We start from the raw sequence: 72,089 nt of genomic DNA, 5'->3' as shown, positions 1-72,089 counted from the left end.
AAAGGCTGGGATGTGGCTCAGTGGTTAAGTGCTTGTGGCTTCAAGTACCTAGTAGCCAAACCAAACCAAACCAAAAAACCATGCCTGTGTCCCCCTTTGCTGTGTCACCTCAGTGAAATGGGTTTGTCACACCCCAGGGGGTGCATCTGTTGGTCCTCGGCTGATAAAAGCCCACTCTTGTGGGCCACTGATCTCGGGGGTGCAGGCAGAAACCCTGTTCAGCTGCTCAGAGGTTCCCTGTGAAACCTCGGCAGGGAGTGAGCAGGGGACCCACGTGGGCAGAGACAGTGGGGGGTTACACTCTGGGGTGCAGCCTCAGTGGAGTTCCTGAGGCCCAGACTGAGTACCCCTGAACATCCCTGGAGCCAGTGGTCCACCCAGCCCTCCTGCTGGACTGAGGTGTCAGGCTCCTGACTTAGAACCGGCTGTGGTTTGGACGTGGTTGGAGTGTCCCCACACGTTCATGCTCTGGGAATTGGACCCCAGCGTGGCGATGGGAGAGGTGGGGAGCCTGCTGGGGCCTCCTGAAGGTGGGGGGGTTGTTATCGGAGAGCAAGGCTGGCCCTCCCCTTCTCCCGCCTCTTGCCTTGCCCTGTGATCGGCCCTACTGCCCCTCTTGCCATTTCTCTGCTGTGTCCAGGAGTGGCCGGGGAAGCCCTCACTAATGGCTGCCTGATCTTGGACTTTCCATTTCCGAAAATGTGAGCTCAACAAGCCACTTTCCTGTATGAGAACCCGGATCTAGATATTTTATTATAGCAACAGAAGGTGGATAGAGAGAAGGTGGATGCTCGAATTCGGGACCCCCAAAAGACCACCAGAGACCAAGATCAAGTAAGCAGCAAAGAGGTGTTTATTGGGAGCTAGCTCGGTCCTCTGTGCCCACACAGCAACTGGTGACGCTGAGAGGCCCCGAGCCCAAGGTTTGCAGTAGTTTTTGGAGAAGGCAGGGACCCCCACATACATCATAGCATCTCTTAGCAAATCATCACACACCGCGGGAAAATCAAACAACGACTCTAAAACATGATTAGCGTATCAAGTGGCGGGAAAGAATCTGGAAAGAATTATTGGTTAGTTTAAGGGGTTGACACACTTAAAATTGATTGGTTTAAACCGTGAGGATGTCGCAAGGGGGGGTACGTGCCAAGCTGCAGGGCTTCTGGTTTAGATATTGGTCACCACACCTAGGTAGGGGCCATCTTGGCCTATGTTAGGTGATCCCCATCTGCGGCTTTTCCGAGAACTGTTTCCACAGAGCTTTTCTGTGGTATTTTCCTGACTTTAGGACTGCAGTAGGTCAGAGCAAAATGAGGTCCCAAGTAGAATGAGGTTGCTTAGGTCTTTCAAGGCCTCTGCTGGAGCCCAACCCTCCTTCTCCCCAGCATCCCTGAACCAGCCACCTTCTTCAGCGTTGGAGGAACCCAGGCCTCTTCTGGTCCCCGCACCCCCATACCCCCAGACCATGGAGTCTCCATCATGACAGTCAGCCAGGTGGAGCAGGAGATGCCCGTGGCAGCCTCGGGTGCTCCATTCCAGGGCCTGGCCCTTCGCAGTCCTGAGAAGCTGACCGTGGCTCTGCTGGTGCCTTGGTTTGGGCTGCTTGGCAGAGCTGACTGCCCTCCTGGGCCACAAAGGGTGCCCCTCTGGGGTCTCAGAGATCCTCTGATTGCCAGGGCCCTCCCTCTTCCTGGGGACAGAGGGAGTGAGACTTCCTTCCTAGCTGGACTGTGGGGTGGGGGCACCACATGGTGCTGCAGGCTCAGGGCCCCCACCTCAGGGGCTTGGTGGCATGGGAGACCAAGAGCAACTCCTGGGACAACAGGTGGGATCAGGGGCAGGTTCTTGCTAAGGATGGAGGAGGGGCTCTGAAGGGATTAACATTTCAAGTCTCCAACTCCTGGACTCACTCAAAATTGGCCTCCTCGATCCGACCTGACTCGATTTACCTATCTACACTGACTGCCTAATTCTGGCTCCAGCTACACCCAAGGCTTCCCATCCTTTTGTGCTGTGACTCCCCCATGTCCCCAATCCACCAATACATTTTACATCACCTCCCTCGTTACCCCCGTGGAACCGGAGAAGTGACAGGTGAAGCTGACTGTGTCCCCACTGAATGCACTGTGTGGTCTCCTGGTCTATTCTGTACTATTTCATTGTTTGGAAATGACGATCACAACCCAAAAAATTAGTAATGTGACGTACTACGGGTTAAATATCCTGTATCCAAAAATGCTGGGGACCAGAACTGTTTTGGACTTCAGATTTTTTTTTCTCTTCAGATTTGGGGATATTTACATATGGATAATGAGGGGGGTGTGTGTGTGTGTGTGTGTGTGGTTGTTTCATAGACCCCTGACGCATAGAACCTGAACACAATTTTTTACTATACTTTTAGTGTGTCTGTGACCTGATTGTGACGTATCCATGACCTTGGGCATGGAATTTTTAAGCATCATGTTGGTGTTTGAAAAAGCTTCAGATGTTGAGGGTTCCAGACTTCGGGTTAGCAACGTCCAACCTGCACCAGCTCATGGCTCGGGGACCAGTCGGTGATGCTCCACAGCGAACGGTCCTGTTGCTGTGTCCTCACACCCAGGGGGCTCTGGGAGAAGCACGTCTGGGAATGTGGGAACACAGGAGAGCTTCCTGGACCCCCTGCTCCCCCGCAATGCTGGCCGGAGCAGGAGCAGGAGTTACAGAGGGGTGGGAGGCCCAGGACCCTGGAGCGGCTTCAGCAGAGCCCTGTCTTGGCTGGCTCTCTCCTACCCACCTGGCCTGGCCGGAGGCAGGGGGTCTGGAGGCCGCTGGTCTAGGCCCACATCAGCTCCTGTCTAGGCAGGCGGCCTTGCTCTTCCTTACCCGGGGCCTGCGGTGGCCAGTGAGGCCGCACAGTTCCTGCTTGCTCAGGAACTCCTGGGTCCCTGCAGCCTGCCCTCACCGATGTACCCAGAAGTAGCTCAAGATGCCACACTAGGGTGAAAGCAACACAATACGGTCACAGTTTATTTGAGCCCTGCATTTTTTAAATGCAGCTTTATTCACGAGTCTATTTCAGTTGCAGCAGAGGCCTTGGGTTCTCTCAGAGCCCCCTCCTCTGTCACCAGAAGCTGGGGGGCCCTGCCCTGTGCAGCGGTGGGCAGCAGGAAACATCAAGAAACCAGCTCCTCCCGGGCCCAAGGTCCTGGGCCCAGCCACAGGATGGTTCTCTTCCAGAAACAAAAGAAAACATGGAAAGTCTCCCCTCCCCCACCGCCTGGCCAGCTGGTGGCTCCCGTCCTGGGCTGAGCTGCTAAGGCTCCTGCTGTTGCCCACCAGGCAGCCTGGTGGTAACTGGACTGCCCGGCCCTGTGGGGTTTCAATGGGAATGAGATCTCTCCTGGAAATGGCCAGAGACAAAGGGGCACCGGAGAGGGCTCTGGATGCTGCACGTGCGCTGTCCCTGGGAGCTGAGGCCCCTTCCCGCTGCAGCTGGGGGACAGCCCCGAGGGCTGCTCTGCGGGGGACCGGGGGATCTCAGGAGGCTAAAGCGCAGGGATCACCAGGGCTGTCTTGGGGGCGGGGCAGGGGGACAAAGGGGAGATCAATTTGCCTCTTCTAGCTCCTAGAGGACCTCAAGGTCCCTTCCTCCAACTTCAAAGCCAGTGGCAATGACACCACTCTCACCTCTCAGCCACCCCCTTTCTCCCTAACTCCCTCTTTCATTTATGAGTTTAAACTAGTACCACCTCCCAGTCTCCAGGAGCCTTAACTGGGGATTGCCTGCACCCAGGGTGCGCTACCACAGAGCTACGTCCCCAGTCCTCTTTATTTTGACAGAGTCTTGCTATAAGCTGTGGAGGCTGGCCTCTTCCTTGAGATCCTCCTGCCTAAGCCTCCTGAGTTGTTGGTTCAGGGCCAGCTCCAGGATTCCCAAAATCAATGACCGCTGCAGTTTCTTCTGCCACATAAGGTGCGCTGGCCTGCGGGGCCTGCGGTGACAACACACTAAGACTGACGAGCTTAGATAGGAGAAATTCATTTTCTCACAGTTCTGGAGGCTGGCAGCCCAAGATCAAAGTGGACAGGGCTGGCTTCTCCTGAGGCCAAGAAGGCCACCCATCGCCTCTTGCTGTGTCCTCCCATGATTCTCTTGCTGCACGTCTCTCCCTGGCCTCGCTTCCTTTTCTTGTAAGGACACGAGTCAAATTGGATTAGGGACCCCCTAAGCCTCCATTTAACCCTCATTATGTCCTTAAAGGCCCTAACCCTAAACAGGGACATTCTGAATTACCAGGGGTCCAGCTCCCAAGCATCAACTTGGAGGAACACCCCTCAGCCCACCATGTAAACGCACTTGCAGGTCCTGGAGCAGGGACGAGACTGAGAACCCGAGAAGGCCCCCCGGCGTGTCTCCTGGGCCTCTCTGATTTGGCGGCTCCTTCCAGGTGGCAGAGGCCCTCCTTTCCTGGGGGAAGCTTAAGGAGGAAGAGGGGGGGATGCCCCACAGTGAGCGCCTGCTGTGTTGCTGGACAGGCCACGGCTCCTGCCCGGCTCCCTTCGGCACCATCCAGAGTGGACTCGGTTATGGTTTAGACATGAGGTGTCCCCCCCCAAACTCAGGTGTGAGACGATTAGAAAATGAGGGTCGTAACCTCATCAGTGGATGAATCCCTAGATAAGGATGAGCTGGGGGGAAACTGAAGGCAGGTGGGGTGTGGCTGGAGGAGGGGGTCACCGGGCTGTGACTCCAGGGTCCCTGGGGCGCGCCTTTGGGGCGTATATATTTTGCCCTGGGTGAACAGAGCTCTGCTCCCTGGTGCCAGGTCCTGAGCACTTCCCTCCTCCACACCCTTGCACCTTGATGTTTGGCCTCACCTCGAACCCAGAGCCAGAGTCAACCGACTATGAACCGAGACCCTCAAACTCTGAGTTCCAAATAAACCTTTCCTCCTCTAATTGTTCTTGTCAGTTCTTTTGGTCTCAACTGCAAAAAAAGCTAAAACGGGCTCCCCTCAGGCTCCGCAGCACCTCAGCGGCTCCCGGGGCGTCACTGGTGGGATGGCCCAGAGCCTCTTTCCGGAGGTGAGTCCCTGGCCTCCAAACCCTTCTCAGGCTGGGGCTGTGACATCTGTTCATCACCAGGGACAGAAAGCAAGGGTGTCCCCAGAGGCACCCCCAGGGGGCACCTGGGTCCATACCTACCCTCTCCTCCCCGTGGGTAAGAGCAGCCGGGCCTCCTTCCCAAGGTCAGGGCCAATCTCCTCCCTCAGGGTGACTCTTAGGGCTTCCTGGTCACCTTGAAGTGCCCGGATGGAAACTGCAACGTGTCCCTGGGTTGAAATCGCCCTGTGAGCGCCCAGGAGCCTCAGCCTCGGGGTGCGGGTGTGTTTGTGGGGAGCACAAACACTTAGGGGTCACTGGATTAGTCAGCCAGCACCCCTCGGCTCCCAGACTCACGGGTTCCTTCCACTGGGGACACAGCACCCTGGAAGGGTCTCCTGCATCCCAGAGGATGGCAACCCATTCCTGTAAATCAGTACCCCTGAGCCGGGCCTTCCCACAGGCCACACCAACTTCCCAGGATACCAGCAGCCTGAGTGGCTTGGTGTGTAACACGGGTCCCTGGTGAAAGACCACTCTTCCACCTCTGTAGACACCCGGTCATCTGCGATGACGGGCGACGTCCAATGCTGATGAGGCAAACGCTCCGTGAGCCTTCCCGCGGTGCTTCTGAAGGAGGCCCTGTGAGCAGGAAGGTTCGACGTGCACTCACTGAATAATCCTATCAGAACAAACCACTGGCCCTGCAGGGGGAAAGGAATCTAGCGTAGCCAACTTGCTTCCCAGCCCAGAACTTGGACATTTATTTGGTGGGAGCAGTAGACCAGACTGGCTGACCTCCTCTGGCTAAGTCATCTGATCCACTGGGTCATGAGGTGCTTCTTCATGGCGGGTGCTCTCCAGGACACAGCGACCTGTGCTGTGGCTATCCTCAGTCTCTGTCCATGGCTCTCCAACACCCACCCCCGCACCAAGCTGCCCAGCCCCGATTCCCCAGGTCTGTCCTCCGTGCTCATGCAGCCAGACAGACCTGGGCCCTGTGTGCATCCCAACTTGGCCCTCTCTTCTTCCCCGAGTGGATGACCAGGAGCTGTGCCCCAAATTCTGCTTCCTGGAGGGCTTCTTCCTCACTCATCTTTCCAGACCACCCCTGACCAATGCAGCTGCCATCCATTCCTCACGACCTAAGCCTGGGCTTCTTCCCCACTTCTTTGGTCTTACCAAATCCCCCTTGGCTGTGTGTGACCTGATACGATGCCCTGGCCCCAGAATGGCCGAGCGGGAAGCTGGGCTGTGTTGGTATCTGTGGAGCCCTCTGGTCTTGCTTGTGAGTTTCAGGATGAGCTACCCCATCTTTAGGTGGACCCCGCCTGGCCGGCCCCGTCTTAGGTTGGTGGGTCTGGCAGAACCTAGTCCATTCTGGGCAGTGTGACACACGGCCACTGGATGCCCGTGGTCAAGGGTTCTGCCTCTCCCGGTCCCAGCGGCCTGCAGCAGTGAGTCTCCCGTGATGCTCTGCTGTACACCCCGCGGGCCCTTCCCCCTGCCCTGCTGCTGGGATTGCTCCCACAAGGCGCCACGGACTGAGGGGCTTCCCTCTCCTCACGGCCCTGGGAGTGAGAAGTCTGAGAGCCAAGTGCCCTCAGTGTCGGTCCCTCCTGAGGCCACTCTCCTTGGCTCCAGATGGCGGTCCTCTGTGTCTTCACATGGTTCTCCCTGTTCCCTAATTTCTTCCAGTCACACAGGTGAGGCCCCCCCACGACCTCCTCTGTACTCTGCAACGTCAATCGCACTCACACTCTGAGAACTGGGGAGTGGGCTCCTGGGACAAGCAGGGGTGCAATTTGGGCCGTAAAGCCTACCACTGATCCCCCTAATGCCATACTCTTCCAAGTTTTATGGCTCAAGGGTCGGGGTTCCACGCCCCACAGATGGGCCTGGTACAGAGTGTTCGGCTCTGGGCCCTCCCCAGAACACCAGCTTTTTGTTTCCCCTGGTCCACAGCTCAGAGCCGTGTTTCCAGATATTTAAATCAGCTGCCTCCAAACCTAAAGAGGGTTATGAGACATTTTGCTTCTTTCTTCGTGGTAGGAGGTGCAAGATGCACTCATTTTTCCTCAAAGGGTTTCACACCTAAGGAAGGAGGTGAGAGTGGGCAAAGTGGGATGGCCAGCAGTCTGCAGGTCTCAACTGGACTCACAGATGGCTCAGGGGGAAACTGGGTCTTCAGAGTTGCCCCACACTGGTGGAATGGCCAGGCTTTTATGTCGCTGAGATCAGTTCTAAATGAGAGCTTTCCCAGAGCAAGGCTGCCCTGGGGTCACTCTGAAGAGGCTGATGGCCGAAAGCCATCTGCCAACAGAACTCTTAACCATGGGACAAGCAGTTCCTTAACAGTAGAGATCTGGTCCAAGGATCACCAAAGATAAATATGACATATTAATAAAAATAAATCTCTGCCACTGAGAACACTGTAATCTGGGGGATGCTTTTTATCACAGCATCACATAACTCATCCTGACTAATACACCTGACTTCATGCATGGAGAAGGAAAGGTGCTCAAGGCTCAGGAACCTGCAGAGGAACCTGTCCAGGACACAAGCCGTGTCAGTTGTGAACACTTTGAATCAACAGTCATGCTGAACACACACAGGCAGGTGAGTGAGGCAGACCACTGGTCTCATACCTCCATTCCAGACCTTCAGGTAGTCTTGACCAAGTTCACTGGCTCAGGCCCCAGCCTGCTGATGTGGTCTCTAGACTGGAGGGAGGCCCAGCAGAGGGCACTGGGGTATGCCTGGGCTTGGGCGGCTCGATGGGCGGAAAGTGAATTGCAAAATGATTTGCTTTTCCAGCCACACTAACCACCTGAAGTGCTCATCAGCCACCCGTCGCTAGTGGTGACCGTATCAGACAGCACAAAGACAGGACATCTCCCTCCTCACAGGAAGCTTTAGAGGACAGCACTGAAGGATTCGAATCAGTCACTGTGAGAAATCCGGAACAACTGCCTGAGATCTTACAGCTCATGTATAAGAGAATTTAACACGGCTTTCCGCAAATTTGACAGTAATTCTAATAGTTTGAATTATATTAGCAACGATGACTTGTGAAAACTGATACTTCTACCAGAAAAAGAACTTAAACATCCTTCTTTAGAAAGTCGTATGAAATTGTCACAGAAAGAGGCGATGGGAGGATGCAGGTTAAAAAAAAAGTAAGGAAAAGGATCATAAAGGTGTCGGGAAGTTAATAAAAAACAGTCTTCAGTATTTTGTGATGAGTGTGCTGAGCTTTTAAACATTCCAAGTAGGTGTGCACGTTTACAGCTGATTCTCTATGTGTAATCTTGTAATCCTTAAGAAACGCAGTGTCCCTGCCCCCGCCACCCACCACCGCCCCACAAAAACAAAACTACACAAGCCTCAGCTTCTACTGAATCTCATCTGCTTTGGACAGGTGTGATCTCCGGAAGCAATTAGGGTTTTTAAGGCAAAGTCACCCATAGCTTCGTCCCCTATTTCCTTTCTTTCTTTTTTTAAGGGTCAAATCACCTTATTGAGAGAACTGGAGAGAAGGAGTCAGTACTGGAGGGGCCCTGAACGGGGCCAGATGGGATGTCCCCGGCAGGGCGGGATCACCGAGAGCTTCTTCCCTGATTCTCTGCTACTGGATCAAGTTGGAATCACCCCATATCTGTGCTGGACAGTGTTCCCACTGTTCATGTCCAAACAGAACCAGAGAACATGACCTCACCTGGGGGCTGTGCCTTTGCAGATGAATCAAGTTAAGACGAAGTGATTCTGGACTTGGGGGGACAAGTCTAATATTTGGTGCCTCTATAAGGAGAGGGACTTCTGGACACAGACACGCAGAGAGGACGGCCACATGGCCATGACCACTGAGACTGCAGTCCCATATCCACAGGTCACAGAGCACCAGCAACACCAGAAGCTAGAAGCAGCAACGGGAATTCTTTCCAGAACCACCAGAGAAAGAGAGGCTCACCAACATCTTGACCCAAGACATCTGACTTCCAGGACTGGGAGGGTGAATTCCTGGTTTTTTTTTTTTTTGGGGGGGGGTACTGGGGATTGACCCAGGGGCACTCAACCACTGAGCCACAACCCCAGCCCTATTTTGTATTTTATTTAGAGACAGGGTCTCACTGAGTTGCTTAGTGCCTTGCTGTTGCTGAGGCTGGCTTTGAACTCACGATCCTCCTGACTCAGCCTCCTGAGCCTCAGGGATTACAGGCATAGGCTACTGTGCCTGGCAAATGTCTATTGTTTTAAGCCAACGTATCGCTGGTAATTTCTTACAGCAGCCCCAGGAAATGAATTCAACGTCCCATACCCTGATTCGATACAATTGCTAGTCATTCTACCCTATTATTTGAGGGTGATTATTTATTAAGGAACATTTACAACACTGTAAGTTTTATTTACTCCCAATATCACATGTTGGATATACAATTCCGTTGAAGTAAAAGGAACAGTACGAGAATACAATGAAGTAAATCACGCAACATTTAAATTTGGCCTCACTTAAGCAACAACAAATGCCAGATACTGTTATAACATCGTTTAACCCTGACTTAAACTTAGGATAACAAAAGGCCAGGTGGATCATCTGTATCAGATGAACGTGGTAACACACTGCCTATCTCTAAACAGATAAAATCATGATTTTTAAGTTCATCTACATGGACTTATTTGTTCAAATCTGCTCTAAAAGAAAAAACAATACACAACAAATTCTTAATTGGTAAAATAATTTCAAACTACAAAATTAACTTGCTAAGGACACCATCCTCCACTGGCATGGAAGGAGCTTCCCAACCTCTTCACTGTCTGTTTATTTATTTATTTTTCCAGTGGAAAATGGTGGTGGTGGAGGTAAAGCAGTATGAGAGATAAAGTGGTCACTGATCAAACTGTCCACAGTACAAAATTTAACAGAACCCTTAAAGTTAAAACAACATGGTCAACGATGACAACCTGGATGCACTTTTCAAAAAATCATCCCTGGAAACCAAGAGGTGACCTGGGTTGTCGATGCCTCCTTCCTTCAGGGTCAAATTTCCCAACGCAGCCTAAGACAGCAAATGCCCTTAGTGTTCCCTGCTGTTATTCAGGCCCAGTCTCTCTTCCTGGGGGGCTGTCACAATGTGGGGACTCTCCCATGGCTCTCCTGGACCCTGCCTGCTCTGATGACTGACAGCGTTTGTGCTGATGAGCTTCTGGGATAAAACGTGGTCTGCCTGCAGACCTAGGCCGGGCCCAGTTAAAATGAATTAAATTTGGCCTAAACCAGCCTCTATATTTGGGTGATAAAACATGATGAACTGCAACCCAGGCAAGAGCAAGATGCAACCCACCCTAAGAGTGCACCTTGGTAACCAAGCAACAGTCGGAGCCCATCAAGGTGGAAGAGGCTCAGGCCATCCCAGGCTGAAGGCTGCCAAATGAGTCAGGGGCTGGATGTGGGCAGTTATGATACGGTGCTGCTATGAGATTATACTGCCTGGTGACACTGTCACTGTCTCGGTTTGTGTAAGTACGCCATATGTGTTCACCCTGAGACAGAATCACCTAAGGACCTATCCCAGAATGTAGCCCCAGAAGCGTCAGGTGACTGTATTGCCAAGTAAGGCAAACCCTGAACTGCACCAGTCTGGTGATCTCTGCAGCCATTTCCTGCTTTTCTGGTTGAAGTACATGCGTTGGGGTGCGGGGAGGGAGGGAGACCTCTGGCTCACCTTGGGTCTGGAAGGCGGCTTGGCTCTGGAACCTACTTCGTGGTCGAATAAGTGGTTACACTGAATTCCTATCAGTTTTTTCTTTACACAGTGGTGCTGTTGTGGAGAAAAAATAACTAAAGTGGGAGACAGGCCAGGGCCCACGGAACCCCGCCACCCCACACCGCAGCTCCTGGGCACTTTCCTCCTTGGATCTTGAGCTCCAATCACTTCACGACCTGAGCTCTCCAAATTTACCTGTGCAACCTCTTCCCCCCTTTTCTTTCTCATTATTACCGAACTGGACTCAGAGAAGAGGCCTCAGGTGTCTGAGTAGGTCAGACAGAAGGTACAGGACTGGATAGGTTGGGGGCCACAAGATGGGGTTCTTGATCTTCAATTTTGATTGTTTTGATTTGGATGACGAACTCATCACAATCTCAAGAGTCCAGGACTCCACCTCCTGGACTCTGGCTAGGTTCGTGAGTCAGAATTATGGGCGTGCACATGCACATTTGGGGGAAAAGAGCTTAGCCTCACTAGGAAACAGTGGCCACATTCTGGAAGTTTCCGTTTGGACAAAATTGTTTACTTGTAACACATATTAGAAAAACAAGAAAATCACCCCCAAACGGTGGAATGTGTTCTTTAATTGGCACAGAGGCATCGAAAAGACTGAATGAATTAAAACAACAACAACAACAACAAAACCTCCTGAAAAGATTCTTTGGAGAAAGCAAATGAAAAGCTTCAGCAGCAGACCAAGGGCAGGGTGAAAGGGGACTGCCTTGAACTAAGCCCATCCGCCACGGGTCTTTGCCTAGATACTGAGTCCACTACTCCACCAGCCCTTTTTAAAAGCCCACTTGTCCCTTCCCCTTGAGGACAATAAAAAAGCGAAAGTCAAACAGATGCCTTATAAAGGGAGAGCTGGGGGCCAAACCTGCCCGTCTGAACTGCTTTTACTCCACGGTCTAAGTATACAGCCGGCCGTTGTAAGCGACTTCTCAAGTCCAAAAGAAGATCCTCAAAAACTTATCAAGGAATTTAGGACCCTTGTTATGAGCTTAGGGCTCAAGACTTCCTGACCTTGACGAATCTATTCACACACTGGAACCCGGAGAAGCTTAAAAATGGATGATAGAAGCAAAAACCAAAGCAGGCTGAGAAGAAGACCCTTCAAGGTCAGACCAAGGGGAGCTACGACAATGACTGAAAGAGTTTTAAATTCGATTCCTGAAGTTTCCCCACAGAAAACAAATTGCTCCATTATATAATCCTGTAGGAAAAAGAAGGATGAATCAGTTTCAGATTACAGAGCTCACCCAGGAACACCGTGAAGCATCCTGGGCTCAAAATTCAAGGGATATTTCTTGCAGGCACCAAAAGGCATGGACTGCTTTATTTATAAATGGACCTGGTCATGAACTTGGCAGTCTGGTTAAGAAACAAGGTGGAGCGCGGTGGTATCGCATGCTTCTAGTGCCAGCTACTCAGCAGGCTGAGGCAAGGTGATCCTGGAGCCCACTCATTTGAGGCCAACATAGTGAGACCCTGTCTTACAAAAAAAAGAGAAAGGGCTGAGGGTAAACTGCCCTGAGCAGCTGAGGACCTGAACCCCCCACAGGCTAACAAACCTACACAAACTCCAACTCCAACAACGGCAGGGACCCAGACCAAAGTGGCTTCCCCATCCTTCTTTGAAATCTAGAACGAGGGTTCTGTACCTCTAAGGTGTCTGCCTCCATTGCAAACAACCAGGACACTGGGGGAGAACTTGTTCACTTTTATGTCAACCTAACAATAAACCTTTCTTTCTCTGGGGCCCATTAGAGGAATCCCACGAGAAAATAATCAACACTGATGGTTCTCTAAAGGGTTTTCCAGTAAATTGCTCCCTGCAATCATTCTGACCAAACAAGGAGAAAAAAATAGGGAACCCAGAGCCATTTAATCTAACATAAACTCCACTTTAAAAAATCAACAAACCCATGGGGCTGGGGATGTGGCTCAATCAGTAGCGCTCTCGCCTGGCATGTGCGGCGCGCTGGGTTCGATCCTCAGCACCACATAAAGATAAAATAAAGATGTTGTGTCCAACGAAAACTAAAAAAATAAATATTAAAAAATTCTCTCTCTCTCTCTCTCTCTCTCTTAAAAAAAAGAAAATCAAATCGACAAACCCCTTGGAGTAAAAAAGGTCATCTCTGTGGTGAGGTTTCAACTCAGTACAAGAGGGTCCCACAGCTGACACTCTAATTGACAATGGGGCCTCTTTAGATTAAAAAAAAAAAAAAAAAGTAACATTATATCTGTTGGCTGGCTCAAGTGAACTTGCTGGGGCCAGACTCACTCTCCAAACTAAAGGGACACATAAAATTCTCTTGGGAGGGAGGAAGAATCTTAGGAGTTTGTTTCCCAGTGCCCAGGAACTAGAACCCCCATGCTCCCTACAGGCAGAACTTGATTTGGCTGGAGCTCAGGCCTATAGTACCCTTGACCTTTCTAAAAGCCCTGGATGTTTAAGGGCTTCTTCTGCTACTGGAAGGATTGAAAGTGTGGAGCTCTAAAAGTCCAAATAGGTCATTCTAAACCTTCACCTAAATTTCCCTAACATGTAATGGAGCTCATCAGTTGTAGAAGGCTTCATTAAACAGGGACACATGATTCTGGTAAGACCCCCACTCCTCTCAGGGAAGAAATCAAATGGATGAGGTTGGAGATTTGTTCCAGATCTGTGAGCAATTAATACAATCATGATGTCTGTGTTTCCTGCAGTTCCAAATGCTCCCATCTTTCTGTTTGAAGTGCCCACTGATTCAAAGTCATGGCAATCAGGTCCACTGACACGGAAAACAAAGGCCCACCCTTACAAAATAGCTCCTGGGTGGCCTCAGGCCCTTAACAATAGAGCCGCAAAGGGTCACCAGGTAAAAGCAGCTTCTTGTGACCATCAGCCGATGACAAGCAAACCTCTCACAAGTTACAAACTGGAAACCAGGGCTTTTGGAAATGACACAAACACTTCCCTTCAACTTCACAGGAGGGATCCTACCAAATCCTCCCCAGCTACATTAAAGTTCTGGGGCCTCAAATCCTCCGCCCATACTTGAAAACTTAAAAGGGCCCCTTCGTACTCCTGGAACTGCACATGTGGTGGAGATGTGAAAGGTAAAGCTAATCAAGGAATTTCTTCCTGAAAATAGCATCTTAAGCTTTCCAAGATCCTGGATCAAAACTTCTCTGTTACAACAAAGGCCTTACCTCTTTTCTTTTTTTCTGTTTCTGGCTAATTACTCCCCACCCCACCCCAAATAGGGAAAGAAGTGCAGAACGATCATCTGTCAATGGCTTCAGCAAAGGCTTACGCTTTAGCAAGAAGCCAGAATGAGGGCGGTGGTGGTGGGGGTTGTGGCTCAGTGGTAGAGCACTGGCTTGGCCTGCACAGCCTGGGTTCCATCCCAGCACTGCAAAAAATAAATAAGTAAAAAATAAAAAGAAAGAAAGGGTGACTGTTGAGACTGTGGGCTAATGCCAAAAAGATGAGTAAACCCTTTCATTAATGCTAGTACCTTTCTCACGCTCCCATTGAGAAATACCCTGAAACACAAAGGAAGAGTGGAAGCCTACCCCGGATATTTTAAATATCACTACTTGCTTCCTAGGCTCACTGATCTCTCCAATCCATAGCCTGGCAGTCGCTACATATGGAAAACCTGTCCAGGGGAGGCCGACACAAGGTGTTCTGTGCTCCAGGTAACATGTTCTGGTAGCTGTCTGTGTGGGTAGGAGTGACCGCTCATATGAGGTTACTGATAAACAACCAAGAAGGACCCCTGACAATAAGTATGGTTATGCATCCTTACAACAGGTAAACACGGTGCACTAAGAGCAAATTTTCCAGTATACCTGGAATAGGAGCCATGCAGACTTACAGGTGAGAGAACTGACGTATGTTCAAACACCACCAGATGGCCCTCATTTCCAGCTCCTGGGGGTCCTTCATGGAGTGTGGAGAGCTCATTTGTTCTGTCATGCCTGCTCACTGGTTTGGGTCTTGCTGTTTGCCCTGGCTCACTCCTGCCTTCTGACCAGTTTCTTGGCCCTGTGTATTGTGTAATACTTACTCAGAAGCCTTAAATACCTGGATGCAACTGTCCTTGCTAAATCAAATGGTCTCACTGCAGTCAGAATGTCAAAAATGTAAAACACAAAAGTCATCCAACTCATGTGACATTATGAAATATAAATTCTGAACCAAGAACAAGCAGATTCATTATGATGGTTGCTAAAGATGGTGTCATGGCCCACGCCTATAGTTATGGTCAGTCTGAGAGGATGACCCCAAGGAAGAATTATTAAAATTGAACTAAATTGGACTAAACTGGCCTTCTTACCTGGGTGATAAAATCAGACATAGGGCAGCCTCTATAAAATGAACTACAACCTAGCTTGATGTGCAAACAAGTTGTAATCTAAGTGTATACCCCTGGTAACCAAGCAACTGAGCATCGGCCAATTATAGCAGCTGTTCCCTCAGCCAATCCCACACTAAAGTCTCCCAGATTATGCCCAAATAAAGCAAATGCCGAACTGTACCAATCAACTAATCTCCGTATGACATTTCCTGTTTTTCCCACTATAAACACAGCTCATGACCTTGGGGGTGGACGGCATTCTAAACCATTTTGGATCTGGAGTGCTCCATGGTTCTAGAACCTATTTCTTGCTCAAACTTAGGTTAAGTTTAACTCCTGTCAGTTTCCTTAATACCCTTCTGCAGAGAAGTGTATTAAGTCATTTTGAGTGTAAAAGCTCAATCCAGAAATGCTAGTGTGAGCTTGTACTAATCACCCCTTTCCTAATTTTTATGTTTGACATCCTTGGGGCTTAACTAACTTCTAAGAAATTGCCCCTCCCAAGGCTGGCTAATTCCTAGACACAGGAAGAGTGGCCTGGGAGCATGCTTTCCACAGGCAGACTAACCAATCCACCTCCTCTATCTGGCCCTTATACCAAAGGAGAGAATGTCCCCTGCCCTAATCACTAGGGGTCAGCTATCAGACAACTAGAGATCGCCCTTGTAGCCAGAGCCCAGGGCACAACTGAGTTGAAGCAATGCAAGCCGCTTCCCTTGCCCAGCCTTGTCTTTCCTGCAGAAAACATTCAAGGGCCCACGAGGGACAGGGGCTGTACTTTCCCACCACTCCCGTTCTGCCTGAGTGCTTCCCTGCTTGGCCCTGGGGGTGCGTTCTGCCTCTCTTTCCGGCGGAAACCGAACACGAAGCTTCTCTTCCACTGGAGCTCCCCTCTTTGCGCTGTCATTCGGGTCACCTTTATAAATTTGGACTTGGGGCTGGGGACACAGCTCTGTGGTGGACTGCTGGCTTGCCAGGCTCGGCTGAGGCCCTGGAAAACACTCTGGGACTGACTCGGGGCCAACATCCCCAACTCAGTGGAGTGCACAGACTTTCTTCATCTTCTTGCACGACTGCCACAGACTCATTGATCCAGGAACCTAAGAGGCTATCTTACAGGATTTAGAAGTGAAAGTCAAGGTGAAGTTAGGTGAGGAGTTGTACAGGCAAAAAGGCCTCCTCCCGGGAGTCAAGGTCTGAGCTCAGCATGCAGTGTCCCTCCCCAGCAGACAGGAGGCGACGCCTCAGGATGCAGGTGTCTTCCTATAAGGTGGCGCCCACCACTCACCCTGCACATTCGGGTTGGCTCTCGTGGGAACTGGGTTCTGATGAGCCATGGTATCAGGACAGGGCCTTCAATCAGGGATAGTGGAGAGACAAAGAGCTCCCTCTGCTGCCTGCCTCTGCTGCCCAAGCTAACAAATGGGAGATGGGGACCTCCCTGCCCCACCCTGTAGCCACATTTGGGAAAAACAAACTCATGGCTTCAACAAAAAGGAGTCTCTCACACTTATCATCTTTTCTAACTTGTCATGATCTCTCTTTCTCCTATCTTTCACATTTCTTGTTTCCTTATTTGATAGAATCTCTTGTGGTTCTGGATCTTTGGTGAACCCCACAGGCTGTGTGCTGAACTAGGTCACCAGCCCCGCGGCTCTACTGGGAGGCAGTGAAACCTGTGGAAGGCGGAGCCTAATGGGAGGAAGTTAGGTCACTGGGGTGAGGCCTTGGAGGAGATACTGGAGGGTGCTCCTTTCTCTCTCTGCCTTCTGGCCACCATGAGGTGAATAAGTTTCCTCTGCCACACACTCTGCAGTGATGTTCTACTTGGCACGAGGCCCAAAGCAATGGGGCCGGGAGATCACAGGCTGAAACATCTGAAACCATGAGCCCAAATAATTTTTTCCTCCTGTAAGTTGAATTTTGTCAGCTGTTTTGTCACAGTGATGGAAAGTGAACTAACATAGCATCTAAATTTTAAAGAGTGATGTTTTCCCAAGTAATTTAAGTGATGGGGGAAGAAAGAATAAGAAACAGGTACCATGAAAAAGCAACATTTAAAAATATAAAAAATCCTATGTAATATAGCTAGGTCAAGTACTAGACCATTCTGATTGAAAATATAATTGCTGAGTTACAATTTATCATGTTGGTGGTTTTGGGGGTAAGGCCATTTGTGAGAAAAAAGGGACACATTTATGATTATACAAATGGGATAACACTGTAGAATTTCACATGTGAACTGGTTAAAAAAATCACTGTGGCGGGCTGGGGATGTGGCTCAAGCGGTAGCACGCTCGCCTGGCATGCGCGTGGCGCTGAGTTCGATCCTCAGCAGCATGTATAAATAAAGATGTTGTGTCTGCCAAAAACTAAAAAATAAATGTTAAAAAATTCTCTCTCTCTCTCTCTTAAAAAAAAAAATCACTGTGGCTCATGAAAAGAATCTTAATTTGTAAAAATCTTCATTTGGAACTTTAGGGACTATCCTTTCCCTGTCGAAGATGGAGAGGCCCAGGGGATGGGATATGCTACAAACATCTCGGGGCCTGCCTCTTTGCATCCTAGCTGCAGCTCAAGGACAGGCAGGTATGGCACTATGAGTCAGGGTTCTCAGGGGAACAAATGGGAAAATACCTAATACAGTGCGCAGCATCTCCGGAAGAAGGTGACTCCCCACACTGGTACTTCTCCTGTTTGCTTTTATCCTGGTGTGAGGAGAGCACCAGGGCTGGAATGCTTTCCACAAAATTAAACTGAAAAGCCCTCACTTGTGCTGAGAGTTGACATTATCTTCTGAGAAATCCTTAAAAGTGACATTTTCCACTGCCGGGCGGGCGCTCACATGAGAACACTGTTCAGACGGAGGCAGACAGGGTCGGGAAGAAATGAAGGAGCGGTTCTGACTCCTTGCACTGGCTCAGTATGACATTCAGCAAGTGAGGAGGAGAAAGCAGGAGCTTCCAAAGGCTATAGCAGTACAGAGACTTTGGGTTAGAAAGGCTGCGGGGGAAACAGTGGTCATTCTGTGGTTACTTAGAAACTTCCAAGTGGAAATAGCAGTGATGACTCTTCTGACACAGGATTGAGGTGAGACAGAAAGGAGGACCAAAGTTCCCCAAAGAGAATTTCTTTTCTGCTGTTTCTTTCCGTTTTTGATACTGATGCTGCCCGGGGCTGGTGGGAACTGACAGACACCAGTGGCTGGCTGCTGGGCTGACTGACAGCCGTCATGCCCCTCCCTGCTGCAGCACAACAAGACAACCACCCCAGACCGGGCAGAGACTGGGGTCAGATCGGGACTATTGCTATTGTCCTTGGGGCATCTGAGTTTGGATGTGCTGTGACTGACACTGCTACTGCTCCTAAAGTGCCATCGAAAGTGTCAGCAATCTTAGCCCTACTGCATCCTCAGAATGACAAAGGCTGTCAGTCAGAGGGCTCCGACTTTGGCAGCCTGGCTGCCTGTCATCATGACAGCAACTGAAGCCCAACCCACCTGCTGCTGCTGCTACTTCTGCACTCCTGCAGCTGTCATGCAGCTGTTATGGTTACCATGGAAACTGCAGGAACTGTCAATCAGGTGGCTGCTTCTCTGACAGTCCAACAGAGCTATCTCGATAGCGACGGCTGCTCCAGAGGCCTCCATGGCTCCAGGAGACTGCTCTGGTTGGGGCAGCCTTGGACATCCTTGAACCACCCCAGACATCTCTGCCTACTCTTCAGATGTCCTCACTCTGGTCCTTGAGGAGCACCACTCCCCCATGACAGCTGGGCCAGTACAACTATGCAGACTGGCAGGACTGAAGAAAGTCTGGTTAGGTTAGTAGGCAGGAGACTGTGGACATGTGGGCATCATTGTTTTTTTTTTTTTTTTTTTTTGCTACATAAGCAGCACTTTTCTCAGTCTTATCAGGCCAGTCTGGGACTTCCATTCACCACTCTGCCTGCTGTGCTGCAGCATAAGCCCCAATAAAGACTTATTTAGATGATTTCTATCTTGGGTATAGTGGGCTGAGCTGGTCGCAGTAAGAGCTGGTAACCAGGGCTGCTAGCCTTGAGAACGCCTCACAGGCAGATCACTGCTGACGAGCTCCAGACAAAGGCTGGGAGCAGAGAGCCATGGGAGACTGTAGGGAGCCGCTAGCCCCACACTGGGAGAGCTGCTGGGAGCTGCTAGCTCTGGCTGCTGAGGAGCTTCCAGCAGCAGCTAGAAGAGCTGTTAATGCCAGCTGTTGGGAAGCAGGGGCACTCAGGGAACAGGTTTACTCTGAGATACGAGAGCCACAGGCACTCGAAGCTCAGAGTTATCACACTAAATGCTGAGAGCTACTGGCACCCGAAGCTCAGAGCTATAACACTAAAAGCTAAGAGTCACTGGCACTCAAAGCCTGGAGCGTCAACATCAAGAGCAGAGAGTCACTGGCACCTGGATGTTGGAGCGCTAGAACTAAGGGAGTGGCCCTTTGCCTTTTTCCAATTTCCATCTGAATTGAGCAAAAGAATCCTTAACAAAGGTATGAATTTTTTTTTTTCAAAAACAGACAGACAATGGTTGATACCTATTAATTTTCATGAATCACTTCCACTAAAGGCTTCCTGGCATGTCAATCAGTTTTTTTTTTTTATTTAAGTGGTCAGATTAGGGAATACTTTCTCCTTATAATTAAGTTGAATGAGTCTAGTATTTTCTAACTCCCATAATGAAGCAATTGTAGTTACTGAAAAGTCCTACAATAAAAAAATCAATGAGTATAATGTCCTGCTAGTGAAATAACTGATGATGTGATAAGTCATTGAAATTTTTGTATTACGAAAAATTTCTTAAAACTAAAACAATTGAATACTCTGAATGAATGAGGCAGAACTGGTAGCTGTCATTTGCTCATTAGTTTTCATCATCCTTCGGTTAAGAGCGTGTGCCTCACAATCTAGGAAGCCAGTTAACTGCACCAGCTGGGTAGAACAGCGGGAACATCTGGGTACCCCAAATAGTTATCCCTGTCAATATTACCACGTGCATTAACCAAGGTATACCTATTGTTCTTTGATAAATAATGTTTGGTCTGATAAACATAAAACCGATATAATAAAAATTTAGGTTGACGTTGGAGAAAAATTTGCTGAACACTGACATCCCATGCCAGTCTCTTTTTCCTTGTACATTCTGGTTGATTTCCCTCGCAGTCTCTTTTTCCTTGTACATTCTGGTTGATTTCCCTCGAACAGGCAGATTACCACGGCATGGCAATTTTTTAACATCGTCATATATTAGTGGATGGAGAGTAAACTGAAATTTACTGATGGGCCTAACCTGTAATGCAAAGCCTAGTAGAGAAGTGGACTGTCTCCTAAATGCTTAGCATCCATTAAATCAATGAGACAGGGCTCTGCTTGCAGGGGCTCTCTGACCTACTTTGGTGGTATGTCTGACATCCCAACACACATACAGTTTAAACTTACTCTTGCTTACTGTTCATTGAGTGTGTATAAATATATAGCCTCAAATTAACTAGATTATTATCAGACTTTTCTATATCAGAGATACATCTTGTATTTTGACATTAATTGGATTGCAACATGCAGTTTACGACACCTGGGACTACAGCAAGACGTGAAACACAGTTCTATCCAAAACTGCTACTTCTTGGGGAAGGACTAATTTTGGCTACTGCACTGGACAATGGTTTGATTCCTTAATTTCACAGATAAGTTCACAGGGACACACAAAGCCTAAGCGCATTTTTTGGTTAGCCTGTGCTCTAGTAATCTGTTTCCAGATTAAAACACAATCCCCCACCCCCCACGGCTGTCTGTGGTCACTGACGTGTTTCGATCCATCTGGCAGAGCCAGATACTCCTCAGGAATGGAGTCCTCCATCCTTGTGAAACCTTTGCTTCCTGTGAGTTGTACGCGGTGCCCTGTGTTATCAGTGAACTGCATTCCTGAAACATTGGCTTCAAAGAGACTTTCTGAGGTGGTTTTCCAACCACGGGCGCCATGTAAATTTCAGGCTCACTGTGTACTGGGTCAGATTCCACCAGGCACAGACTTGCAACTAGTGAGCAGGAGTCAGCGTTTGGCAAGAGTTCCATTTGGCAACCTTATCGACAAGCATTTTACAAAGCGCAGTGGCGGGGATGGGTGCTCGTCCATTCCCAGCACTCACAGAAGTACAGGGAATTCCAGAAACCTCAACGCAGAGAGAAAATCAATTATTTCTTTCCCTGTTATTAACCACCTCTTGGCGACTATTCATCTTACGTGTGATGATGACTAATATTCGCCGAATGGCAAGCAGGCGCTCCTTCAGGGAGGTCATGCCGAGGATGGCTAGCTGAGCCTTGCGCTCCAGCGGCAGCACTGCCAGGATCCACCAGGACCAGGCAGGACCACTAGGATTGCTCTGCAAAAGGAAGGAGAAGAAACACAAGATTGAGGCCTAAAATATACCGACCCCTGTTCCCTGATATAGTTTTGGTTTAACCAACAAACGTGAGCAAAAATTAGATGCCACCTTCTATTATTGTAGGACCACCTCACAATTCATTCATCCCTCAAGCTGCAAAGTCCAATGTCACCTGCTCAAAGTTGGGGAGACTCATGAAGCAAAGAGCCTGCCAAGAGATGGCCCTTCCACAGGGGAATGCCATGGATTAGCTGTACTCCTGAGTACACACCAGCCAGAGGGGAAGGCCACGAGTGTGACCTCCGTGGTCCAGTATCCAGTGCTACTGTTTTGTAAGTTTTAAGCAGGCTCCATAAAGCATGATATTATAAAGACTACAAAAGCATATGTATAAGATTGAGTGCCAAAGGAAATAAATCTTATAATAAAGTCAATGTGGCAAATGTGTAATATGTATAAAACATTTATATATAGACATGTTACATGTGGGAACTATCGTGAATTTACACATATACACATGTTGCGAATTTATATAAATTTATAGAAATAAATATATGTGTATATACACACACACACACACAAATACATACACCTGTACCTGCGTATACGTATATGATTGCCTTTCTTTAACAAAATCAAACACATACTTCTGGATTGAGCTCTAGGCAAAAACTGCTCATAAGTTCATTTCCAATATTCCTGATACTGGACCCAAGACATCCCTGTCTCTCTGCTTCCAAGGTCTTGGATTCTCTTCCGTTCCTACTCCAAAGACAGGCAAAATACCAACTGGGAATCAAGGAGGGTGAACTCTGGAGTGGTTTTAGTTCAGGGTGGAGCAGATTCCATGAGTGGATTAGGAAGAACATTGTGGCCAAAGCCCAAAGGGGAAGCCCAAGTCACTGTCAGGAGGACCGTGACTCACCCTTCCGTGGTGACTTCCAACACAGGGGCTGTAGGAAAATGACCTAAATGAATTCACATTTTTCTCTTCCTTCCTCATCTTAGAGTGGGAAAAAACTGAATAACATGCCTAATGGGAAGGATAGCACATTAAAAAAAAAAAAAAGAATGCCTCCTGCGTGCTACCCAAAGTCCTCTGTACTGGCAGAATAACACGCTCCAAAGATGCCCACACCCTGATCCTAACACCTGTGAACATGGCACTTCACATGGCAAAGGGGACTCCGCACATGTGGAGCAGTTAGGATCTCAAGGTGGGAGACTCTCCTAGTGGGCCCAGTGCAATCACAAGGGGCCTCTCCAGGCTGGGGTCAGGGAGATGTGACTATGGAGAAGCGGACAGGATGTGACGTCCCTGGCTTTGATGAGCTAAGAGTGCCAACAGACTCCAGAAGCTGGAAAAATGCAGTGAAACAGATTCTCCCCGACAATCTCCTGAAAACGATGCACACGGCCATCATTTTGATCAGGGCCCAGTGAGACCCACGTCAGGTTTCTGACACAGAAAACTAACATGTAAGATGATCCATTTGCATTGCTTTAAGCCACCACATTTGTGATCTTCTGCTACAGCAGTAACAGAAAGCGAATACATCTTCCAATCAAAGATTGATCTGGGTTAATAAGAAAAAGCCTTTGGGAAAAGAATGACTCACAGCTCCTGGCAAGTTAATCTCATCACTTTGCTTTCTGAATCTGAGTCAGAGCCCGGAGGAGCCAGAGGGCTTATGTGAGAAGGGACGGTCGGGTAGGACTTGGAAGCAATTCTGGCTATTAAAGCTCTCTCCTGAGTTTGGAGAACACTGAGCTCAACCAGAGGGTAAAATCTAGAAACCCCATCAAGAGATAAGAAAAAGATATAAATAAATGGGGGAAAGACAAGAGGCAGCTGACCTTACAAAAAAGGTATAAATAAATGGGGGAAAGACAAGAGATAACTGATCTTACACTAAACCTGTTGAGAGCTGGTCCTACCCCACCCCGCAACCCAAACACATGATAAGACAGACAGATGCCCACGTGCAGATGGGAAGAACTATATTGTGCCAGTCACAATCCTACGTCATCCTTGCTGGACACCCTCACCCAAATGAGGAGGTCATGTGCACGCAGAAATACTCCAAAACCCTAAGGCCCATTTACTGCTTGAAAAACCAGCTTTACCCAAAAATCATTTTCAGGAAGTACCAGAGAAAGCTCATGATGCCTGCGCGCCACAAAGGACTTGGAAATAAGGCTTCCAAGTTTCACCAGGATCACGGGGGTCTCCCTGCTTACTCAACACCTCTTAGACTAGGAACGAGGAAACATCATGTGGAAAACACCGTGTTCCTGCCAAAATGACGAGACCGCTATCCAGGTCTTACGGTGTTCATGAGAAAAGCCAAAGCACAGGAGCCGGTGGCCACGCAGAACAGGGGGGTTTTTGTTAGAAAAAAAATTATCTTGATAGAGAGCACTTTTTTTCCTTCAATGCACAAGCTGCCCATACTAAGGGCTTTCTTGGGCTGTTAATAAAGGAACTGATTCATAAGCAGTGATAATGGAATATACAGCATTGTGCTGCCAAATTTTTCCATCAGAGTGATGTGTCTCAGCACAGTATAGCAGGACGCAGCGCATGAAGAAGGGAAAAGGAGACCGTACCTGAGGCTCAGGTTCCCTGTCAGGCATTAACCCAAAATGACTTAGGATCTGTTCTTTCATGTGGTCCTGAAGAGATGCGAACCAGGACACCGACTGTTGGTAAACAGAATCATGAAGAGCAGCCAGTTCCTCGTACTCCGGACCTTCCACCTGGCCAAGGAAAAAAAGAGAACCATTTTAATAACTCAGGAGGTATGTGGCCCTCCACTCGTCTGCTCCAGCTAGTGACCTCTGCCCTATCCGCTAAGTGCATTTGTGGCGTTTATTGTTTCAATAATTCACGATTATTTCATTAAAAAGGTATATTCTCAATAAAGAAATTCTGCACGATTTCTTTTTGCCTAATTGAGAGCTACTGATTGCATGATTATTCCTCTTAAGACTCTTAACATAAGCACAATTCCACATGATGAATGATTTTCAATGGATGCATGTAATTATACACTTGAGATATACTGTAATTTAACCATTTACATAAGATAGATTTAGATACTTTCAACTTTTTTACATAAGATAGATTTAGACACTTTCAACTTTTTTATTTTTAATATAAATATTCAAAAACAATTTTTTTTTTGGGGGGGGGGTGAGGGAAGTATTATTTCCTCAGGAGAATTTCCTGGAAATAGAATTACCAAGTGAAAGAACTTAACATTTTAAAAACTGTAGTCCATATCAGCAAACTGTATTCCGAAAGACACATTAGAGCAACCCCTCATCCATGCATTAGCTAGGGCTCAGCTGGAACACTTGGCTTCTGGTATCTATCTCACTGTCAAGTCCAATGTCTTACATTTCCATCTCAGCCCTTCGTCAGAAGAACTGGTAGAATAAGAAGAGTGGACTGGGGCCTGGGTTAAATTGGTTTCATCACTGACTTAACATGGGTGAATTCTAAGCAGGCTCACAGCCTCATTAAGGTAGAGTTTTCTCATCTGCAAAATAGAAGTAAACCGTTCAGGTCCTTTCTGGCTATAGAATTCCAGTTATCTATGGGAACTATGGTAGACTGAGGAATTACACTGTTATGCAAATGGCCCTCTTGAACTTGATTCGTAAAATCAAATATTCTTCGGTGGTGGGGGACTTTCCTTAAAAAAAACACACAAAAACTCTAAATTTATTTCATGTTGTTACTATTTGAGCCATTTAAAAATTATTAAATACAGGGCTGGGGCTGTAGCTCAGTGGTAGAGCGCCCGTATCACACGTGTGAGGCACTGGGTTCGATCCTCAGCGCCACATAAAAATAAATAAATAAAGATATTGTGTCCATCTACAACTTAAAATATATTAAAAAAAGAACTATTAAAAAATATACAAATACATAAAAGCTGTCATCCATAACAGTCAATAAAGCAGAGACCCTGAGGATTATCACTTTCAGCCATGGTCTTCAAATCTAGCTCCGTGGTCCAGTGACAATGGAATTTGGCTCCATGCTCTGCTCCTTTGCCAGACAGTAGAGACCCAGCTGGAGGAGAGGGGCCTGGTGCACTGGGTGTGGATCCACTTACACGAATATGCATCATCATCCCCAACATGACTTCTACGGAAGACCACAGACTCTTACTTCCACATTTCCAAATGTCAAAGAATTTTTAAAAAGAATACAATGATTCCAACAATTTCCTCCTTCTAAATATTAAAAACATTTTTTGTTACAGTATAATTTACATACCAAAAATAAATGTGCAACTCTTAATTGCCTCAGATAATTTTGTCAACTGTGCACACCAGTCTAACCATCAACCTAAACAAGACAGAGAACATTTCCATCACGGAGAAAGATTACAAAGTCCACCCTACATTGTTAGGGTCTGTAAACAAGTCAGGATGGCACCTGGCATTTTGCCAGAGGGAGTGGTTTGTGAAGTAACGCCAGCGAGCCATTAAGTGTGGAGATTCCTTATTGGTTGACTGCTGTATCTAGTTTATGTTAATTAAGATAAGCTGTGTGTAATGTATATATACCCTTCCTGTCCTACAATAAACGGCTCCCACTCCTGCTGTATCAATGTTCACAAGTTGTTTGTCACCCCCCCCCACCCCCCGGTTATTTTGCTGCAGCCGAAATGCGGCACTACATTTTCTGAGTTTCATTACCAGATGCTAGTTTTGCCTGTACTTGGAAGTATACCGATGGTGATGGTTGTGCCTGTTGCCTATGTAGATTAAATACTGGTATTTTTCCTGAGGCCGGCTTCTCTTACTTGGCATAATGTCTGTGAGATTCATTCATGTTGTTTATTCCTTTTTACTGTTGAGTAGTATTCCACTGTATAAATGTACCAAACTTGTTTATCTATAAACCCGTTGAGATCTGGGCTGCTTCTAGCTTTTAGCTATTAATAAGATTCTTATGGATATTCTCATAAGTCTTTTTTTTTAAAATCTCTTCAAAACATTTTGCTAATTTGTCAAATTATGTGTCCTGATATTTCTATTAGAAACAAATAATTCTTTTTTTTACCTAAGCATTGTTTTAACAATTTAATTAAATTATTAGCACATGCTAATTATACAAGATAACAGGTTTCTTTGTGGAATTTCATACCTGCATATAACATGTTTTGATTGTATCCACCCTCCCTTTTGCCCTCTCTTATCCCCACTCCTCCTGGTCCCCTTCCCATTCCCCGATAGTCCCCTTCTTACTGGTTTCATGTCATATTCCACCCCTGCCCCAGATTGCACATATGAGAAAACAAGTAATACTTTTTTGTGGTTGCTGTTAGTATTTTTTTAGTTGTTGATGGATCTTTATTTTATTAGTTTATCTGGGTGCTGAGAATTGAACCTAGTGCCTCACACATGCCAGGCAAGTGCTCTACCAAAACCCCCGCCCCCATACTTGTCTTTCTGAGTCTGGCTTATTTCACTTAACAGGATGACCTCCAGTTCCATCCATTTTCCTACAGATGATAGACATGATTTCACTCTTCTTTATGGCCTAATAACACTCCATTGTGTATTGCCCCGTATTTTCTTTATTCATTATTTGCCTCAGACAATTTTGTCAACTGTGCACACCAGTCTAACCATCAACCTAAACAAGACAGAGAACATTTCCATCACGTAGAAATGTACCTTGATGAGCACTCAGACTGATTCTATAACTGGGATCGTGTGAATAATGCTATGATAAACAGGGGTGTGCTGGTATCTCTATGGTATGCTGACTTTGATTCCTGCCGGTATGTACCCAGAGGTGGTATAGCTGGATCATAAGGCAGTTCTGGTTTTAGTTATTTGAGGACCCTCTATACTGTTTTTCCATAGTAGCTGTACTAATTTGCATTCCCATCAATAGTGTATAATGGTTCCTTTTCCCTGCATTCTAATATTTCTTTATTTTTCCTGACAATAGCCATCCTCACTGGGGTGACATGGAATCTCAATGTACTTGTGATTTGCATTTCCTGAGGGCTAAAAATGTTGAGCATTTTTAATATAATTTTTGGCTATTTGTACTTCTTTTGACAAATTAGACAAATAATTGCTAACGGTAAGAGACTCAAGTCTTTTATACTTAGCTGCGAATTAAGTCATTCTCAAATACTACTGTTTTGCATTACAGCTTATTCTGAATTGAACCAGTAACTAGGAACAGGGATTGACAAACTACTGCTTATGAGTCAAATGCCTTTCACCATCATGTTTTCATAAATAACATTTTACTGGAGGCTGGCTGTTGTGCCCACTTATTTACATATGGCCTATTGCTGCTTTTGCACTCCCAGGCAGCTGAGTAGCTGCAACAGAGAGCACGTGGCTTGCAAAGTCTAAAGTACAGTCATCCCTTAGGGACTGGTTCCAGGACCCCCTGTGGATATCAAAATCCATATAAAATAACGCAAAATTTGCATATAATCACACAGATCCTCCCACACACTGTAAATCAGCTCTAGATGGCTTAGAACACCTACTACAATGCCAACACCATGTAGTCAGCTGTTACACTGCATAGTTTTTGTTTTCAGGAGGCAGGGTTTCACCGTGTTGCCCAGCCTGACCTCAAACTTGTAGGCTCAAGAGATCCTCCCTCCAGCCTCAGCACCTTAAGAAGCTGGACTAGAGCTGTGCACCACCATGTCCAGCTATACTGTGCTGTTTGGGGACTGATTCCAAGGAAACATGTTTATACATGCTCAGTACAGACTCAATTTTGCTTTTACAATGTTTCTGACACATGGTCAACTGAATCCAGGGAGCAGAACTCAGATACCGAGGGTCAACTGAAAACCTGGCCTTTCTAGGAAAAGTCTGCCAGCCCCTGGGCGAGAATATGAGGAATCACAAACCCACTTTGTGATGTGCAGGTGGCGTACAAGTCTCTCCACGAAGGAATCTCAGTAAGAGATTTCTCTACCAGCCCCAACCCAGGTAAAACTGCACCCAGAGAATGAACAACTTCAGGGCTGGATGAAGAAGGAAATAAGCAATGCTGTGAATGAAAACCCGGCCAGGCCTTTCCGGGACGCAGAGTGAAAAAAGGTAACTGACCTCCAGGAAATACACTAGGAAAATGAGCCTCACCTTTTCATCTTCCAGGTATTCGATGTCCGCCGTGTTGTAGCCATCTCTGTGACGGTGGCTTAATACTCGGAACCGACTGATTCCAATGGCATCCACAACGGAGCTTCCATCAGGAAAGGTTCTGACCTCCTTGATCTCCAGCATGCAGCCGTACTCGGAAATCCTTAAGGCACGTGGGGAGAAACAACCATTATTTTTAAAATGTTTAAATGTTTAAAATGTTCCCTCGAAAAACGTTTGGGTTTAAAAGGGAGTGCGAAGCCCACGTCCTCCCCATAAAAGCCCTGCAGGTGACCGCTCTGCTGGAATTGCTAAATACTATGGAGTTGGTGGCTACAGGTGCCAGAGCACTTGGGCCTCAGCAGTTCAAACAAGCTAGTGCTCGGGAGGGACCTGAGACGTGGGAAGACAGAACCTTTCACATGGCTCCTCAGCCCCCTTGGCCAGGCCCCATGGGGGGTTCCACTCCCACACACACCCTCTGCATGGCTAGGATCCGTGGCATGTTCCCGTTTGGCCCCTCCACAGCACGACTCTGCAGATCTCTCTTCTTCCCTGTCCTCTTGGACCACTCAAGTCCTGACGGCACCCTTCCTATGTCACCCCCCCCCCACACACACACACGGGGCTGCCCATGATGGGTCCATCCACCCGCACTCCACAGCTCCCATGGAGATCCCGTTCACAAACACGACTATACCTAGCACCTGCACCCTAGTGACAGTCATCACTGCACACAGCAGTATATACCACGCACTCACCCAAGACTCCCCAAAACAGGGAGGCTCAGGTCACAGCAAGATCCAAAGTCAAGGTCTGAACCCTAAGATATCTGCTTCCAAAGTCTTCAACTGAACAGCTTCACTACACATCTCCAAATGAAAGACAGGAGAGGATTACAAGCCTATGAGTCCTGCTGCACAGCCGCTCCAGGATCTGGTGAAACTCTCCCTCTCGGTTATCCAACAGGAGGATCTCACCACATCCCCTGAACGTCAGATCCCCCACATCTGCCTCAGCAGCAGAGCCTGTCGCACTGCGCAGCATCAGGTCTTGTCTGAGGACAGAAGGCTGTGTCTGCAGCTCCCAGGGCATCCCTGTTCTCATGCCTGCCCACATAAGTCATCTGTAACCCAGCAATTCAGGAGGCTGAGGCAGGCAGATTATAAGTTCAAGGCCAGCCTCAGCAATTTAGCGAGACCCTATCTCGAAATTAAAAAAAAAAAAAAATTAAAAAGGGCTGGGGATGGTGGTAAAGCATCCCTGGGTTCAATCCCTGGATAAAAAAAGAAAAAAGAAAAAAATTAGCTGAACACTTATCACACACTGTGTCACCTCCTGGTTTTCCCCTCTTCCCCTGGAGGGACCTGTCTCCCTTCTTGGTCACCCTGAGCAATCTCTGCTGACGGATTTAAGGAACATAAGTTGAGTAGTTTATCTGGGTTCCTCTTGTTGTTTGGGTGGAATAACATTCTTTTCATATTCCATATTCTTGATGGAATTCCTGCAGCTTTTTTACTTTGCTTTCCTTGACTTTCGATGGAGCAAATTTTAATATATACTAATTAACCACTTCTATGCTATGTACCCTCAAGCCTTTATATAAACATCTTCCCCTTGTCCTAACTGTAAAGTTAGTTCCGAATATTTTCTCTTAAAGCTTTTTATATCTTGCTTTTCACATTAAGAACATGAATGTGTTTGATGTTTATAGTTATAGGGTGAACGGTAGAGAAGAGATTTTTGTTGCCCTGTTTGGACTACCCATTACCTACTAATTTTATGGGCACCTTTTAATGAATAGTTCGTCCTCTCCCTCCTTTTTTGTTTTTACAAAACTATATGTCACTCTGGAGTCCACATATGAGCTGATCTGTCTCTGTCATTGTTTCCTTGGTCTACTGTGGCTTATCAAGTTGATATTACAGGAATGTATTCTCATCTGCTCATTGGTTTCTTCAAAACTATCTGATCTTGCTTGGTCTTCTGTTTCCCCACAGTGATTCTAAAACAGTTTGAGCAAGTTCATGATAAAAAAAAACAAAAAAACAAAACAAGCAAAAACCTTTCTAGGATGCTGGCTGGAATTACTTTGGATTTATAGACCAATCTGAGTCTTTGCATCCATGAACATGGTATTTCTCTCCATTTATTTAGAGCTTCTTAAACATACTTCAATAAACTTTTAGAATTTCTCCACAAAAGTCCTACGTGTATTTTTTAAAAAAGATTCATCTGGGGCTGGGGTTGTGGCTCAGTGGTAGAGCGCTTGACTGGCATGTGTGTGGCCCTGGGTTCGATCCTTAGCACCACATAAAAATAAACAAATAAAGTAAAAACTCCATTTAAAAAGAAAAGATTCATCTGTAAGTATTGATGGTGGAAACTTGTGTGTGGTCTTAAAAAATCCTTTGTCCCCTTCTTCCTGGGCCCAGGGGTAGACTATGTTTCCCAACTTCTTTCACAACAGGTATGAGCATAAATGAGATGGCCCTTTTCCCTCAGAATCCTTTAAGAGTGCATGTGGTATGGGGTACGGTGGCACACGCCTGTAATCCCAGTGACTTGGGAGGCCGAGGCAGGAGGGTTGCAAGCACAAGGCCAGCCTAAACAACTTAGCAAGGCTGTAAGCAACTCAGTGAGACACTGTCTCAGAATAATAAAAAACAAAGGGCTAGGGATGAGGCTCAGTGGTAAAGTGGCCCTGGGTTCCATCCCCCAAAAGCAGATGTGCCTCTTCTACCAGAGAGCACCTGGATGTGGTGGCCTCACCACGCTCATGCAGAGCCGGCAAGTCCCTAAGGGATAAGAAGAGACCTTGGTCTCCAAATCAGTCCACAGAGGGAGCAGCCTGCTGTCTTGTCACATCCTCCAGCTTGTCATTTCCTCCCTAGACAGCTGACGTGAAAGACAGAGAAGTAAAACCAAGTGCCGTGGGGTCTTTAACTGCACGTTTTTACAGCTGTGGAAACAGAGACGATATTCATGGAGGATGCATCCACTTTTCTAGACCTGGTGGTATGGAAGCATGAGCTGTCAGAGAAGGGCCAGCAACGTGGACATGGAGCAGCAAGTGCAATGGCTGAGAGTAGCAGGGTGAGGTGGAAAGGGTGAGCTCACACTGTGGATGGCCGTGAACTCACACTCTCTGGTATAATGGGAGTCACTGGAGATTTTTAGACTGTTGTCTAATAACACGAAGACACAGCATGCCCTTAATCAGGACCACTGGGATGCTGACCATTCTTACCCAGCATGCTCAGCAGACAGACACATGCCGAATCGTTTGGTGCCAGTTTCCATACATCTTCTTATCATAAGCCGATAGCGGGGCTCAAAGACATGGAGCGGGCAGGGGACCGTGGGGAAGGCCATGGCACACACGAAGATGGGCACGTCCCTGGTCAGACTGCAGAGCAAGGGGAAATGTTAACTGAGATGTGCGAGAAAGACAAGGGTGGACTGGTTACCAAACAGCACTTGATCCTTGATCCTCTCATCTTGAAAACAAACCCTTCAGTGTTAAGTGGGAAACAGAAGCCACAGTGCACAGTGTGAGAAAGTTCTCTGCTCATTCAGTGTCCTGCCAAGTCTGGCTTATTTAATTGATGAGAGATAACATGATGCATTATTATTAATTTATTTGGAAGAGTTAAAGCTTTTGACTACTCCAAAAAAGTACTAATCAGCAGGCACAGTGGTGCACACCTGTAATCCCAGAGGCTGAGGCAAGAGGATTACAACAAGTTCAAGGACAGTCTCATAAACTCAGTGAGGCCCTAAGCAACTTAGTGAGACTCTGTCTCAAAATAAAAATAAAAAGTGCTGGGGATGTGGCTCAGTGGTTAAGCGCCCCTGGGTTCAAGTCCTAGTTTAAAAAATTAAAATAAAAATCAGGCAGGCACAGTAGCACACGCCTGTAATCCCAGTGGCTCAAGAGGCTGAGGCAGGAGGACCATGAGCTCAAAGCCAGCCTCAGCAACTTAGCAAGGCTCTAAACAACTCATTGAGACCCTGTCTTTAAGTAAGTATAGAAAGGGCTGGGGATGTGGCTCAGTGGTTAAGTGGCCATGGGTTCAATTCCCAGTACAAAAAAAAAAAAAAATTCTAATCAAAGCAAAAACTAGATAGTAGTCAAAAGCAATGAGTTTTAAATAGAAGGGTGTAAGAATGGTAAGATCTTTACTATCTTCTTGTTCTATGAACTTTGTCTTTTCACTTTGGAAAAATTCAGTGTCATATTTCTTTAGATACAAAAGCAACTACATAATTTTGTATTACAGAATTACTACAATATTTTGTATCACTACATAATTTTTCTTATAATTCCTTGCAATATAGTTCCACAAATATTTTGCAATTAGCATGTGTCCCATTTATAGACCAAGAAACTTCTCCGCCACAAACCAACCAACCAACCAACCAGAATCCAAGGCAAGGCTGAGAGTAGCAAGCATTTTTTTCTTTAATCTGAATTTAAAAGCAAGGAGATATAGCATGAGTACTTACTGTGATAGTTCCAACATTTCTTCATCATAAATCCTCTTCCTATCCGTCAATTCATCTGATAAATATTGGAATATTAATTCTTCAGCCAGAATAGTTATATTAAAATTTCTGCTTGCCAACAACTGTAGGGGAAAAAAGTTAAATGATACCAAATGTTAATTAATTCTAGAGGACCAAACCATCCATGTCTGAAGGTCAGTAGGGAAGGGGAAGGATAGAGTCTCTGGGAAGACAGAAAGGACATTGGGTCAGCCTGTGATAGGGCAGAGGTAGCCTCTCCATGTAGGAATAGGACAGGGATAGGTAGACTACAGGAAGAACAAGGCACCTCCAATTCAATGGCATCTACACTGTCAATCAAAAACCATGTTAATGAGAAAAAAGGAAGGAGAGGGTGATATGTTGGGGAAAGAAAAATATGAAATAAGCATCATCTTGGAAAACGGAAAACTGAAGTTACTTGAGAAAAATATTAGGAACGTCTCCTAATGTTCTGAATCCAAATGAAGACTGAGAATTCAACCTCTGTTTTAGTCAGCTTTTCACTGCTGTGACTAAAAGATCTGACCAGGACAACTGTAAGCAGGATACGTTTATTTGAGGGCTCCTGGTTTCAGAGGTCTTAGTCCACAGAAGGCGGCTCCATTCCTCGGGGCTCCAGGTGACGCAGAGCATCATGGTGGGAGAGTGTGGCAGAGGGAAGCAGCTCACATCAGGGAGCCGAGAAGCTCCACTCTCCAGATGCAAATATATGCCCACAGCCACACCCCAATCCCACCCCCCCCCCAGCCACACCCCACCACCTCAGTTAGTCCCACCAGGGATTCACTACTGATTAGTCTTAGGCTATAACCCAATCATTTCTCCTCCAAACCTTCTTGCCTGATCTTATATGTGAGCTTTCCGGGGGACTCCTCACATCCAGACCATCACCACCCCCATTCCCAATCTTCCCAAGGTTCTCCAGCCCCGGCGTGTTCCTCATTAGGACTCACGCAAAAGGCGAAGAGTCGGCTTAATCTGAATGGGGAAAGGAGTGAGGGACGGAGGAGCTGGAGCTGGCCGCAAAGGGAAGGCAGGTGGCGATGAGTAAGAGAGTGCCAGGGTCAGTGGGCTGGAGGGTCACTGTGTGACTCAGCAGCTGTCACCCTGGGCACATAGTCTGCACTGCTTCACTTCAGGCAAATGCACAGAAAGCCCACGGCTCTTTCCGCCAGCACTCCCGTACACACCAGGTACGACTCCAGGAGCCTCAGAGAAACCAGGTGCGTTCTCCCAGGTGTTCTCCCTGCTGCACTGAAGCAGCCGGTCTCAGCAAGGTGAAGGGGCTAGTGCAGGGCCTCGCGGCACAGCAAAGGCCCAGGCCTGGCAGGCCGTGCTCTGCTCGCTCTTTAGTAACTAACTGCATATCTGGACGTGGGCTGGCTCCACAGACTGCTAACACCCTAAGTCCAGGACAGTCCCAGACACACCACTCGGTCCCTGTTGCCTTGGGTGAAATGAGCTGAGTTTCCATAACTGACCGTGAACTAGGAGCTCAACCTCCAGAGATGACCGACTGAGCACTACCACGACCTGGGAACTGGGAGAAACCAGTTCCACTTAACTCACAGACCCGTCATTATGAAGGACATAAGTGTTTCATAATTCACATTTTATAAGCTAGTAGTCTGTGATATCCTTTTATTGAAGAATAATGCGATAAAATTTGCTTTACTTGGTACTATGTTAACCAAAACTTCTGCAGAGCCGTATATATAACAGGTGATTCATTTTTATAATAATTCATGCAAGGAAGTCAGAGCTCAGGAAGTGACCTCTGCTTTGAAAAAAGATCAGATTATGATTTTAAATTCTAGTTTGGGTATTATATTCTAATTTCTGGAACACTGGATATCTGGATAGCTGTATATAACCACTCATTCACACATTCAACAAAGATTTCTGAGGCTCTAATGTATGTCTGGGTCTCTGGAAATATGGTGCAAAAAAAGAAAGACAAAGTCTCTTCCCGGCAAGGTGGTGCACACCAGTAATCCCAGCAGTTTGGGAGACTAAGGGAGGAGGATCTCAAGTTCAAAGCCAGCCTTGGCAACTTATCAAGGCACTAAGCAACTCAGTGAGACCCTGTCTCTAAATAAAGTATAAAAAAAGGCTGGGTATGTGGCTCAGTGATTGAGTGCACCTGAGTTCAAAAGAAAAGACAAGACAAGACAAAGTCTCTGTCCTTAAGGAGCTTACATTTTAGTTCCAATCTCCAGGCACTACGTCACACAGGCCCCTACAAGGCAGTGTTAAATGTGGAGATAATAAAGGTCTATGCTACAAGTGGTGGCCACAGAGGTATACATTTCACTCTCATGATACCAGGACACCAGGCTCCCAGCTCAGGGAAGAAGGGGTCCAATAAGTCATCAGGGCAAATGCTTCTGTTCACTGGAAGAGACAGCAATCCCAGGGGGAGGACTTCAAGGGACCCACCTAAGGAACCTTTCATGTAGACTCAACGTACCTAGCGCCATGACACACTGTGCATGGTACAATGATTGCTATTCATAACGAGAACCCTGAGGGATTTGGATTTAGTATGCATGCAATTTAACAAAGTATGTATATATGATTTAGAAAGGTTTCAATTATAACATTTTAACAAGTTTTGGCAGTAAATTAAAAGGTTGCAATTATCTAAAAATTGGCTTCAGTATAATATCTACTCTTATCATGTCAGGTTTTAAAAAATGAATTTTGGGGGCTGGGTGTCGAGCTCAGTTGTAAAACGTATACGCTTAACATGTGTGAGATCCTGGGTTCCATCCCAAATAAGAGTGGGTGGGGAGAAGAAGAGAGGGAGAGAGGAAAAAAATAGAGAATCTGGACGTCTATGAAAGACAAAAGCAAAACTTTATCCTACCTAAAAATGCATGTAAAAATCTCTGGGAAGCAATAACGGCAAATATTCTATTCTTAGTCCCTTTGCCACCCCAAGCGGGTAAATAACGTGCTCCATGTAGAGCAGTGGCTCCCTGAGGACCACCATCGGACACAATGATTAGAGTCACTCTTTAAGGATGCGATCAGGAGACCGTCAGCTTTGAGATACTCTCCGTTTGCTCCCATTCCTAATGTAAATGGATTTAATAGCTTCTGTTGGGTTAAATATCATTAAACAGCTTCCCTGTAGACTCTTTAAGTGTTGCTGGTTTTGATTTCCAACCAAAGACTATGACAATTGACAGATGGTGAGGGCAGTAAGGGACTGAGGAACAGTCAGAAACCATCAGTTCTTCCCCCCACACTGAACTCTCGTGAGGAGGCCGGGCAGAGCACGCCCGCACGCGCCCAGGGCTCACGATCTTATCCTGACCATTTAGTGAGCATGCCGTGGGGGCTCAGAGATGTTAGCTATCCTGTTCAGTCTCTGCCAACTGTAATTTCTGCCTGAAAATTGCCTTGAAATCGAGCTGTTTCTACATCTAACCCTTCCTTGCATTTTTTTTGATTAATCAAAGAGGTGAAAAAATGTCATGTCACTGATTAGAAACATCTGACGTTCTTTAGGTAGGAGCAAAGCGGGACGGGAAATGGATCTACCAAAGGACGGGAGGAGAAGCAGCCTTGCGTTTCACAAACTGTACCTACTTCCGAAAGCTTGTCCTTGCACAGCGGACAGTGTGGGGCATGGTCAAGGCAGCGCTCGAGGCATTTGAGGCAGAATGTATGTCCACAGGGCGTGGTGACAGGCTCAAAGAGCAACCTGGAAAGAAACACGGGGGTTTTCAGCAGAACCGTCCAAAAGAGACATTCCAACCGTCTGTTTTAGAAGGGAGCCCCATGCAGTTCCTTTACTGTTCTGGAGGTCATATACGCCCATTTCCATCTTGTGCATTGAGTTTTTAGAAAAACAAATCAATCGTGAGTTAAGTAAAAATCAATTCCTTAGTAAAACAGCCTATTGCATTTTGGTGTAAGACTCTGGGAGACTGAATTTATTAGAGAACGACATAGATTCTACACCATCCTACCTCATGCAAAGGGCACACTCAAAGTCAGTCACATCAATCGGGAGCTCTGGACCTTCTCCTGTCTTAGAGTTCACATTCTTTTCAGGTGAGGCATCTGCATCTGAAAAATTTAAAAACGGTTTCATTAAAACCCTAAACATCTGAACAACAGCATCCTCTGGGAGTATCTCCCCTGGACACGATGTATGACATCAATGTAACCAATCATGCCGGGCAGAAATGTTTCTGTCTAGTTAGTAGACAGCAATCATTTATCTGCACTGTAAGCATGAACGAATGTTAAAATTATACCTAAGTTTTCTGGCTATTTTGGACTACAAAGGCCTTGCCATCTAAAAATGTACTACACCTCAGAGCAGATAATCATTTCATTGTTAATTTTACCAGTGTAGAATTAATCAAAAACTAATGTCCTACCGTTTTGGATTATATAACATGATGAGAACACAGCCTACCGACCTTTCTTAGGAATTTTTCCAGGGGCACTAAGTTCACGGGCATCCTCCGTATCATCCGGATGCTGTCTCTTTAAGCCCGTGCTGGGTTTCTCTGGCAGTAAGCTTTCTAATGTTTTCTTGTCCTCTTCAAAGTGTAGACCCAGTATAAAATACAAGACCGAAGAATTGGCATTTCGAAATACATCAGTTTTCTCAGATGCATTCTGGTTAAATAGGAAAAAAAAAGAATCCTAAATATTCACGATATCATAGCATAGAAGGAATAAATCATGCAGGAATCTGTCTTAGAACCCTTTGGAAAACGAGAGTTGAGACTATCCCTTCAAAATCAGTTTCATTTATCAACTAATAAGAGGATCTTTGCACTTTTATGGTAAAATACAGGATAGTTTCTTTGAGGCCCAATGAATGAACACCACTCTTTGTTTACATGTATATAACATATACACATAAGATAAATAAATCATATATCACATATTCAAATCATCCCTCTGCTTTCTTTGCTCCAAACCAAAATAACCCCAGGCTCAGGTCTCCTGGTGTTTTGGTTGTTTGAAAGCTTTTGCAGAGTTTCTTCCGTTCAATCTTCAATCGCTTTCATTATTTTTGTTGACATTTAAAAGTGTCAACTCTTGGGTTGAAGAGGTAGCTGCTTTCGTGAAACTTTTTTTTTGATACCAGGGGTGCTGAACCACTCAGCCACATCCCCAGCCCTTTTAACATTTAGAGACAGGGTCTCACTGAGTTGCTCAGGGCCTCACTAAATTGCTGAGGCTGGCTTTGAATTTGCCATCCTCCTGCCTCAGCCTCCCATGAAACACTTCTAACCAGTGTAACGCCGCGACGTCCAAACACCCTGTGCGGTGTCTAATCAGGGGAATCTGATGGACATGAGCTTCCTACCTCAGGACTCCCTGAGTTACCACCTTCCACGGACTGTGGTGGCAGCGGCTTGTTTTTCCGGCCACGACACTGAGCCTTTGCTCTGCTTTGGATGCAAGCCTTGGTGTGCTGACGTACGTTTTCTGAAGGTGGAAAAAACACCTCACACACTGCCTATAAAATTGCCAAGGAGAGAGAGAGAAGTACTGTAAAATACTTCTAGAAATATACGTAACACGTTTTAAAGACTCAAAGGAACAGTGCAGCCAAACAGGCCTAGAATGTTGAAAATAAATCATTACCTTATTCCTGGTCAACCTTTTAAAATTCAAACGTTTTTGAAATCATCATGTTTCAAGCATTTCAGCTTCTAACCCTTTTCCATTCTAGCCTTACAAATGATAAAATATGAGATCATAACTTCCTTTTGTCTGGTCCTTACATACCCCTACTACATAAAAACTCCCCTAAAACTCTCACAGATAAGAGAAAAATGCAGTAGAGAGGCTTCCGAGGGGTCGCATGTTAATCTAAGCTGTGACCAGCTATGGGACTGAGACATAAATAGACGACAGCTCTATTTATGACAGAACCACTAGAGCAGCTGGGAAAGCAGGGGAGGTAGAGGGCCATCACTCCGGCTCATGAGCCAGGGGCTAGCACTGGGGAAGGAGAGGGCAGGGGCTGCCGGTTAGGCATTCTGAGTGACACCTCGTGGTTCTGCCAAACCCTGTGATCTCAGCTGAATCCAATGGCTTCAGGGAAGAAAGACAAGCGAATGCAACCTAAACAAAGCCCCCTCCCAAAGTTCTTCATGTTATAAGGCGAGTGCACCAGAACCGACGACTTCTGTTATGGTCCAGATCTGAAATGTCCCTCAAAAACTCCTGTGTTGAAAGCACAGTCCCCAATGCAGCAGGGTGCAGGCGGGGCTTTTAGGCACATAATTAGCAGAGTAATTGCCAATGGATGAATCCACTGGTAGCTGAATGGACTCCTGGGTGTTAACTGTAGGCAGATGAGGTGTGGCTATAGGAAGTAGGTCACTGGGGGGCATGGCCTTGGGGATTATAGCTGACCCTGGCGCTTTTCTCTCTCTCTCTGTTTCCTGGATGCCAGAGCTGAGCAACTTTCTTCCATGATGTGCTGCCCATACCTAGGCCCAGAGCAATGGAGTCCGTGGAACATGGATGGAGACCTCTGAAACCGTAAACCAAAAGAGGCTTCTGCTCCTCTAAGTTGTTTTTGTCAGATATTCAGGTCCCAGTGACAAAAAGCTAACATAATCTCTTAGCAGAGAGCAGCTGCATCCTCAGCAAGGCCTCGGGTCCTACCTGGCCCTGAGTGGCTTCGGCAGACCTGCCAGGGGTGTGAATATATTTCACGGGCATCGATGGGCTAATGCTCTTTTGACATCCCCCACCATGGTGTGCCCACAGGGAAAACCCCCATGTCTGAAAAAGCAATGGGAAGATCAGGGTCCAAAGACCGAGTTCTGGCTCCGGGAGCTCTGTGAACATGCTTCATCTCACTGCGCTCAGGCTGCCATCTCTGCCTTGCTTGTGTAAAGATCAGCAGGGAGAAGACAAGCTTCAAGCTTCTGATGACATCTGTAGGTGGGAGACAGCTGGCAGGGGTAGCTAAAACAGCCAACTCAAGATTGAACATCATTCTGACAAGTTAGAACAATGGTCAGAACCCAGCAAGTGAAAACTGAACAGGATGAACAAACACCACTCGACTGCCCTTGGAAAAACAGATAGAAATGTTTCTAGAAAGTTCTTATAAAAAGAAAATCACAGACCTAGATCCTTGTGGCTACCTACATTTCTCATAGGAGCCAATGGGGATGCTGTCAGGCTAAAAACAAATATGCCTCACCCCTTGTCCCTGTCCTGTGTGCATGCTCAAATCTGGAGAACGTCAGAACACATCCAGGAGGAAACCCTTGTGACCTTGTTCTAAGAATAAAGGAGGCTTGGTTCAAAGAATGATTTAGGGCAAAGAAAATAGCTCTTCTCAAATATCTAGAGTGGTCTGAGCTATTGAAAGAAGAACTGATTTATTTTATGTTGCTCCAGAAAACAAAACCAGAACTGCTGGGTAGAAACTACAGGGTAAATACATGGTCGATGTTCCCAGGAGTGTTAAAAATAGAGACAGGCTGACATCGAACAAAAACTCTCAGGCCCTGGAGGTGCTAAGTAAAGGCCAGGGCACCAGTGTGCAGGCTGTTAACAGCGTGGATTCCTACCTAAAGTGTGCTCGGAGACGAGCAGAAGAGCACGTACTCCTGCATTATGCTGGTGAGGCAGAGCTAGAAATTACAGGCCAACCTCTGGAGCTGAACTGGTCTATTTTACATATCTCAGGATGTCTTCATAGGACTTCTGTGCAAGTTGTGGTACTTGAAATTGGAAATTCTAGGAAACAGCACTTTGCCTCCCCGGCTCCAAATGGTCACCTAGCCTCATCTCCCGTGGGCCGTCATTGCAACACTACGCAAGCACACCGTACATCGTCCCAATAAATGGAACATCTAATTAGAAGCTGCCAGATGCACGAGCCTCATCATCATTATTACTATGTTTCTAATCACATTGTCCAGAACATTTGGAATTACACCTTCCGGTTTATTTCAAATGCAAGGGTCACCCAGCATGGACCCAAGGCTATAGACAGGACTTCCAAGAGAAACTCACTTATCAGAACTCATACCTTCTGTGCCTCTTTCTTCATTGTGCTACAATCAGGATTTAAAGCAAGGCAGTAGAGATATTCCTTCAACACTTCCTCACTTCTTCCCAGTGCACAAAGAGCCTGAGCTTTTATGTGGTGCCCCTGCATGGACCAAGAGACAGAGCAGACATATACAACACAACCAGCATGAGTATACACATTTGAATACAGACAGCTCTGCAAAAAAATTGTTAGAATGACTTGTTTCCATTTCACAAACCCACCTTGGAAATCTGGCAAACTGCGATGTCTCATAAATACAATTTACAATCAGAACACAAGAATCACCATATTTGGAATTTGCTGCTTACAGCAGTTCTAACGGACATGCTACGAGAGAACTGGTCTCTGTTAGTTTTTTTTTATTAATTTTATTTTTCATTAATGTAATATTGCTACTGAGCTGGTGAGAGCTTCTTGCTCCTCAACTTCGTTGCTGGAAGGTGCCTGGTCTACACGGCTGACATCTACTGAGGAGGATTCTGGGGCTAGAAGCCCCAAGAGCAGGATGTCAGGGCCCTTATTCAGGGACTTCGGGCAGCCAGGCTTTCTTCCCCCGTGGTCTGTCTAGATTCTCTGGGTGAGAAGGCCCTGTAATGTGTGTGCCGCTACTGCCCTGTGTGACAGGGTGATCAGACACCGAGGCGAACCTCCATACTCACTCCCATCCTCAACGCCTAGCTCATTTCCAAAGCTCCTCCCATGCCGTGAGCTCAGCTTCCGTCTGAACTGGAATGTCCTCGGCTCTTTCATACACTCATCCATGTTTGAAAAAGAAATCTGTTGAATTCCCTTATTCCATAAATATTCCCCATTCTCTCTGTTTATGAGCTTACTCTTGTTTATACTTCCTGTCACACTTTCCCTGAGGGATGATTTTATAGTCAGTAAACCCCGCCAATCTTAAATGCTCAATGTGACAAGTTTTGATAAATGTGTGTGGTTGTAGAACCATTAACACTCGTGAGACAGCACATTTCCATCACCCCCAGCATTCTCTCCTGCCATCTGCAGTGGGTCCCCTCCCCTGGACAGACCTAGTAGTCACTGACCTGTCACTCTAGTTTTGCGTTTTTGAGTATTTCACACGAATGGAACCACAATGCTGTCTTTTGTGTGCCTTTCGTGACTTGCTGTGGCCCTTCTGAGACCAACCGTGTTGCTATGTAGATCCACATATCATTTTTTCTGTCCAGCTAAGCAGTATTCCACTGTATGGATGTACCATGATTTGTTTATTTGCATGTTGATAGATATTTGGTTTATTTTTGTAGTCTTTGGCTAATATGAATTAAGCTGCTATGAACATTTGCACGTCTTTGTGTTCGTTTTTTGTTTTTTTTTTTTTTTTTTTTTTTACTCTCTTGGGAAAATATTTGTAAGATTGACAGGTCTCACAGGAAGAGTATGCTTAACTTAAAAAAAAAAAAATCTGCCCAGTGGCTCAGGAGGCTGAGGCAAAAGGATTGCAAGTTCAAAGCCAGTCTCAGCAACTTAGTGAGATCCTAAGTGACTGAGCAAGACCCTGTCTCAAAATCAAAAATACAAAAAAGGGCTGGGGATGTGGCTCAGTTGTTAAGTACCCCTGGGTTAAATTCCTGGTATCAAAAACAAACAAATCTGGGTCTGGGATTGTGGCTCAGCCATAGAGCGCTCACCTCGCATGGGCAGGACCCGGGTTCGATCCTCAGCACCACATAAAATAAAGGCATTGTGTTGTGTCCATCTACACCTAAAAAATAAATATTAAAAAAAATCTACTAAACCTTTCGAAACCAACTGGATAATTTTGTATTCCCACTAGTGATGTATAAGAATTTGGTTGGTGGACTTCCTTGGCCTCGTTTAGTGTGGTCAGTCTTGTTAGCTTAAACCTGTCTAGTGGGTCTACAATAATATGTCACTGAGGTTCTAATTTGCATTTCTCTGATGACTAATAATGCAGGGCATTTTTTCATGTATTTATTTTATATTCATATGTCTTTTTTGGTAAAGGATCTGCTTAAATACCTTGCCCATTATTTAAAATTGGATTATCTGAATTATTACTAAATTGGTAAAATTTCTTTGTATTTACTAAAATCAACTCCTTTATCAAATAAATGCCTTGCATATATTTCTGTCTATCTTTGTTTGCCTTTTCACTTTTCTAATAGTATCTTTTGAAAGGCCAAGAGTTTTAAAATTTGATTACCAATTTACCATTGGGGCTTTTTTCTTTTTTTAATGTTGTGTGTTTTCTGAGTCCTTTTTATTGATTTCTCACATTTATTTCCTTCCTCTTCTCCTACTTTCTTAACGTGGAAGATTAGATCACTGCTTTGAGAACTTTCTTCTTCTTTAAGAAGCACTAATATTATAAACTTCCCCCCTAAGAATGGCTTTAGCTGCATTTCAGAAATTCAATGTTATCATCATTTGTGTTTAATTGTTTACTCCTTTCCCTTTTATTTCTGTTTGGTCCCACAGATTCAGAAGTAAGTTGAAGATGTTTAAGGATCTCCTAGATGTTTTATTTTTGAAATAAAATAAAACGATAAAATTGCTCTTTAATTCTGTTTTCAGAGAGCATTCTCTTTAAGATTTCAATGCTTTGAAATTTATTGATACTTTTTTTTTTTTTACTAGCACTGGGATTCCATAAGCATTACGAGGCACATGCAGACTGCAACTGAGTGTAACGTTCTACAAACATCAATTAGGTTAAGAGGGTAGATAACGCCATTCAGAGTTTATCTACATTAACTAAAATTTCGATTTAGTGAGGATATCAATACTGGCCAAAGTATATTAAATTCACTTAACTCTGATTGCATACTTATCTAAGATTTAAAATTTTCTGATGCCCTGTTATTTCATGTGTGTGTGTGTACATATATAATTGTTGTATTGATCCTCTTATTGTAAAGTTTCTCTAAAATATTACTTTACATCTCTAGTAGTACCCTTTGTTACTAATACAGTTATCTCATCTTTGTACTTTTTGTGTTTGCATGATATATTTTTGGAGCCTTTTAAGTCTATTTGTGTCTTTGCATCTAAGATGAATTTCTGGTAGAAGGCAGTCTGACTTTTTTTTTTTTTCTTTCTTTCTACTTTGAATTTGCTTTTCCAATGTCAAATGGTTTCCATGGTTTCAAATGAGATGTCAACCATCAGTCTGGTTATTTCTCTTGTGCCATTATTCTCATCTCATGTCAGTTTTCTCTTGATGCTTCCAAGACTTTCTTTTAATATTTGCCTTACTGCACAACAGCTTGATTATCATTTGAGTTTATCTTGCTTGGAGTTCATGCTTATCTTGCTGGCTCGGAAATTAACAATTCTCACTAAATCTGGAAAGTTTTCAGCCATTATTTCTTTGAATTTTTTCCCTGCCATTGCCTCTCTTTTCCCCTGGGGGTTCCAGGTGCACATGAACTACACACTTGACATTGACCCACAGGCTTCTGAGATTCTTTCCATTCTTCTTTACTCTTTTCCCTCCCTTTTCAGTTCTTTGGACTGGGAAATTTCCATGTATTTACCCTCATTTTCATTGATACAGTTGTCATGTATGATGTGCTTTTGAGCCTGTCCAGCAACTTTGAATTTCAGAATCCATAATTTTCATCTTTAGAATTTCCTTTTTTTTTTTAATGGTTCAATTTTCCCACTGAAATTGCTGTTTTATAAAAATATATTTTCCTTCTACTCTTTCGATATAATTTCATTTGACTCTTTGATCTCATTTATACAGAGTAAACATCCCTAACAAAAAATTTTAAATTGAAAATGCTCCAATAAAATGCTGACAAAGTTTTTCAGCACTGATATGATGCCACAGGTAGAAAATTCCACACCGTGCAACTTTGCTTTGTGTATAGAGTCATTTAAAATCTTATATAAAATTACCTTCATGCTGTATCCATAAGGAATATATAAAACTAATTTTGAGTTTACACTTTGGGTCCCATCCTCAAGATACTTCATTATGTATATGATAATATTCTAAAATTGGAAGATATCCAAAATCGGAAACAATTCTGGTCCCAAGCATTTTGGATAAGGGATACTCAATCTGTAAAAGCTGTTTCTAGGTAAATACAATATCTGGGCCCACTTAATTTTTATTGGCTTTTTATCTTAAGTCAACACTTTCCTGTTTCTTTTTGTGTCAAACATTTTTTAGTTGAAACTGGACATTGTATCTATGTTGTATCAACAACTTCTGCACTTTGTCATTTCTTCTGAGTGTTACTGGGTTGTCACAAAGGGCGATTAACTTTTCTGGATTCCCCCACAAACTATGTTCCCATGGTGTGGCTTCTCTCTCTCTGCTCTGTTCTGACTTTCCCCTGCTCCTTTTTAAGGCTTGCAGTTCGTTCCTCCCCTATGTCTAGGAAATTGGGCAATCAACCAGGATTTGGCCAGAGTTGGAACTTAGCCATTCTGAGATTTTTTTTTTTTTCTCTCTTCTTGTAGGAGTTTCCCTAATTTCTAGCTATTCTGGCAGATTTGAGTTCTTTACTGACATTTCACTCTTTGTCTTGCCTGAGCTGTGTGCTACTCCTCATTTAAGACACTCACTGAACATGGGGAGGGGGACCCTGTCACTCTGGCTTTTTTGCTGTGCCCTCTGCACCTCTCACATGCATGCACAATTTAGCTGTGAGTCATATTTATATTTTGAATCTATCTCACTTGCACAGTTGTTTTGCTAAGAAAATTTCCCCCTTTCCTCCTTTTCCCCTGTTCCACCAGGCATTTCCAGATGAAGTACTGACCTTGAAGTCCCCAGAACTCTGATAGTTTTAGGTGGTAATGTTCAGAGCTTGTCCACTGTTGTCTTCTAGCTGCAGCTACAGCCGAAAAGCCAAAAAGCCATGAAATCACAATTTCTTATCCCTTCCATACTCAAAAGTCTTTGAGACTCAATTCTCCTGCTGTTTGGATACTTTACAATATTCTTTTTTTTTTCCAGTCCAATTTTTATAATTTTTCTCTCTTCTGTGCTCACATGACGTCTTCATTTTTTTGTGGTTCCCAGAAGTAGGTAAATCATCCTTTCCCTCTACTGTCATTTTATGTGGGTCCCTTGGGAGGGAAAACAATAAGGGATGCACATCCATGGCCGCCTCTTCATCCTTATCCCTGCACCAAAACGTCTAAGACACTAGTGGCAACTAACGGCCACCAAGAGTCTGTTTTCAGGTTCCTATCCACCTGGCTTCTTTCTCCACTGTCTGAATACCATGACTGTGCGGACGGTGACCCATCCTACCTCCAGCATCAACCGTGCCTAACACCCCGTAACTGTCCACTCATTACATCACAAGTCTGAGTTCTCTGGGAGAACAGCCATTTCAAAAGCGACGACAAGGGGCCGGGGTTGTGGCTCAAGTGGTAGCGCACTCGCCTAGCATGCATGAGGCACTGGGTTCGATCCTCAGCACCACATAAAAATAAAATAAAGATATTTAAAAAAAAAAAAGGAGCCATGAGGAATATTTTGGACAACAGATTGTTGAGAGCCACAGCCGAAGGGGCCCCAGCAAACTTCCAGCTGCCAGCTGATAATTGGCTCTCAGCGGCCCAGCAAACTTCCAGCTGCCAGCTGATTGGCTCCTCTGCAGTGATGCTCATTGGGCTATTTCCCCGCCCTTTCAGACCACGGAGCTGCTCATTGGGGGACTTTTTTTGGCTCCGCCCACATGACCCAGCAAATCGGCCTCAAGAGCAGGAGGAGTGGGGGAGGTGGAGAGGCTTGTGGGAAGCCAGTGGTGGCAGTTGGGCTCTGAGGGAATTCCTGAAGAGCTCCTGTGGTGTGGTGTGTGTGTTCTAAAAATAAAGTTCGTCTCTTTTGACAAGTGGCTCCTGAATTGTGCCCAGCCAGACTGTGGCAACAGGTCGTGGGCTTCATCCCTGGTCTCTCTGGGATCTCACAGATGCACCAGAGGCCAGTTACAATTCATTTATGGAACTTTTTAGCCCTTGAAAGTTTACCGATTATTATATTTTTCCTTTCATAAGAATGGATTCAGCTTTTGTAGAGTCTGAATCTTACATAATTTGTAAAGTTTTTTTTTTTTCAGTTATATATGGACACAATATCTTTATTTATTTTTATGTGGTGCTGAGGATCAAAGCCGGTACCTCACATATGCGAGGCAAGTGCTCTGCCACTGAGCCACAACCCCAGCGCCTTTAAGGTTTTTTTAAGGAGAGGTATAAAATTATGAATCCGATGTTGCTGAAGCCCCTCTGAGACCATATACAAGTAAATGGCCTGACTCAAGTATCAGAAGTTTCTAAATCTGTTCATTCTACTTATCAAAGTTTCTTTGAGAATAATCCTCTTACATACACAAGGAACTTCACAGCGAAATGTTCATACACACACACATCACCTCAATCAATATGTACATTCTTGATACCTTGTATCAATAAATACTTATAAAGTGAATGAATGAGTTTTTCAATAAATTTAGGTAAGGTTTAATTTAAGGTCTTATAGCCTTTTTGCCTGGTAAAATCAAACCGATCATGTGCCTATTATCTATTTCTGCAAGTGGGCAAATGTTTTCTGGCTCAGGCTTATCCAGTTACTCCAAAAAGCCTTGAATCGTTACCCATGAATATTAGCCATGACTGGCTGTGTGGAAGGGTTTTACTTGAATGAGCACCCTCCTGTAACATTTCCCCCAGCTGGAAGCGGGAAGGTGGTTCTAAAAGTTTTCCATCTAATCTTAATCATGCTTGGTCAACTTATTCTTCCCCTCAATCCACTTCCTTGCTGTTGGCTACTCGATTACCACCACTTCAACTAACCTTCCATATCACTCCCGTAATCCTCAGTTATAACAACACACTTTGGAACAAAATTCTATCATTTTTTGTTTTAAAATGATTTGTTAGGATACGTTTTTTCTGAAGCTGTTATCCACCATGCACTGATGAAGAACTGAGGTCTACAGATTTGCAATAAACCCTGAAGATCTGGCCATAGTCTCAAACATTAAATATTCATCGGCTGCCTCCCTTAAAGTTTCACTTAGCCATGAAACTTTGCAGTAACTAACTCTCTCTCTTGCAGGAGACACACTGCCAAGTTTTTAGCTCAAAGAACAATACTGTGGGGGAAAACTACCTTCAGAGGTCAATGCAGGTCTATTGTCAGGAATACTCAGAATTCATAATTAAGATTCGGTCATTACTTACAGAAATTGCCTCAGAAGAATAGTAGTGGAAAGAGACCAGGGAGATGTTAGTCAAAGAATACAAAATTTCAGCTAGGAGATTGTTCAAAAGAGATTTAGTATAACACAGTGACTATAATTATTAACATGTTTCACCCTTGAAAATTCCTGAGAAAACAGATTTTAGGTATTCTCACTACAAAAAATAATGTCGGGTAATGCATGCATTAATTTTGCCTGAGCTAGCCATTTTACAATGTATTTTTCAGAAGAACATGTTATGCCATGAGTATATACAATTTTCATCTGTTAAAATAAATTTTAAAATAGTAGATCAAGAGAAGGAAAAAGAGAAAAAGCATCAGAAATAAGAGTAGAAAATGTTCTTAGGAAAGCAAGCAAGCAACAAAATAGGTTTCTAGGCTTAATCCAATGAACATTTGCTCTCATCCTTGGGCTCATCCCAAAGCCCAACTTTACTCTCAATTTAATCTAAAACATTTTGTTTTAAAGGATTTTGGCAAACAGGAAAGGAAGAAGAGAGGAGAGGTAGGTAAGATGGATGGATGGATAGACACAACTTGTCTCCTAACTGGGGCTAATATCTCTTTCATGTTTCTAAAGCAAAGATGATTTTAAAAGTAATAGATCAGAAGAATAAATAGTTTTAATTATCAGTTCACAAATAGAGTATGTTATAGGTATTAATTTCATCACAAGCTCTTTTAAACTTTAAATTTTCTCATAGGGGTTCAAATTTCAAAGATCCACGAAAAAAAGACAAAGACTAAAATTAGTCCAGAAAGCACACAAAATGTTACGTCTTTCACTAACACCATTGATACGCTCATACGTATATTAGGGACTGTAATTTTAAATAATTTTATTATTTGGCTTCATAAATTTAAGTACAATTTAAGCTATCACTATTCGATTAGCAAAGTTCATTTTGTGTCATCAAAGGAAGAAATCTCATGCCTTTCCATCAAAAAACACAAAGACTAAAATTAGTCCAAAAAGCACACAAAACGTTAGTTCTTTCACTAACACCACTGATATGCTCACACATATATTAGGGACTGCAATTTTAAATAGTTCTTCTTCGTTCACAATTCATCATCTCCAAAGCCAACCAAGATAAATCACCTTAGTCAAGAGAGGTTCCTTCTGACAAACTGTCCCAGAATCCTGCAGGGCCTGCTCATAGTTCCTCATGGTTAAATGCAAATCTGCTCGCAGCAGCAATAATGAGGTATCATCAGGAGCTGGAAGACAGGAGGAATACAAATGAGTGAAAAGGACTGAAAACAAATAATCCTTCAGTCATCAAAAATGTTAAATCACAAAAGCAGCATAAAGACAAAATAAGAATAATTCCTCTCTCCGGTCCTATTTAGAATTTAATGGTTTGATGAGTATTAATTTACAGAACTTCTCTCAGGAAAACAGTAACAAGACGTCAAAACACACCCCCCCCCCCCCCGCCAAAAAAAAAAACAACCCAGACTAATGATGAGTATTCCTGCACACACACTACATCATCTCCAGTAAGAGACCCAAGGACCAGTGAATCATATATATATATATTTTTTTTTTGTATAAGGGATTGAACTCAGGGACACTCAACCACTGATCCACATCCCCAGCCCTGTTTTGTATTTTATTTAGAGACAGGGTCTCACTGAGTTGCTGAGGCTGCTCTGAACTCATGATCCTCCTGCCTCAGCCTCCTGAGCCGCTGGGATGACAGTCGTGCACTGCTGCTGCAGCTTGAGCATCCCTATCCCACATCCAATATGCTTTGAAATCTCAAACGTTCTGAGCACTGACATGATACTCAAGAGTTTTGTATTTTGCAGTATTTCAGGCTTCAGATTTCTGGATTAGGGATGCTCAAGCAGTGAAGTCCATGCACATATTCCCAAATCCAAATCTGAAACCCTATGGACCCAAGCATTTTGGATAAGAGCTACTCAGCCTATAGTAATTAGGTATTTTATTTTTTTAACTATATATTTTTTAGTTGTAGTTGGACACAATACCTTTGCTTTATTTATTTATTTATATGTGGTCCCGAGGATCGAACCCAGGGCCCCGCACATGCTAGGTGAGCACTCTACCGCTGAGCCACAATCCCAACCCATAATTAAATATTTTAAATGGAGATCTAAGACAACTTTCCTTGAAGTAGACAAGAAAATTCCTGCTTACGGAACAGAAAGGTAAGACCTAATTTGTTTTCTTACGTAACCTGTATGGACAGAAATTTACCCACATAACTGTACCTACGTCCAGCCCTCCTAAATTTGTTTTCTTAAGAGGAAAAAGGAGGGGCTGGAGATATAGCTCAGTTGGTAGAGTGCTTGTCTTGCGTGCACAAGGCCCTGGGTTCGAATCCCAGCACTACAAAGAAAGGAGAAAGGAGAACAAAAGCTTTCCTTCCCTAGATTCTGCATATAGAAGATACTGCAGCCGCCTTCCATGCCGCTGGCCTTGGCTCACGCCACAAGTCCACTCAGGATCACTGTGACAGGGCCACACCTGTGCCTGTCAGTTGATCGATGGATATTCTAGTCACCTAAAATGTGTTCTCATCTCTCTACCTAACACACATCCTCAGTGTGCTCCAAATAGTTGACCTTGACCTTTTATCACACTTCCCACTTGGATCTCCCCAACTGCTAGTATGCCTTCTTTCAGTTTATGTAGGTAAGCGAGCACATGTGTGTAAAAAAATCTTGTGCAAGAAGATGGCCCACCAAGACACAGTGAGCAACAAATATTAATAAATGTGTTATCGCCACATGTGTGCAATACGGAGAAGGTGTGGCAAGAAAAAAAAGGGAGATGGGGAAGGGACTGGCAGGAGTCAGATAATAAAATGTAAATTATTTTTTTTTAAAAACACATTTCTTGGTATAGCTAACTGGCTGGAGCAGAAGTCAGCAACTTTTTTTTTTTTTCTGTAAAAGGCCAGATGATAAACATTTGAGGCTGTAGGACAAGAGAAAACTGGAGGATATTATGCAGGTACTTGTTTAACAAAAGAGAAAACAAAATTTTCAGAGTTAATTGATGAAATTCAACATACAATAATATGTTTTGGTAATGTAGGTCTCCTGATGAGAAGAACAGTATCCCTTGTGGAGGAATAACATATTACTCAACTAAGGTTCATGGTTTGTATTCCCCATCATCAAAAGCAAGTGAAAATGTTCACCTGCTAATTATAATTCATGATGAGATTTTATGTGTTTTGACTTTGAAAATGCACAAAGGAACCACGAAATACACAAACATATGATTTTAAATTGAACATTTCTGTTGTCTGGAAGCCATTATAAAATTCTGTAAGATTCTTCTCAGGATTTTTGTCACAGTAGCATGTCATTACTCACTGAAGATAATAACATCATTTCCAACCAAAAGATTAGGTAAAAGTTCCCCAACTGTAATTAAAGGAATTTGATATACAATTCTTCTTTGGAGATTTTGGAAATCTTTAAAAAAAAAAAATGCTACTCTAACTGTAGTTTGATCTTGGGAAACCTGCTGGGGATCTGTGCAGATAGCTAAAGTCTCTTACTAGCTCTAACATCTGCCAACGGATTCTCCTGAATTCTAACTAGGTGGGTCATATGCAAATGATAAACTTTGATTATTCTATTTTAATATGTACAATCCTTATTTTATTTTACTCTCATGTTGCAATAATAGTGATAATGAACCCCACCCCACCCCATTCTTTCTCTGTCTCTCTCTGCAATGCTGGGGATCAAACCCAGGGCCTTGTGCATTTTTTTCACTGATTTTTAAAATAACATGTCTAATTTGTGTGTGTGTGTGTGTGTGTGTGTGTGTGTGTAGGGGAGGTACTAAGGATTGAACTCAGAAATGTTTTACTACTAAGCTGCACCCCCAGACCTTTTTATTTTTTATGTTGAGACAGAGTCTTGCTAATTTGCTGAGGCTTGCCTCAAACTTGCCATCCTCATGCCTCAGACTCCCTAGTAGCTGGGATTACAGGCATGTACCACCGTGCTCTTCTTTTTTGATGTTTTCCATAAGCTTCTGAGAGAGAATACTAGTCAAGCTAGGTAAGTAGCTAAGCCCACAGCTTTTAGCCTGAGCTATTCCTAGTTTTCCAGAAGGGTTTTCTAACAAGAGGGTATTGAATTCTACAGATGGTCTTTCAGCATCTGATACATGTATATAGCATTATTTCCTTTGATCTATTGTAGTGAATTACAATGAAAGGTTTGTCTAATATTGAATTATCCTTATATTTCTAAAATACACTGCCAGACTTGAATACTAAGAAATTTAGTTTAGGATTTCAGCATCTATGCACATATGAACTGCTATGCTATAAACTTTTTCCTGTCTATTATCAAGATTATACCAACCTCATCAAATGAGATGGAACTCTTCCTATATATTTCTAGGATCTTAAATAAATTTGCCAATCAACCTTTAAAAGACTGTGAGAGCTTTCTGGGCCTCTGTGCCCTTTTAGCAGGAGAAAATCCCTGGGTAACAGTTCAGTGTGTTTTAGGTTATTGGTCCATGTCAGCTTTTTACTTCTTCCTGAACCAAATTTGATCATTTACATTTATGTCCTTCTATTTTAAGATCTGTTATAAACTTTTGTACCTGAAATTACTCTGCCTTCCTTTCCTGATGCTATCTGTGTTCCGCTTCCTTCGTCACCACATGTGCCACACAATGGTCTCTTACCGGTCTTTGGCATGAGCCAGTTTCTGACTGGTTAACGAATTCCATTTTTTGTCTCATGATTTTCTTAATCATTCCTCTGTTTGTTTGAGCTTTGTGTTTGCTTAGTCTTAATGAAACATCCTGAGTTAAAAACACCTTTCAATTAGGTAGGTTAGCTTTCTATCACTGTGATAAAACATCTGAGAAAACCAGGGTAAGTGGAAAGATTTATTTTGCTCACAACTTGAAAGGATTTCGGTCATGGTCGGCCAGCTCCATAGCTTTGGGCCTCAGGCAAGGCCAAACATCATGGCGGAAGGTGACGGGTAGAGTAAAGCTGCTTACTTCATGGCAGCCAGGAGGCACAGACAGAGAGAAGGGGCTGGGGACAAGAGACATCTCCCTGGGGCGTATCTACCTACAACCTACTTTCCCAACTGGGCCTCATCTCCTATAGTTTCCAACATCTTCCAATAAAGCCATCAAATTATGGATCTATCAATGGATTGATCCACTGATGAGGTTAGAACTCTCAGGATCCAATCATGGTACGCTCCACCTCTGAATGCTGTGGCCCTGGAGACCATGTCTTCAACATATGAGCCTTTGGAGGACATTCTAGCTCTCATGACAATTTACATTATTTTATTTTCATCATTTCTTTTTAAAGTAATGCAGTTAAGTCTTCTACCTTCACATTCAAAGGCTTGGTTTCTTGAAGTCCAACGTTAATCATATGCCCTTCCCACAGAGTCACCAAACAAATCCAGCCATTTTCTTTGTTGACTTTGGTGACTCATTCATGAAGCCAGCACTGCATAATTTAGTCTCTTAGAACATATAAAATAAGTGCATATACACTTTCTCCCATCCAAGTAAGAACAAGGCCTGACTCTGCTTAGCTTCCAAGACCCGATGAGATCAGGCACATTCGGGTGGTAGAGCTGTAGACCAGCTACATGTTTTCTAAGCCTTAAGCTTCAAACTGAGGGATTTTATTCAGGAGCCACTCAAAAATAAATAGAAGAGGGGAAGCAATTTAAAATTCTTCATGTGGAGAAAGTACACAGCAGAAAAAAATGTACATCGGCACTTGCCAAAGAATTGAGGCAAAATTTCAGAAGGCTCACCCATTAACCCCTCTATGGGGAAGCATCAGAAGAGGACCTCCTGAGACGCTCTGTGAGAGGAGTCTGCATCTGGAGTTCAGAGTTGACCCAAAGCTGTCCTCCTCCAGCTGCAACCAGCACCACTGTGGTACCCGGAGCTGGGGTCCCTGCTATAAACCGTCAAATGTGTGTGCAAGTAGTGAGGAATGAACAGTAGGATGTCATTTAAGAAGAGTTTGATGAAATGACTCCTAAAGCAATAAAGATGGGTAGAGCTCCCCGGGAACAGAAAGATTGGATGGCAACACTCCTCAGAAGCTACTTACTCAAGCTGATACGGGGCTTACTAAGTCAAGCCCTAGCCTTTCCCTTAGCATTTCATGTAGTGCAGCGCTGGTGGAAATAAAACCCTTCAACTTAATTTCTTCAGATGAAGGCATACTGATTTTGCCTGGAAAAATATGTCCGGCTGGATCAAAAAACTCAGACTGACTTTTTTTTTCTTTCACTATTTAAAAAACGCTATTCCATTATCTTCTGGTTTCAATAATCTTGGAGGAAAGTCAGCTATAAATCTTACAATGGCTTGAAGGACATGTGCTGGTTTTTCTAACAGCTTTTAAGTTTCTCTTTGATTTTCAGTAACTTCGCTATAATAGATGTATTTGGTTTTTGTTTTGGGGTCTGTGTATGTGTGTGTGTGTGTGTGTGTATACAAATGCATACTTGTGTTTATCCTGCTGGACTGACTGAGCTTCTTGACTCACTGACATAAAGTTTTTCATCAGTATTGGAAAATTCCCAGCTATTTTTTTCTTCAAGTATTTCTATTGGGAGCGCGCGCGCGCGCTCTCTCTCTCTCCCTCCCCTTCTGGGGTTCCAGTTTTCATGGTTTGTCTTTGTCCCATTATATTTCTGCTCTATTTTATTCTTTTTCTGTTATGATTCAGTCTAGAATTTTCTATTGACTTGTTTCTGAGTTTTTCTTATGCCAACTTCTGATGGGTGCAGTCGATCTTTTTAACTCCTCTAAGTAATTCCCACCCTCAGATGTTGTACTGTGCAGTTCTAGAATACCCATATGATCTTTTGTATAGCCAATTAGGTACTAAATTATCCTTTCATACCTTTATTTATCTGTTCTCTTTAACATATGTATTTGTTATTCTGAATTCCATTTACGACTTATTGGCTCCCAAGTAGTCACATGGCTCCAAATAACCTCAGGTGGTGAAGCCGGAATTAGACAGGCAGTCAGTAGAGATAGGTAAATCGAGTCAGGTCGGATCAAGGAGGCCAATTTTGAGTGAGTCTGGGAAGTTGGAGACTGTCCCCTGAGGGATTGAGAGGTTAATGCCTTCAGAGCCCTTCCTCCACCCTTATCAAGAACCTGCCCTTGCTCCTACCTGTTGCCAAGGTAACCTGTACCAGGAATAGCCCTTCCCTACAGGGAGCTATAAGGTAGTTAATGTGTCCTTGGCTGCTCCATCCTGCCCTTCCCCTTCAGCCCACCTGTTTCCCACCTTTGGGCCACCGAGCATTCCTGGGCCTAGTCACATAGGCAGGAAGGAGAAAGATAAGGGGGGAAAGGCAGGAGAACAAGGAAGCCTAGGAATATAAAAAGGGCAGAACACCTCGCTTCTGGGGATACCATGATGCCAGCTATGGTCCCCTTCTCCCTCGCGGGAGAAATCTATATTACCCTTTTAAATAAACCCTGCTTTGTCTGCTGGCCTTGGCCTGCTTCTCTAATGCTCAAACTTCAGCATGAGGGGAAGCAGGGCTCGTCATCCATAACCAGCATGTATCAGTGGGCCAGGACACTCAATCCTACGTTGTCTGGGGAAGGTGTGAAGAGCTACTTGGAGAACAAAATAAATGATACATTTGGTCACGACATGTAATGTGTCAAAGCCTAGGTCTATTCACTTCTCTTCTGCTTCCAAATATCTGTGAACTTTTTTATTATATCAAAACCTCTGGGGCTGGGGTTGTGGCTCAGCGGCAGAGCGCTCGCCTAGCATGTGTAAGGTCCTGGGTTCCATCCTCAGCACCACATAAAAATAAATGAAGATATTGTGTCCAACTGAAAAATAAATATTTAAAAAAAAACCCTCTACTTGAGGCTAATTTATCATTAATTGAAGTATTTTCCTGTGATTTTTTCTTGTAGTGCTGAGGATGAAAAACATAGCTTCATGTATGCTAAACTGGCACTCCACCACTGAGCCACACCCCCTCCACTTTTCCACACAATTTTAAACTTCGAAAGCTTTTTTTTTTTTTTTTTTTAAATCTTTGGAAAACTAATACTGAATATACTCAATAATTAAGCTGTCATAGGAATTGACTAAAATAGTGTAAAACTTTAAATTGTGGTCTAATATATACATGGAAAAAGCTTTAAAACATAAGTACATACTTTCACGAACACACCTGTGAATCCATTCCCTAGGTCAAGAAACAGAACACCACCTCTTCCCAGGGGCAGGTCCCTCTCATGATGGCTTTCACTCATTTTTTTTTTTTTTTTAAGGGGCAGGTAATTGAGGATTGAACTCAGGAGCATGTGACCACTGAGCCACATCCCCAGCCCTATTTTGTATTTTATTTAGTGACAGGGTCTCACTGAGTTGCTTAGCACCTCACTTTTGCTGAGGCTGGCTTTGAACTCACGATCCTCCTGCCTCAGCCTCCCAAGACACTGGGATTACAGGCGTGTGCCATTGGGCCTGGCTTCAGTCAATCTTTCTTTTGATCCATCAGAGATAACCACTGTCCTTACTTCCAATACCCTCTAGTAATTTTGCCTGTTTGGACTTAAAGTAAATAGAATCACACAGTAAAAACACTTTTGAGTCTAGTTTCTTTCACTTAACATTATGTTTGTGAGATTCATCCACACTGTAGTTTGTAACAGTAGTTGGTTTTTCTTTCTGCACAGTATTCCGTGAAGACATAATATATTTAACCGTTCTGACCTCATTGGACATTTGGTTTATTTATACATTAAGAGTATTTTTAACAATGATATGCACTGTTTTACATTCGTGTATAGTCTTTTGGTGCATATATTCATGCACCCCTTTTAAATTGTTTGGTCAAAGGTCTTATTTAACATTTGTAGATACTAAACAATTTTCCAGGGGTATAATCTGTAGTCTCACCAGCACCGCAGGAGAGCTCTCATTTTTCCACCTGTTCTTCAACTTTTAAAACCAGATAAAGGGCTGGAAGTGAAAATTTAGGGACTGAATTGAGGAGCAAAGTGAATAAAACAAATATAATCTTTATTTTATATAGAAGACACATAAATAATATTTTGGATATACAGTTAAAATAAATTTCATTTGTTTTTATTACCCTTATAACAGAGCAACCAGAAATTTTTAAATTATTTGTGTGGCTTATACTATAGTCTATTGATAATGCTGCTCTACACCATAAATGCATAAATAAGATAGCTGAAAACCTGAAAATATACAATCTGTTAAAGTGTGGACATATTGGTTACAGAAATTAAACAGAATATTTGTTATGTAAGACAAATTAACCCATTCAGTTCCATGTTTTCAATTCTTCCAATATTTTAATGAAATTGACATAGATGTATTAAAATAGGTTGAAAAATTATAATCTGGAGCTTATATATCTGACATGTATATATATTTTGTATAATATATGTGTATATTTTCAAATGCTCTAATTATTCGCCTATTTTCTCAAAAGGCTAAAACATTTATTTCAAATAAATGGTTCATTTGTTGCTCAATTTTTTAAAGTAGGTGTCCCACATCTGGAATGATAGGACTTAACAGGTTAACTGCTCTATTCTTGCAGAGAATCCCCCAATTTAGATATTGCTACCTATCACCTGTTCACTAAATCAGAACTTGTTCTACAAGATGACTGAACTTCACCTTGTAGTGTGTCTTCTAAAAGAGTAAACCTTAACCCCGGGTTTAAAATAAGAGCCATACTCACACACAGATTCTTCCAGTAACAAAAGATTAGCCACATCCCCATAGCTAATGATTTAAATGATTTGCAACCCTTTTATAAAACCAGAAAATGAACCTCCACACATGGCCCAACACAACTGCCCACAGAGCAAGCATACTCATTCAAAGTCAAATACAATGGCAGAATCTGGTCTTCCTTTAAATTATGTATTGGTAACAGGTGGTGGTTGGGAGGGGCAAGACCACGATGCTGGTCATAGACCAGATAAATGAATGGATGAAGGATTAAGAACCTCCACTGTCAGTATTATCTGAAGCTAAGTACGTCAGAACAACAAATCTATTGGCCTTTGACCCAGAAAGGAGGGTAGAGCCAGAGGCACAGGAGATACTGAAGTGGGAGGGGTTCCTTCCCGGATACACCAGCAGAAACCCCAAAGCAAATCCTGCCCCAGGACAAGGCACTGGGCTCTGGCTCTCCAGTGGACCAATTACTGGCATTTTCCTGCAGGAGGACAAAACACGTTGTCATCCTTCCCCTGGTCAACAGCTGAGAAGGGGCTGAAAGGCCCTTTCAAGGTCCTACCCAGCTGCCCAGGGAGGCCTGGGAAAACTTCCCCAGGTCCTGGAAAAGGCACAGCCAGTGGGGCGCTTCTGAGAGTGGTCACCCCGGCTGCAGGGTGTGGCCGCTAACACCCAACTACCTTTAGAAATCAAAGCGCTCCTCCCAACCCTGAACAAAGCTCTCCAAAACCCTAGACCACAGGCCACCTCCCGCGCTGTCGCTCAGCGCCCGACAGGTGTGCGAACCGGAGGGCCCGCCCCCGCGGCTGACTCACCCAGATCCAGGGCCTGGTCGCACCTGAGCAGAGCGGCCTCGGGCTGCTGCTGGCGCTGCAGGGTCCGCGCCTGGCTGGCCAGCTTGCGCAGCAGGCACTCGGAGGGGAAGCACTTCTCCAGCACGCAGCTCAGCACCACGTTGACGCGCCGCGCCTGCGGCCGCGCGGGCCCACACTCCACGCAGCGCTTGCAGACCGTGAGCCCGCACGGCAGGGTCACCGGCTTGTGCAGCAGCCTTCGGCAGCGCGGGCAGCCGAGCAGGTCGCGGGGCGCGATGGGCGTCGAGGACTGCTGTCCCTCGCCTTGCGCCTCGGTCGCGCGGCCCGGGGGAGACTGCCGCCACTCGCGCTGGCCCAGGGCGCGCGCTAGGCCACCCGCCAGCTCCCCCAGCTCCTCAGGCCGCATCGCCCCGAGCCTCGCTGCTCCGCGGAACGCGCCCAGGGCCTCGGGGAGGCGGCCGGCGCGGGCCAGCGCGTTGCCCAGCCGCAGGCACAGGCCGCGGTCCGGCTGCGCCAGGCCGGCCAGCATGGAACGGAAGAGCTCGGCTGCCGTCTCGTACTCTCCCGCGCGGAAGGCCTTGTCGCCCTTCTCTAACTGCTGGGCGAAGGGCTCCCCGCAGTCGCAGCGGGGACACTTGGGGGGCGGCGGCGGCACCGGCTCGGGGCTCATAGCCGCGGGTCTTCGGTGACGCTAACCCAGAGGGAAGACTCGCAGCAGGAAGGATGCTCGGCTGCCCGGAGCAGGGCGGCAGGAGCGCGGCCGCCGTCTTCGCCACCAGCCAGTCGCGTCTGGGGGCGGCGCGCTAGGAGCCGAGGCGACCACGCGCGGGGGCGGGCGCAAGGCTGGGCCGAGGGGCCAGCGCGGCGTGGGCGGCCGGACCGCGCGGGGCCGGGACCCCGCAGGGTGGAGGCGGGACGGGCGCTGCGAGCGCGGCCGAAGCCTCTGCCCACGCGAGCGCCCCCCGCGTCCCACCGCCTTACGTAAGCCAGGTCACTGTGGGAACCTCGCTCCGCGTCAGCTGCTCCTCCCAAGCCTCTCCCTGCTCGCCCCGGGGCGGCCCCGCGCGTATGCGCGCGCCCCCACTTCCCGCCGTGGAGCCGCTGGGCGCGCGCCTGGCAGGTACGCGCCGGGGGCTTCCAGCTCGGGCGCAGAGCCCGCCAGCCTGCCTGTCCCCGAGGGAGGCCTGGCCGCCAGGCAACCTGTGGCTCTGCTCGAGAGAGGGCGGAAGAAGTGACCAGGACTGGGAACGCTTTGATTCAGGGAACTGTCTTCCTTACCTGGGGAGCCCAAGGGGGGCTCCCTGAACGCCACTCTGCATTTAATCGAGACGTTCTAGAACTCGGATTTTAATGTAGGGTATGAGAAAATACCAAACTAGGTAGGGGGAGGACAAGGGACTTGAGAAATACACAATCATATTGTGCCCTTGATTAGGAAGCAGAAAGAGTATTTAAAAATGTCTCCTGCAACGGAGTCCCGCAGTCGGAATTGCAGGGAGGAAGGAGTGGAAGGCTGCGTTGATGTACAAACAACGATTAAATTAAAATCTTTCTGTGCTTATTAACCAGCCTTTAGAATGATCATGATATAGCCTGCACTTCTTTACCTATTGCGTCCCCTCCCACACACATCCGTTTTATTCTATATTTTGGAATGCAGTAAAATACATCACCGTACTCAGAAACCGTAGCTGTTCATTATTTCAAGAAGAAATTTATTTTAAATTCGTGATGCTTTTTCTAAATATAAAACTGCTGGCTAAAGGAAATATAGATGACCCTGATCACATTTAGGGAGAGAGGAAATGCCTCAGTAAGCAAGGAGAGAACATTTTGGACTAATTTCTAAAAAGGAAAAAGAGCTTTGGCCAACCCTCTGTGGTCCTATAGTGAAGCAACAAAGTACAGAGCAAATGCTCTCCCTTTTCCATAAACGATTCTCTTCCTCCTGCTGTCTATTTAGTTTCACTGATAAGTCGTAACCAAAGTAGATTTTTGGTCTGTTTCTCATTGGTGAATTATTCCAACTTCCTTTTTCAATCTCTCTGGCTTTTTTCCTGCAGTCTGTGTAACAATTCACTTGTATTTGAAAGTTGTTGACACAAATTTCACAACCAAACTACCAAGAAAGGGTGGTGCCTTCAGAGGAGTTAAACTTGCTGCAAAAAAAAGACAGTATACCAAAGATGATTAAACCTATAATCTTAGAACCTATTTTTCTTATTTTAGACATTTTTTTTTTTTTTAGAAAATAGAGATGGAAGCTTGCTGGAGTTATGGGTATTAAGAGTAAGAAGTTTTTGAAGCAAAAATATTAATGTGAGATTTATAACATTAGTGCAATGTGTTACAAAATAGCATAAAGACCAGAAGAGGAGAAATGCAAGAATATGGTCATGGTTCTAATACTGTGTGTGAAGAGGTATAATATCACCCTAAGGAAGATTGTGTGAAGCTAAAGATGTATACTCTAACCCCTAAAGCAACCACTGAGGAACACAAATCAGCTTCATCAAAGTCCCACCATGGGGATAAGATGAAATTATTCAAAAGAAAACAATCCAAAAGGAAGCAAAAGAGATAGATAATACTAATAGAAAACCAATAACAAAATGTGAGATTTAAATCCAATGTTATCAATTAATGCTAAAATAATAGTCTAAATGCCATAGTTAAAAGGCAAAATTTTTCAAATTACATTTAAGAAACATGGTGGCCACCAAAACAAAAGAAAAAGAAAAACATTTTAAATATGATGAACACATGAGTTAAATGTAAAAGGCAGCTGTGACCAAAATAAAGCTGGAGTGATTACATTGATTTCTGATATTGTAGATTTCATAGCCCAGAATATTTATAGTGAGAAAATTGATTCAGAGAACATAATACTCCTAAATATGTGTGCACCTAATAACAGGGCTTCAAAATATTGTAGCAAAAACGGGTAGGACTGTAAGATAAAATAGATATGTTCACCCTGATGATTAGGGATTTCAGTGCCCCTCTCCCCACAACCAGTATAACAAGCAAAGGGGAAATTAAGGATATAGAAGATTCAAATAATGCTACCACTCAACCTGATTGACAGTTAGAGAGCACCTCACCCAACTGCAGCAGAGTGTAGTTCTTTTCAAGTGTCCATGGAACATGTTCCAATACAGAACATATTTGAGCCATAAAACAAATCTCACTAAATTTAAAAGCATTTAGAGTCAAGCTATAGTAAGTATATATCTTTCCTAGCTGGATTGAAAATAGGAATTAGTAATAAATTAATATACTATAGAAAATCCTCAAATATTTGGAAACTAACATATCTCAAAGTAGTCCCTGGAACACATTCTATTTCTGTATAATAGAAATAAGCATAAATTGAAATGAAAATTACATCATTACAATATATAATATGCAAAAAACCTTGAGAAAAACATGAATGTGTAAGACCTGAACACTTAAAACCTATAAAATAAAACTAAGAGAAATTGAAGAAGATAAACAAATGGAGAAAGATACTGTTCAAGGATCAGAAGACTCATTATTAGGATGTCAATTCTCAGTTGAGAATGTCAATTCTCAACTGTACCTCAATCAAAATCTCAGCATGCCTTTTCATATATAGGCAAAAGCTGATCCTAAAATTCATGTGAAGATGACCAAAATACCTAAAACAACTTTGAGAAAAGAACAAAGAAGAGCCTTCATGTCTCATTAATTAAAGCTACAGTAATCATGGTAGTGTGGTTTCAATATCAATGAACAGGTAGAACTATGTGATAAGGATGTATTCCCAAAACAGATCCACACACAATTATGGGTTCCTGGTTTTCAGCAAACACTGTTCAGTGGGTAAAAGACAGTCTTTTCAACAAATGATGCCAGAATTATTGACTATCCATATGCAAAGAAGAAGAACAGGAAGATAAGAACAAGAATTACCCTTACTTTGACCTATACTCAGCAAAACAAAATTTAACTCAAAAAGGATGACTGACCTAAGTGTAAATCATTGCACTTATAGGCTAGGGAAATAGAAGAGAATTTTTGTTACCTTGGTTCTTAGATATGATGGCAAAGCAAGATATAAAAAAGGGGAATTAAAAAAAAAGCAAGGGAGCCCCTTACATTGGGAACCCGTCTGACACTCACAGTGGATCTTCAGTGTTTGTACAAAGTTGGCCTGATGTTCACTAGTTGGTAACTAGTTAATAACTAGTTAATATTATTCTTTTGGACATAAAGAACGTCACAGATCACCAACATCAAAGTCACTCTGAAAATGTGATAAAGTAAGATAAAAATGGGGTCACTGTGCAACCCTCAAAACATCAAACATCCCTCTTTCAGAAATGAGTGATTGCTATCTCCATACCAATTATAGCTCCCTCGAAGCTCTAGTTTACATTCCTTATAAACAAGAACTGTGGAGACACCTAGTCACAGAATTTCACTTGCTTTCTGACAGCACCCAAAGTGAATTCCTAATTCCTTAAATATTTCCCAAAATTACCCAACGAAAGCCCAAATCCCCCAAAAGATGCCTTCTAACACCCTGTAAAAAACTCTCCATGATTTCTGTGGGAGCATTCTCCCTCACTGCAACAAGGCATTTGTGTGTGTGTGTGTGTGTCTGTCTGTCTGTCTGTCTGTCTGTCTGTCTATCTGTCTCCTGAGAGCACTAGGGCACTAAGGCATTGAAAAATTGATTAGTAAGGTAAGAACGTCTGCTGGCTGAAAGACATTGATAAGATGCTGTACACTTGGAAATTTTTTTTCAAATCATATATTTAATAAAAAATATGTAAAGAAATCTCAGAAGTCAATAATAAAAACACATAACTGAATTTAAAAGTGAGCAAAAGATTTGAACAGTCACTTCATTACAGTAGGCATATTTCGGCAACTAGACACATGAAACGATGTTCAACATCATTAGTCTTTAGGGAAATGCAAATCAAAAGCAAAAATGCTACCACTACACACTTATTCGAGTGTCTGCAATTAAAAAGGCTGACCATATTAAGCTCTAGGCTGGAGAACCTAGAACTCTCCCATATGGCTGGTGGAATGTACAAGGTGCATAACTTGGCAGTTTCTTAAAACATAAGGTGTGTACTTACCATATTACTCAGCCATTCCACTTCTAGGTGTTTATCCAAGAGAAATAAGAGCTTATGGTCATCCAAAGACTTTCCTATGAATGTTCATAGCATCTTTATTTGTTATAGCCCCCAACTGAAGCTAATTCATATGGCTATTAACAGGAGAATGGATGGGTAAATTGTGATATATGTACATAATGGACTCCTACTCAGCAATAAAAGGGAATGGGCTATTGGTCCATGACTCAACGTGGAGGAAATGCAGAGTAATTATGTTCAGGAAAAGAACCCAGACAAGGAAGAGGACATGCATGTAAATTATTCTGCTTATTACAAATGATAGCAAAAAACCATGGTCACGTTGAATGGGAGCATGAGAAAACTTATGGGCGATGCCCACAATTGTCCTCTGGATGGTGGTGATGGTCTCGTGATGAGTCGCATTTCTCACGGTGCCCTCTGAGTTCATGCATTTGTCCTGTTTCAATTACGCCTCAGGGGGGCTGTTTTAAAGCCATACAGATTTGAAAAGAGATGCTTGAAAATCAATTTTTTAAAATATGTAAGATGCATCTGAAACTATAATTTTCAGGAAATTATAGCCTTACATTCGTAAATTAGAGAAGGCTACAAACTGAATGTGCTAAACATCCAACTCAAAAAGTGGAAGGAAGAAGTAACAGAGTAAACCCCGAAAGCAGTAAGAAGACAAAGAGAAGCAACCAGTGATTTGTTCTTACCTTGGTAAGAAAAATGAGTAAAGCAACAAAATGAAACTCTGTAACTCAGATGACAAATCAATTAAAATATATCAGTAATTATAATAAATGTGTAAGACTCAACTTACCAGTTAATGATTGAAGATGACAGATTGTGAAAACATCTAATCCAGCTACATGCTAATTTAAAGAGGCACACTTGAAGTACAAGGACAAGTGTAAGTTAAAAACACAAAGATGAAATATAAGATAAATACTGACAAAAGTAAAGCTAGGGTAGTTGCATCAATAGCAGATAAAATAGATTCTTAAGACAAAAAGCATCATCAGTGACAGAGTCACACCTAGTGATAAACATGTTCAACACACTATGAAGATATTAAATTCTAAGCAGATTTGCAACTAGTAAAGCAGTCTCAAAATACATAAAGAAAAAAAATGAAGGAACTACTTGGATAGTTAAGAGTTGATGAAAGAAAATAGAAGTTTACTTTTTAAAGGATCATTTTTCTTTGTTTTTGAAGAGTCCTTTATTATGGAAGTTTTCAAGCACAACAGGAGTAGAAAGGATAGAAACAACCAGGCTGTAGATATCCATCTCCCAGTCCCAACACCTCCTGGCCCACCTTGTTCTCCACTTTTCTGTTCCCCTGCAATTTCCAACAACAGACTGACATCATAATTAACATTCATCTGTTAATGATTTGGCACAAATCCCCAAAGGGTAAGGAATTCTTTAAAAAAAGAAACTACCATGCTTTTCTTTACACTTGAAAAATAATTAACCAGAATCACTTGATATCACCAAACAGTCCGACAGTCCGTCTGTTCATAGTTCTGATTGTCATTTCCTTCTCATTAGAAACTTGCTTTTAAAACAACAGATACCTCTGATGTTGGCCCTTCAGGTGTGTCTTATAAAGTAACCCTTGGAGACAGTGACACTACAAACACACAGACTCAGTGGAGAACAGAGGTTAATGGAAAAATGCATCAAAGATCTTCCTTTAAAGGTCCTATGAATCTGAGGCAAAGAAAGTAACACAATTGCCATCTCCCAAGGACTTGTAACAAGGTATTCAAGAACTGGCTAGCACTATGGAAAACCAACCCACAGAATAGGAAGGAAGGAAGGAAGGAAGGAAGGAAGGAAGGAAGGAAGGAAGGAAGGAAGGAAGGAAGGAGCAAATTGATTTTATTGCAAGTTGATGAATGCATGGGTAGGATGAATATAAAATTCTTTTTGGATAGATTGAACTTGAAGGTGATATGGAGACTCTCTTCTTGTAGCATCATTGCCAACAAACACAATGATGTGGCTCTGAATGGTCACAGCACTAGGAGGATTGCCTAGGAAGGATTTATATTTTAAGTGTTCTGGATTTGAGGTTTCATATGCACACCTGTTCTCATGGTAAAGCTGCTTTGACAGGAAAACATCCTTGGAGCTGTCACACAGATTGAGGAGTTTGAGCCAGAATATAAAATAATGCCCTGCAGCTTGCTATCAAAAATGTCAGCTCCACCAAAGGGTCCTTGGTGACATAGTGAAAATCATAAAACGTGTCAAAGTCAAGATTATTGTCTTTATTTGGTGCAACCATGACAGCAATCATAAAGAACCAGTGTTATTGGCTGTTGAGATGCTCAAGGGGAAAATCCTAATACTGGAAGTGCATAGTTATTAGTTAATGCTCATTAGTGTTAGAAACAAGTGGATCCCAGTTTTTAAATATGTAAATTAGATAACCAGACTTGTTTATTTGTCTTGTCCCTTTGTAGTTTTAATGATTTTTTTTTTTTTTTTTTTTTTTGCTTCCACTCAAAGAAGAAATCCAACAGGTTTTTCAATGCAGAGAGGTTAAGGGGAAAAAAAAAAAAAGTTCAGGCATAGAGAAGCCCTGTGTCTACAGATGACGACATGTTCTGCAAATTAACCACCATGATAAATTATTTAGGTGATGTCCAGAAGTTGTGCATTTGTAAAAAGTTATCATCACTTTTTCTACTCATTTGACCCAGTGCTTTGAATTTTCTTTTCTTTTTTCTTTTTTTTCCTTTTTGTAATGCTGGGGATCAAACCTAAGACCTGACACATACTAGGTAAGAGCTATACCCCTGAGCCACATGCCCAACCCTAAATTTAATTTCTCTTCTAAAGAATTTCATATGGAGAAATTCATAGATCAGGAATAATATCTTCTATCAAAAGGTGATTTAACTTTAGTTATAACTTTTCAGGTAAAATTGTTAAGACTTGTGACTGATAAGGACTAAAGATTAATTTTGAAAACAATATAGTAACACTTGCCTCATTTTGGGAAAAGATCAATATTAGTATCCCCAATTCATTGAAACTCTCAAAAAATTTTTTTGAAATTTTAAATTAAAAAAAAATTAATCCTTTTATTTAGGCATGGTGGCACACACCTGTAATCCCAGTGACTTGGAAGGCTGAGGCAGGAGGATTGCAGTTTGAGGCTAGCCTCAGCGACTTAGAAAAAACTAATCTCAAAAAAAAAAAAAAAATTAAAAGGTTGGGGGACATAACTCAGTGGTAAAGCACACCTGAGTTCAATCTCCAGTACAAAAAAAAGAAAAAACTTTTTTTTAATTAAAAAAATGTTTTAAATTAAAACTCTCACTAATATTCTTCTGTGGGATGGTTTCTCTACTCCTAATGTTATTAAGATAAAATATAGAGTAAAACAAACACTATCTCCTGTAAATACATTATTGGCAATCTAATTTAGATTAAATTAATTAACAAGCAAAAACCAAGCTCTAAAGAGTTTACAAATTAATACACATGGCATATAAGGGTGCACATGGGCATTTCATATGGAGAATCGTGATTTTACTCATGACATTTAGTTAATTATAATTGACCAAAAGTTACAAGCATATAATTACCTGTATGCATGCATACATTTCAATGAAAGTGCACAGTTTCTAATTCTTTTCTAATGTTATGCTTTGTGCTGATTGTATTTATTGAAGCATAATCTTATGTTGACTTTACTAACAGAATTTGTGGAGTCTATTAATAAAAATCAGCTTGTATATATGTATTATCAATTATTTCATTTTTCTGGTGATTTGTTTCAGTGTGTAAATGTTTGTCTGTAGTGAATTGGAAATTAAAGGTAGTTGGACACACACAAACTTACAGAAATCCCCCCTCCCACCCCCCTAGTTTGAAATGCCCATTCTCTCCATGCAGATCTGTGCAGTGGAGGGGTCCATGCTCTATCCTTTCCTTTCCCTCCCAATGCTCCTGGGATATTTGGTCATTCATTCATTCAGTCTGTCACTGGTGGGTCCTAAGGGAAAGGTAGGTGAGTTAAACCCCAACCTGGGCTCTGCGAGGCATCAGGGAGCAGAACCCGCAGGAGTGGTAAACTGTTGGGTGACTCTCCAGTCCCAGTTTTATGACTTCCCGTGTCTGCTCAAAGGACCCATTGGTACTGGGGCATGCGGTGGTCAGAAGGGACTCTGACCGTGACCTTCCTTCCTTCAGCTTTGGCAAGAAGGGCTTGTCCCATGAAAACATTTCACTGCTGAACGGCTGGCCACCTGCTCTCCAATGCCTCTTCTTCAAACCACCAAATGTCAAACTTTTTACGTCCACTCTCTGAAAGGGGCTAGATGATGGTTGGCTTGCAGTGAAGTATCATTATTAATAAGGCCTAATTCTAGAGGCTATTCATAATTTAAAAGTGAAGCCAGCTCTGTGGGCCTGTAATCCCAGCAGCTCTGGAGACTGAGGCAGGAGGATGGTGAGTTCAAAGCCAGCCTCAGCAAAAGCAAGGCACTAAGCAACTCAGTGAGACCCTGTCTCTAAAGAAAATACAAAATAGGGCTGGGGATGGGGCTCAGTGGTCAAGGGCCCCTGAATTCCATCCTTGGTATCCCCTTCCCCAAAATGAAGTCAGCTGACCCAAATAAAATTGTGCTGTCCCAGTATTTAGAAACCTATTTGTCACGGAGCTGCTGCAGTCCGGCCTTATTAGGGATAGAGGCACACACCTTGGAGCCCCTACCCACACTCACCCTGCCTTATTCATAACAAAACTCAGAAGTAACAAGGCCAAACTCTGTATTTGGTTGTAGAATCAGTATATGCTGGTAGTGGTTGAAGACCCTCAAACATGCAAGCCTGACCCAGTTAACTTTGGGGGCTGAAAATCGGAACAAATCAGCTTTGCTAAACTTTTTAAATAGTTCAAGGTGTAGATGAGATAAAGTGTCCTCTGCACGGTGGCCAGTGTGGAAGGACAACTTAGGTTGTGCTGATTTGTCACCCTCTGTCATGAGTGCCCGGTTCTTTCTGTGCCTGTCTCCTTTGTGAACCTGAGAGTTTATGTGAGGTGGTGACATGTGTCCCCAACAGCTCCTAGCAGAGGGGTTTGCCTGCAGTTTGTGCCTAATAAACCTCCATGGAAGGAATAAATCTCACATCTACCACATCCACTAAGCCCGGGTGACTCTGGAGCCACTTGGCTGATCCCATTCCTACAGCAGTAGAGCTAATGGATGCAAAGTCAGATGCTCATCCCTGGAGGGATTTTACCAACCGAACCTCCTGCTAAGCAAGCACACACATGTGCATGCATGCACACCCTCACACACACACACACACACACACACACACGAGAACATTTAACAGCCACATAGGGCAGCAAGGAAGTTCATCTGTTAGCCAGGTGCATTTATGTGTAGAGATCCAGCAAGAAGCACGAGCCTTCCATCATCAATCATCTGGAACAACAGCTCCACCATGGTTAGGTACCAAGGGGGCGGACAGGAGCTGCTTTCAACACAGCAGCCAAGCTCCCGCCCTTGACAATTCTCAAGAAGAGGTACTAGGTGACTGAGGAGCCCAGGCACCAGCTTGGACTAGCAATGCCAGCTTGCCAGACGTCAGCACACCAGGTCTGCAAGCAGCTGTGCACCGAGGGCCAGAGTGAACCCCTCCATCGGCTGGGAGGCAGGAAGGCAGGTTCAGAGGCTGCAGGGAGTGAACGGGACACTGAAGTATCTGCACACTCCTGAGCTCCTGAGAGGCTGAGATGCTTCCTCTCCCCATGAAAGGAAAGACAAGGGCACAGCACCCCCACTGGAACTCCCCAACTTCCCCATGCTTCTCTTGTTTCATGATAAAAATGAGAAATCTAAGGCACAAGGGTTTTGGTACCTCACCTGAAGGGTCCAGGAAAGGCCAGTGCTTAGCTCTGAATCCAAGCCAACATGTTCCAGAGGATTCTACCTGCACAACCCACTCCATGCCCAGGGGCCAGATTCTCATTACCAGGACTTTACATCTGCAGCCACATTTGTACTGGGGCATCTCGTGGTCCGGTTGAAAGGGTCTCTGGCTGTGACCTCCCTTCATTCAGCTTCGGCATGAAATGGTCATCCTGTGAAAATATTTGTAAAAATGCTTTATTTTTATAAATTATTTCGACACTCTGGCCCAAACTTAAGATTGCCTTTGGCAATATTTAGTGAATGCCTTTATCTGTGATAGTCATGTTCACAGGGGAAGCAACTTGATTATTATACATGAAGAATAATGTATTCGTTCTTGATTTCAGATGGGCCCACAAGACAGAGATGGCAGTCAAGTGCACTTCATAAAGAGTGCTATTTCATGTCTAGCTGGAAATAGGAAATGGTAAAAAAAAATGCTATGCTGGGATATTTTCACATGACATTTTAACTACAGTAGCTGCCATAAAACCGAGCAACTCTCTTTAGCTTTCAGCTTCGTATGAGAACCATGTGTTTAAATACAAAATGAGACACAAAAGTGATTTGGATCAACATGAATAAATTTACCACGATGGTAAAAGATGATTATGAATTAATTACTAAATGCTGGAATGTTTGGCAAATAGCTTTTAAGTTGGTCCTACTCATGATTCTAGAAGGCTTGAATCAGATTCATGCTTTATAAATTGTCAAAAATAAAGCAGAGGCATTCAGAGGGAGTCATTCAACAATTGTCATTGAATAAAAACAGTAATAAAAAAAAGAAGGAGCTCATTGGGAGAGAGAGAGAGAGAGAGAGAGAGAGAGAGAGAGAGAGAGAGAGAGAAAGGAGGAGGAGGAGGAGAAGGAGGAGGAGGAGAAGGAGGAGGAGGAGGAGGAGGAGGAGGAGGAGAGGAGACAGGACTGAAGGAGAGAAAAACCTCTGGAAAGAGTGGGTGTTATCTTCCTGATGGGTAAGCTCAGCAGCTGGCCCAGCAGAGGTGTTCTGGACTGTTGCGGGGAATCAAAGAAAACAGCCTCAGCTAGGCTGGAGGAGCTGAAAAGCCTCGAGCATTTAACTGATAAATATGGGATGGTCCATGTTCTTCTATTCAGTCCTCCACCTTAGATAGGCCAACATGGGTTTTACTTAAATAGATTTATTTTCAACTATTTTCTGGAATAAAATCGAGATTTTTTTTTTCTTTAGAGAAAATGTAAGAATCTCTCATGTAGAATTCTGTGATATTAATTTCTAGTTTTCACAAAAGTTCACTTGGGTGATTGTTGTGGTTTGGATGTGAGGTGTCCCCCCAAAGCTCTCGTGTGAGACAAGGCAAGAAGGTTCAGAGGTGAAATGACTGGGTTGTGAGAGTCTTAACCTAATCAGTGCACGAGTCCCCTGACAGGGACTAACTGGGAGGTCACTGAAGGCAGATGGGATGTGGATGGAAGAGGTGGGTCACTAGGGATGTGCTTTGGGGGGTATATATTTTGTTCCTGGTGAGCGGAGCTCCCTCGGCCTCCTGTTGCCATGTTCCCGACCACTTTCCCCCACCATGCCCTTCCGCCATGACATTGTGCCTCACCTGGAGCCCTGAGGAATGGAGCTGGCTGTCTATGGCCTGAGACCATGAGCCCCTAAATAAACTCTCCCTCCTCCAAAATTGTTCTTGTCAGATCATTTCGTCACAGTGGTATAAAAAGCTGATTAAAACCGTGATGATACATCCCAATGTGTCATAGGCATGATTGTGGGCATGGAAATGTGGCAAAGGCTCTGGAAAAATAAATAAATAAATGCCACCAGAGCAGGATGCCTGGTGACGAAATGTAAATC

The 72,089-nt window shown here is 44.2% G+C and overlaps 1 protein-coding gene across 1 annotated transcript; it reads right to left on the bottom strand.

Moving 5' to 3' along the window:
* Nucleotides 1-21,417: 21,417 nt before the first annotated feature.
* On the bottom strand, nt 21,418-59,848 carry Lonrf2 (LON peptidase N-terminal domain and ring finger 2). Its single transcript, XM_071601264.1, has 11 exons — nt 59,179-59,848; nt 49,699-49,817; nt 41,354-41,476; nt 37,755-37,956; nt 37,296-37,389; nt 36,913-37,027; nt 33,274-33,395; nt 32,015-32,173; nt 28,765-28,927; nt 24,226-24,375; nt 21,418-21,612 (listed from the first exon to the last, which is right to left on the bottom strand). The coding sequence occupies exons 1-11, from the start codon at nt 59,846-59,848 to the stop codon at nt 21,418-21,420; spliced, it is 2,112 nt and encodes a 703-aa protein (XP_071457365.1).
* Nucleotides 59,849-72,089: the final 12,241 nt, after the last annotated feature.

This window comes from Marmota flaviventris, chromosome 14 (assembly GCF_047511675.1).
Source record: "Marmota flaviventris isolate mMarFla1 chromosome 14, mMarFla1.hap1, whole genome shotgun sequence".
NCBI lineage: Eukaryota > Metazoa > Chordata > Mammalia > Rodentia > Sciuridae > Marmota > Marmota flaviventris.
Note: the sequence above shows the minus strand (reverse complement) of the source record. Positions and strands in the feature narration are given on the sequence as shown.

Coding starts and splice junctions, on each gene's coding strand:
- Lonrf2 (XM_071601264.1), bottom strand. CDS start 59,848: ATGAGCCCCGAGCCGGTGCCGCCGCCGCCCCCCAAGTGTCCCCGCTGC. Junction 37,028..37,295: donor GAGTGTGCCCTTTGCATGAG/GTAGGATGGTGT, acceptor GTTTCTTTCCAG/GTTGCTCTTTGAGCCTGTCA. Junction 21,613..24,225: donor ACAGGGAACCTGAGCCTCAG/GTACGGTCTCCT, acceptor TTCCTTTTGCAG/AGCAATCCTAGTGGTCCTGC.